Source organism: Apium graveolens, chromosome 7 (genome assembly GCF_009905375.1).
Source record: "Apium graveolens cultivar Ventura chromosome 7, ASM990537v1, whole genome shotgun sequence".
Classification (NCBI taxonomy): Eukaryota; Viridiplantae; Streptophyta; class Magnoliopsida; order Apiales; family Apiaceae; genus Apium; species Apium graveolens.
In genome coordinates, this window is record NC_133653.1 from 201,484,410 (window position 1) to 201,556,498 (window position 72,089).

A 72,089-nucleotide genomic window follows, 5' to 3' on the forward strand; every position below is an offset into this window, starting at 1 on the left:
CATTTAGATGTTTCTTTTTTCCCATTTCAGCAAATTCCAACAAAATAGATGGAAACTATTGCACCATTTGGTAAAGAAAATTGGACATCTTAGGTTTAGTAGTCACACCTTCCGTGCTCTAAAGACTACTACCTTCTCTTGTTGAGTTTAATTTTCATTTATTTTTACTTTCGATTTTTTTATGAAACACTATTTTAGTAAACATACATAAGGAGAAAACACAAGCAGGTGGATGCACACATGCTTCCAAAGACTAAAAACATCTCATAAACAAACAATGTTTAAAAACATTTGTTTGAAAATGGTGTATCTTATAAAGTTTGTTGGACATGGTGTATTTTGAAAAAAATGCTGACAAATGATGTAACGAGATTATGTTGTATGGTTTTATGACAAATTTACTTTTGCTATATTGATATTGACTTAGTATCTAAGTTATTATTAGTAGAGACAAGTTTGAGTACATTTTAAGCTCAAATTTTTGACTAATTTTCAAAGGGGTTAAGCAAGGATTTAATGCTTGATCAACTATAACATATCACATATTTCTCTATTTTTTTTATAATCATGGCAGGGTGGAGTAAGCCATCTTATAATATAGCCAAAGTAAACTGTAAGGGTGTGTTTGATAGGAATATAATGAGCTTCTATTGGATGCGCTATGAGAAACTGTGGAGGGGAATAAATTAAGGGGCTAGGTATGGTAGTGTCTGTCTTTGTGGAACTTTGGTCCATATTTTATGGGATAAAGTTGGCATGTGAGATAAGTGATAAAAAACATGTTGTGGTACAATTTGATTCTCAAAAGGCGTTGAATGAAGTTAAAAATTTAAATCCAAAATTTTGCCTTGCTGAATGTGGTGGTGTTGATCAAAAATGTGGAGAATGAGGCTTGAGAGTCATGTTACATTAAGCATATTTTTAAAGCTAAAAATGAGGTTATTACTACTTTTGTATGAGAGTGCTCTCAACTTGATGTTAAAGGTGGAGTCATAGAGCTTGCTAGCTGTTGTCCCTGCTTTCGTATAAAAACCATTTTTGTTGTTGATCTTGCTTTATTGCCCTACTTATCCTTGTTTCTTCATGCCCTATTTGTTAGTTTATGTTTCATTGTAAGTCTCTGTTATGGTGAAACAAGATTGTAGTGGTGTATTGTTAAATATAAACTATTATCATTTCTGTTACTAAATAACTAAATCTATTCCACAGTGAAACATACTCGTACATTTAACATGACAATGGGTATAACATTAAGAGAAATGAGGAATAGAAACACAATGATTTCTTTCTGAACAAGAGTAATGAACTAGATAATTTCATGTATTTTAATAAATGTGTTAATGTGCACAAATGAGCATATTATAAGAATAAATAATGAAATTACTGCTTTACACTTAGCCTATATATTTCATGGCTCAATTTTAGCCATTGAATCTTAACCAACGTTCATTTCAAAAGTGCCATAAACCTAGCTTCTTTTGGAACCCAAATCCATTTTGGGCGCCTATGTAAAGAGTCACAGTACACTCTTTTTTTGTTTTTATCATTTTTAGGCAACTAAACACAAACAACTTGTAAGGCCAGAGAAAAATTCTAGGAAAAATATTGTTGATATAGTTAATTTGTTAAATAAGGGATCACCATCCCCCAACTAGTGTGACCATTAGGGTTGAGTAATAAATAATACTATTTCCGATATTATTTAATCAGTCCAAAATCTATTTTTTACTTAAGGGACTCAAATGAATATTCAACTCGTATGGTTAATTTGATAATTGACTCGTGCTATTTTAATAAATCCAATTGTTATGCTAATTGGTCCGAATTTTTAGCTTGTGTATAATAAACGGTGTATATGTAATTATAATTTGTACTTTCTACATTTAAAATTTTAGTTGATATTCCCTAAAGTAGTAAATTAATTCTTTAAAGTGATAAGAAGTATTTCATTATTCTTTTGAGAAAAAGAATAATTGAGGAATAATTTGGAATAAGTATAGATACAATATCTTGTCATCATTTTATTTTATTTTATTTTATTTTATTTCAACCTTTTTATTATCAAATTATTAATTTTTTTTAAAAAAATTAGTTTTCGAAAATTTATAAAGTCTTTATTTCATAAAAATATTTCCTAAATATTTTGGGACTTTAGTTAATTTTCTTAAAAGGTGAGTATTTAATTATTTTCCTAAATTATATTTTCTTTTCTATCAAATGAGTAAATAGGAAATTATAGCTAAATTATAATTAATTAGAAAACTCTAGATTTATGTAGGGTGTTCTAGAAAATACTAAGTTAGCCATTAGATTCATGTTAACTCTAGTTAAATTTTTGTGTAAAAATGTTGGACTCCATACCCATTTCACTTCTCTTATAATCAAATTTCAAAAAAAAAATCTAATATAATTATCATAAGTAGAGTGTAGATCGGGTAAAAGACAGGAAACAATTGAGTGAAGTGTTAGCTATTGTGTTGGGTGGTGAAGTAGATTCTATAAGATCTTGATCATTCATTCTTGTAAAGGTAATCCTCATCTGGTCGATTTCATTTTTGTTTGTTTTATTTATTTATTTTAGGTATTTATTTGTAGTAATTAAATCATTTGATTGTTGAGTTGTATTAATAATCGTAATAGATGCTATCTTAATTAAATATGTAATTAGGAACTCATGAATATGTAATTATCATGACTATTTTTTTTTGTTAATTATTGGATCTTAGTATTATCTTAACATGATTATTGGTAATTAGCAATTGATAATAGAATTGGTACTTGGCTTTGGAGTTCGTCTAACAAAAAGAGGTCCAAACCAAGATCCATAAATACATATACGTGTATGTAGAATAATAAAAATAGAAGTAGTAATTGATTTAATTGGGGTTTGATTGAATTGGGTGAAAATATGAAATTGGGGGTTTTTGATTATTGATTGTTGGATGGGAATTAAGGAGTAAACATTTGGGCGTGTGTTTGTGATGTGTTGGGGAGGGGGCGGAGCCACCACCGGAGGCGGTGGTGGTGGTGATCCGGTGGTGGTGGTGATCGGCGAAGGCGAGAGAGGAGAGAGAGAAAGAGGGATGAGAAAGAGGACAGAAAAAGACGAGAGAAAGATGAGAGAAAGAGAAGAAAGTGAGAGAGAGATGAGAGGCCAATAAAGACATAGAGAAACGGGGAGAGGGAAAGACTCACCGGAGTTTGGCCGGAAAACCGACTCCAGGGTTGCGATTTCGAAATGGTTTGGATAATATTATAGATCCGGAAATATGGATTAAAACGAAGGAAGAAAAATTGAATTCCGACACCCACTGGAAACCACCACTGGGCGGTAGCCGCCGCCGGTGTCTCAATGGGGGGGTAGTTTGGTAATTCAGTACATTGATAATTTTTTTTTAAAATTTTAAAAGAAGTGGGTATTATTGGATTAATAAGTAAAAGATAAATAATTAATAAGGATAAGTTGTTGGTTTAAAAATAGTGAATTAAATTATGAAAGAGTGATATATGGGATTTAATAAAAATTTTAATGGGAGAAATTAAAAAGAGTATGTTTACTTATATAATTAGAAGAGAGAGCTAATATTATTGGGGTGAGATTGGAGTTCATGGAGTGAGGTTTCAAAGTTTGATCTTCAAAGAGAACGGTAAAATCACTAATATGTAGTTTATGGTGATATTTCAACTAATTGGTGACTTTATTATGTTAATTAATTGTTTAAGTTTATAATCTTATATTTTATTAGTTTTTGGTAAATATTTTTTATGAGATTTTGCTTGACAGTGTAAAAATTAATTATCGGTTGAAAAATAAAACTATTAATAATAGGAGTACATAATAAAATTGATAAGAGTAGGGAAGTAAATTGGGAGTGGCTAAAAAAATATCCAAATTGAAAATATGGGTTGGAGTTTGTAATCATAAAAGTGTGGTTTTTTTACGTAATGGAATGGGAAGAGGTCGGGGATGATGCGACGATCGGATTAAGGGGACTTTGGTGTTTGGAAAATGGTCGAAACGGAAATAACGACCTTCGCCCGTCGCAGACAATGTGACGAACGTGGGTGGCAGCGATGGATGGGTGAAACAAAAGGGAAAATGCGGGGAAAAGATTGGGTTCGATTTGATGATCATTTTAATGGTTGTTTGCGGCTAAATGAGTGAGAGATGAGGGTGGTCGGAGAGGAAAAGTGAGTGGTGGCGAGAGAAAGAGGTTTGACGGGGGAGAGATTAGAGGAAGAGAGGCCGAGAATTAAGGAAGTGAGGGTGGTCTCCGACGCTTTTTCCGGTCGGTGGTTCGCCGGAATGAATGGTTAGGGAGGAGTAAGGTGACGGAGAAGATGGTTGGGGAAGATGAGGGTATTGTGAAAATTTTATAATTAATAAAAAATAGATATTGTCGAGGATTTAAAACAATGTAAAAGGTTATATTTGGGAATGTATTGGAAAGGTATTTTGTTTTATTAAAATTGGTGCTGTTTGCATAATTTATGTATACATATTGTATTTAGAGGGTATTCTAGAATATATTACAATGTGACATAAGAGTGTTGGTGGGTTAATTTGAGATTTGTTAGTGAGTAGTAAATAGCGGAAAATCATATTAATTTTACGATAAATTAATTGCATTATTGGAAAGTAGAGTAAAATTTAATTGCAAAGTGAACCGAAGATTTGATATTGAAAAGGATAGATATTATTTAATAAAGCTATTTTATAAGCACAAATATAAATTAATAATTAGAATTAATTTTAAATCATTTAATATGAAAAATGATTAGTATACACTAAAGGAACATTATTAAATTTTATTAAAATATGAAGTGAAATGTTTGTTCAATTTTTGTAATAATTTTTCAAAGTGTAATTATTGATCTACTAGTCAATATTTATGAATTATTAAACTATTAAATAAAAATAGTATAAGAATTCGTGGTTTAATTATTTTGTACTGAAATATTGTGTGGATTATTATTTTTAGAATTTCTCCACGCGAGAAGTATTTAAGTAGAAAAATGTGAGATTTCTTGAGGAGTGAGCTAATAAACGGAAATATTGCAAGTTTTATCTCCTCCCTTTCCTAATTTTGATGTTGATAATTGTTGTGCATGATTTAATTTAAAATTTATAAGTTTATTATTTAAGCTTTATTCGCGATTATATTTAACTCCAAACACGTTCCCTCATTCGAGACACCAGGTTAAAATGCCTTATTTATATTGACCAAATAAATTTATTTCCTAACCTGACTATCCCTATTGTTCACGACAATTTTTTTATTTCCTATTGATGGAATAAATTTCTATGTTCGTCTAATTTATTTCAAAGACTTGAATCGATTTATTTTCTGGATCAATTTTTTAATTTCTATCAGGTTTTGAAATAATAATTTATCAATTCATTAAACCCTTCCAAGTCTCATGATTGATAAATCGATTACTTATTCTACCTTTATTTTTTCACATATACATATATATTGGTCAATGTGGGATTTGACCTCCAATTATATATATATATATATATATATATATATATATATGATTAAAGTTTTATGAAGGAGTCCTCGGAGTCCATCTATATTTTAAAAATAATATATTTTTTAAAACGTGTTATCTTGCAAAACATGTTTCACAAATATCATTATTTCAATAAAATTATGTAAATCTCATACATTTACAAGTACAATATATTTATTCTGCAACATGACCATTTATTTTCTACAAAATAAAAGTATTTTGTAAAATAATATATTTTGTAATATTATACTTGTAAAATGTATACAATGTGCAAGATTTTCAAAAAATTGTGGACAGCATATAACTTAACTTTCTCTCTATTTATATATATATGAATGATCTAACCATTATTTATGATCAAAATTATTTTATTTTGTTTGCAATTTTAACAGTCAAGAATCGGTTAGACTAGTACCGCTTACTAGTGTTTAGTCAATCGATATTTTATTTTTTAATAAATATTTATCATTGATCCAACCGTATAGATATCAATATATATATATTTATATATATATAAATATATACATATATATATTAGTGGTATAACCAAAATTTCAGATCAAAATTATTTTATTTGGTTTGTCCTTTTAACATTCAAATATGAGCTTGATTAATACCACTGACTAGTGCTAAGTCCCATATTGATGTTTCGATTTTCATAAAAATATTTTTGAATGTTTCGATTTTCATAAAAATAATTATGAATGATCCAACCGTATAAATGTCAAGATCCATATATAATAGTGATATGACAAAATTTTCAGAAAAAAATAAATTAAATAGGTTTCTATTTTAACAGTCAACCAGTGGTGACAAGTACATTTCACTACTAGAGAAAAGTCAATAGATATCACCCTTTTAACATCAGTGGAAGAAAAACCGATGTAAAAAACATGTTTAACATCAGTTATTTTCAACCCGATGTTAAAGATATATTTTTACCTAATATTTTTAAATAACCGATTACTAATAGTATTTTTTTCAAAAATTTAACCCTATGTTTCACATCGGTTTTGTTTTAACTGATGATAAACACTAACTTTCATATCAGTCGTTTAAGGACCGTTGTGAAGGTTTGGTATTCGCATCATTCCTTAACTAACCGACGTCTATGTTAAAATTTAAAAAAATAAAAAAATAGAAGGCCAGGAAAAATTCCTCCTCTTTTGTACTTTGCCAAATATTTCCCCTGTTTCCCACATATTTCCCCATTTCTTTTTCTCTGTTTCCCCCCGTTTTTCTCTCTTCTCACCACATATACATCTCTCTCTCTCGCCCCCCCCCCGTCTTCTATCTATCTCATCCCTTAACATCACTCCCTATCTCTTTCCATCGTTGTTACCATCAATCAAGCCTTAATCGAGCAATCGAGTTTTAATATGTACTACATACAACCCTAATCGAGCAGAATCAAGCCCTAATCAAGTTCTAATCGAGTCAATCGAGTCAACCAATACAGCCCTGATTTGTAAGTATTTATCATATTTTTTTCTTTTTTCTTTTTGTTTTTTAATTGAGCCCTAATTTATAAGTATTTTTCAGATCTTGTTTCTCATCTCCGTGTATCCGCTTGTCATCTCCTTCTCAGATTTTGTAAGTCTCTGATTACACTTTTCGTTTAATTAATTTTTTCATATATTTTTTAAATATCATTTTTGAATGTTTAAGCATGGTTATAGTACGATACCTGAATGTTTTTTACTAGTATGTATTTTGAAGGGTTTAAGGTTAAAATTATACTTCATCTTTTAAGGGGTTTAATGCGACTTTGTGTGTTTTACTCGTTTATGATATTGGAGATAAAGGTGAAAGATGGAAGTGGTCTAGGCTGGATGTTACACTTACACATTGGTGGAATGAAGCTTCACTTAGGGTTTCGGAAGCTCTTAGAGTGATTCCTACTGTTTTATACCAAGAAAGTTACTGTGAATTAATTTTACTAAAGCTTTGTGTTCTAATGAGACATGTTTTCAGTGTGTCTTGTAGGGACGATTTAATTTCAAGGGATTCAAACTATAGTTGTAAGGTACTTGGTGAATTAACATCTGAATGAATAGGATAACAATGTAGAACCTTTTCTTTTAATTCTATTACAGTTGCCCAAGTTTATTTAGCAGCCACATTTTTGTTGAAAATTTAATACATAGGATGCTATGTGGCGACCTATTTTTATTGAAGTGTTTAGTCCAACCATTAAACTTTTCGATAAACCACAACTAGTTTATTTATTAATCACTTGCTCACTTATAATGTATCGAGCTTAATTAATTTATGTTTACACGTCATGTACTTGTCGGACTTTTTCAATATGCCTGATAGTATCTTAAACTCTTATACACCACTTCTCTTGAGCAGAATATACTTGCATCACAATGCTAAATGCCTATAATTATATGTGTTAATTGTATCATATAAGACATCGTTGAGGCCAACATCACCAACACCTGATCTCGTAAAAGAGACAATACTAGCAATAACATGAGGAGCACAATTTCCCAATGGAAGTAGAGTAGTACCAGCTATAGATGGAGAAAGATTAAGAATTTTCGACAGATTTTGGACGAAAGGACAGAAGTACTCAGAAGCTATATTAGCAAGTAAATAAAACAAAAAAAACAAGCCAGAGGAGAAGAATGGAATAGCCCAACACAGGGAACTACCCACAGCTGCAATAAAAGATTTCAAGGCAGTTTATATAACCTTTTGGATTGCATGATTTGTTTGATCTAATGTATACACACTTGGACTGATAATCAGTGTAGTTGTGCAGACCAGAGCACCCATCATCTTGGACTAGATGATTTGAAGATTGTGTGAGAACTGCACGTAGAGATGCACAAAAAGTACGGGCCCGAAAATCTTGCCCGGCCCGATCCGGTCAAAGCCCGGTCAAGCACGGCCCGGTCAAAGCCCGGCTCGGGCTTTGGGCCTCGACGGGCCCTATATTTTTAGGGAAGGCCCGACCCGGCCCGACCTGATTAAAAGCCCGAAAAAGCCCGTTATAATGTGATTATTCTAATATATTTTCTTATATATTTATAAATTCACATTTACTATAAATATAAATAATATTTTAAACATATATATTTACATATTTGTGATTAATAATATTATTTTTATACTTTGTTGCATAAATAATACCAGAAAATAACGGGCTTTTTCGGGCTATATATATATTTAGATATCATTGTTATCATAACAATGATAAAACATATTGTTCTATAAACATGTTTATTTTTTGTCGAACTTAAATGTTTTCAACAAAGTAATGTTTTCATAAAATATTCCATGTAAATTAATACATTTTTACGATGATCTACTTGCAATCTGCACGTGATGTTTAATTGGAAAAAGCATATAAGTTGGTAGTTAAATAACAGGAAAATAAGAAAATGAAGTATGTATTAGAGAAGAGGGGAAGTTTCATGGTATTGATGAAAGAAAAAATTAAAGTGCTAAAGTTAGGATTTAAAGCAGTCCATGGGTTATGGAAAATAACTTAGTGTCCTTTGGGGAAGTATTAATTTTGATAGTATGTCAAATCTCAATCATGTTCATAGAATTATTGTACAATGAGACAAAGTAGATGAGGGAGGTACAAAGGATTTAAAGGTGGCGTCAAAATCCAACTTGTATTTTTTGGCATTTGGCATTTTTAATTGCGCTGAGACCTGGAGGTGTATTTTGTAGTATGGCAGAAAGTATGTGGTTGCATTAATTCCTTGTTATATTAGCTAGCTTTTCTTTTTAACATGTACTAGTCAACTCTTTTTAATGTGTTCCTCTATTAATAAGCATCATGTATACCTTTATCGTTTGATACAAATTAGAATATTTATTTCTTCATGGTTTTATTATTAAATATGACTTCTTTATGGCAGTGCAGTGGTGTAATTGGATTTTTGATCTGTTCAACTGAAGGCACACTGTGGGTTTTAGGATCCCTACAAACCTTATAGAGAAATTTCAATTTTTTAAAAATATTATTTCAAGATCCAACCATATTAATGTCAGCATTTATTTATTTGCGTTACATTTTAGAAATTTCAGAAACAAATTAAATATTTTGATAAAATGATTTAATATAAAATTATTTTGATATGATATTTTGGTTTATCAAAAATATATATGTGACATCCATACGGTTGGATCATTGAAAATATTTTTAAAATAATCGAAAACCCAATTTAGGATTCAACACTAGTTAACTGTATTAGTCAAACTGATGATTAACTATTAAAATGTCAAACCGAATAAAATTATTTTGATATGAATTTTTGGTTATATCACTAATATATATATATATATATATTGACATCCATACGGTTGGATCGTTGAAAAATATTTTTCAAATAATCGAAAAACGAATTCAGGATTAAATACTAGTTAGGTGTATTAGTCAAACTGATGTTTGACGGTTAAAATGTCAAACCAAATAAAATTCTTTTGATATGAAATTTTGGTTATAACATTAATATATATATATATATATATATCTATTGACATCCATACGGTTGGATCGTTGAAAAATAGTTTTAAAATAATCATAACACCGATTGAGGATTAAACTCTAGTTAGTTGTATTGGTCAGACCGATGATTGACTGTTAAAATGGCAAACCAAATAAAATTATTTTGATACGGAAATTTGGTTATATCATTAATATATATCTATTGACATCCATGCAGTTGGATCGTTGAAAAATATTTTTAAAATAATCGAAACACCAATTCAGGATTACACACTAGTTTAGTGTACTAGTCAAACTGATGATTGACCGTTAAAATGGCAAACCAAATAAAATTATTTTGATATGAAAATTTGGTTATATCATTAATATATACATCTATTGACATCCATACTGTTGGGTCGTTGAAAAATATTTTTAAAATAATCGAAACACCAATTCAAGATTAAACAGTAGTTCAGTGTACTAGTCAAACTGATGATTGACTGTTAAAATGGCAAATTAAATAAAATTATTTTGATATGAAAATTTGGTTATATCATTAATATATATCTATTGACATCCATATAGTTGAATTGTTGAAAAATATTTTTAAAATAATCGAAACACCAATTCAGGATTAAACACTAGTTTAGTGTACTAGTCAAACTGATGATTGACCGTTAAAATGGCAAACCAAATAAAATTATTTTGATATGAAAATTTGGTTATACATTAATATATATATATCTATTGACATCCATACGGTTGGATCGTTGAAAAATATTTTTAAAATAATTGAAACACCAATTCAGGATTAAACACTAGTTTAGTGTACTAGTCAAACTAATGATTGACTGTTAAAATGGCAAACCAAATAAAATTATTTTGATACAAAAATTTGGTTATATCATTAATATATATATATATATATATATTGACATCCATATCGTTGGATCGTTGAATAATATTTTGAAAATAATTAAAAAAAAACAATTCAAGATTAAACTCTAGTTAGTTGTATTGGTCAAACCGATGATTGGGTGTTAAAATTATGACGGATATGAAACTTTAGTTATATCACTAGTTAGCTATACTAGTCAAACTGAAGTTTGACTATTAAGATTGCAAACCAAATAAAGTTATTTTGATATTAAACTTTGGTTATATCACTAATATAAATATTTATTGACATGAATACGGTGAGATCGATGAAAACTATTTTTAAAAGAATCGAAACACAAATTCAGGACCAAATAATTGTTTCAGATAAAATGTTCGGCACGTATTTTAAGATACGTATATAGTATATTCTATAATTTATAAAAAAATTCTGAATAAAATTTTAAACGTTATATATTTATTTAGAAAAAATAAAATTTTAAAAAATATTATATCACCATAATTTCTATACATCCTAAAATACGTGTCAAACACTCTCTCAGAAACGATAAAAATTGGGAGAAACGGAGGGAGTAAACATTTAAATTTATTTATTTATTTAATTATATCAATATTAATATTCTATTTTACACGAAACAGGACTCGAGATCGACACAAGAAATGTATATACTATTATAGTTGATAGTTAAGATAAAATCGACCGAAATCACGATTCCAATACAATACTACAATACTTATAAGAATATGAAAAATTAATAATAATATTTTTAGGAATTTCCTACAAAAAATTTTATACAATTAAAAAGAGATGATAAAACTATTTATATTTATATTTTATAATAAACTATGAACCACTTGATATACAATCAAGCCTTGAATATAGTCTCAGCCTTTTTAATCAAGGCCCGGCCCAATAGGAAAATCCTAACGATCCAGCATCTTGATATAAAATCTATCACAAACACAATCCTAAAGAACCTCTCTGACGCTGCTCTCAAACCCCTGCCTCCCCTTCCCATCTCCAAAAAGAAAACAAAAAATTGTCGCTCACAATCTCACATCTCTAAGCCATATCTTACAGCCTCTCAATCATGGTCTAGTCCGTATAAATCGCCAATTTTTTTACGTACGCAATGAATCGCATTTCGGAAGGCCCTGTTCTTGGCATATTCTCAAGCTCTAGGAAGAAGATCGAGATACGCGCAATTAGTTCGTGATGGATCACGCGACTTATTGAATTGGCCTCACTCAGTATGAGTGATGTTCCATGTTCTATAGGAGGATTCAGCTCCGATTGCTGCTGTTTTTCCCGGTTGTGATGGAGAAAGTGGTGGGTTTGCTTGCGGTTTTCTTTTTTCCTGATTGTAGTATTATTTCTCTATGAATCTCTCTTTGTCTGATGTGTTTATATGGCTGTATGTATAGGCGGATGCAGATATAAAGGATGCGAAATTCATCAACACTATTAGCGCACACAAGGTGTTTGATGGATTGCATAGCTCAAAAAAAGAGATGCTTTTAATGTATTATAGTAGTATTATCTGATTGTTTCAATCATTGAATCTATTTGTGCTACACAAACAGTGCCAGAGGCGTAATAGGCCAAGTTGGGCATTTCATCAAACATTTGGTGTGCATTACTGGAGCCAAGATCAAAATCCAGGAACCCACTCACAAATGTGCTGAGCGTATCATTTCCGTTACTGGGTCGACTAAGATGGACAGGACCATTGTGTTGGGTGGTGAGAGTGAAAATGTCATCGTAGTTTGGCCGGAATTGAGTTTTTTGTTCATTTTGGATCGGAACTTGCTTTGTAGCGATATTATGAAGTTGTTATTTTATTTCTGATTTTGTAACGATTTACTATACAATACAGATTGAAAACTTTGTTTGTGGTTAGGAAAATTGTATAACTTAATTTTGAAGCAAAAAATGGTTGGGAATCAGAAAAAGAAAAAAAAATAATGCTTCTGGAAAACAAACAAACATATGACAGAATTTCTGGGTTACTTGCGACGATTGTTCATAATTTATTTAATAATTTATTTTTGAAATTAAATCTGGCTAGCTTTTATAGGGGAGCCCCTTTGTTAACTTGCGAATATTTTTATGTCGTAAGAAACAAATTACGACGATATTTAGCTTGTGACGAAATTTGTATTTATGACGAAATGTATATTTGTGACAAAATTTATATTTGTGACGAAAATTGTATTTGTGACGAAAATCTGAACTTAAGACTTGAGTAAAAACGTCGAATATTTTTCGTCGCAATTGGGTCAATTTCGACGAATTCTAGTGTAAAAATTCCGTCGCAAATGGGCATATTTCTTGTAGTGCCCTACTACTAGTTCATATATTCCAGCAAGGTATTTTGCCTTGTGCATTATTCTTCAGTGGGAATATTTCAAATAGTAAACTATGCAGGGGCAGGACATTACTTTGAAATAGTTCTTTTAATCTTTTCCCATTAGTTTGCTCGTCATAAATATCCAAATACACGTTGAAACATTAGTCTGTAGCTTGGTCTGATGTACTTGTTTACCACTATTTGTTTAAGCCAATGTCAGGCTACTGCCCCTCCAAATGTTGCAAATTAGATGAAACCACATCACCACTGTGTCCAACGTGGCAAGTGACACATCATATTGCCACGTCAGCAGTGCTCCTACTTTGACACATCAGCAAGGGGTCCCACATTTGCCACATCAGCAGTGGCCCCACGTTTGCCACGTCAGGAGTGGTCCCACAATATGTAATGCAACACTGATTTTAGTCATTTGCAACACCATTTTTATTCATAAGTAACATCATTTTTAGTCTTATACAACACCATATAGAGTCAAATGCAACACTTGAAAAATTAAAAAAATTGACATAGTTATTTTGCTTTTACATTATTCCTGCCAAACAAGGCATCCAACAATCAATACAACAAGCATCGAGTGAAATTTAAAACTTACTAAATTATGAAAGTACCAAATTCTAACTTCAAAAGAACAAATGAGCAATTTTTTTTCTTTTCTTTTCTAAATAATGTCACCTACTCATTTCAACTCTAGCCTTTCAACTCATCTTGATGTTGTAAAGATGATAGTGTTTGTTTCCAGCCAGGTAGAGAACTGCCAGTCGACGTGATCCAGAGACAAAAATGCCTGTATTTGAGATGGCTTTAAACATCATTGGGAAAGGCATCCATGTAGATTTATGCTTCATTGTTGAGTTCGAACCAATATCTTTAGCAATTCCTGAAAGCAACCATTTTAGTAGACAATAATCAGATAGTCGAGTGAATACTGTCAAACAAAACAAAAATTTATAAGAAAAACCATGCTCCAGCTTAGGGCATTATAGGAAAATCTATACTGAGATAACAATGCACCTTATTCTTTTACAAACTAAATAAATAGTATGCATGGACATACATTTAATTGTAGGATCGATACAAGCAACCAAAAAAATAAAATACTGACATATTAGTCTTCTATCCAAAAAAATTGCTTTGCACATAATTTCAGCACATAATCTAAGACACTCATGCCCCTCTTTCACAGTCATTATTGAGATTATCGATACTCTTTCCAGAGACATGAAATGGGCCTTTCTCTGGCTTTTGAATTCGGATCCTTCCTAAGTCATCCTTAACAGCCCAAAAGAGATTAAGAGATATATAAGAAAAACTGAAACATTTCATTAAATAAAGGATGAGATAAGACCACAAGAAACACAACAAACTATTATCATGTCACAGCTGGTTAGAAGCTATCAAAATTAACTCTCTTAAATATTCACATATCATTTTTTTACATGTTTTTATCATAGACAATAGAATAAATATATGCTTCAACTTTGGGATTCCATATTTTACTATTATAAAAGTTGACTTGAAATTTGGCTTTTAGTTCTAAAAACTAAAAAGTAAAGCTGAGAAGATTTTTGAAAAGAAGACGAACATAAGTAATTTTAAAGATTTCGGAGAGGAACAGAGGATAACAAAGAACTAGATAAAAGTGGTAAGAGTATTCAAAGAGAATATAGCAAGATACATATATTACATTTCCAACCAACTCTTAGCCAATATTTATATAAACCAACTTTGTGAATTATTTTTGAACATCCCTGTACAAGCTAGCTCTTTAGCACATTGCCATCATGATACACATTGCCCAACTACTTTAATTAGAAATATCTCCTGAAAACTAAAACTCATCTCTACAATAGCCCCTGCTAAACTACTTCGGAAAGGAGCTTGAGAATGTTAACTTATAAAGCAGAAGTTCTTGGTATATAGAGTATAGACCATACACAAAGTGATGAAGCAGAAGATATTTGTGACAGTGTAGACTATGGAAAGAAGAGGAATCCAATGAAATAAAGTCTAAAAGTTCCAATTTCTCAAAGAGGAACTCAAATTTAGTCATCAGGTTCCGGAGTTCGATATTAGATGAAGACGCATATGTATATGTATAAAAAGTCAGAAAAACATAATTGAATTGAACTTGAAAATATTACATTAAACAAAATGATTAATTCCGTAATTAAAGATTCATAATCCACTAAACAAAGTTCAGCATGTAATCTTACTCCAGCAGATTGCAGGAACAGCAAAATATCTACTGGCGGTTCAGTGGGCGGCTGTGGGCAGCAGAGACCCTAGATCCCCACTCGAGTAGCTCTTTGCTTGTATCATCCTTGTGACAAATCACTTTAATGAAGCACAGACAGTCTTTTTTTTCTCCCATTACTATCTCTATTGCTTCAACAAGATCTTCCTCACAGCGGACCTGAACAATTCAAGAAATGCCAGTGTCAACAATACTTTTTTTAAAAAAATAAGCTTCACTGCTCTAACTTGTAAGTAAATGATACATTATGTATTAGATTTTCTCGACTGAACTTAGTCGTCCAGCATTTGCCTTCACCATTGTGAATCCCATCAACCAGTGCAGTGTAGTTCCAGTTCCTGATCACATTGTATGGTTCATCATGGATCTCAACTTCAATGGTATAACCACCGTTATCAGAAAAATGATTTGAGTCTGACCACATCGCAACATTGTCGACACATCTTGAGCAGTAACCTGCAAGGGATATTGAATTTGTTAATGTGAAATAAAGAAGGAATGATTCTGGTAAAAATGGTGGGATTTCCAACAGTTAACACCATATATGGTCCATTATTGGAAAAACACAGATAACTTGTGATGAGTTACCTGAAAGCTTCCATCACCAATACAAGCAATTATTCGCTTATCCTTAGCAGCCTGTGTATACCCTAGAGTTGCTCCAACTGACCACCCAATGGATCCATACTGCATTTGGAACTCATACCTGTATTATTGCACTTACATTAATACGTGAACACATTATATACCTTAGGAAATTATATTGAAAGGGATGCTCACCCGCATCCTTTTGGCAATTTCATCTTCTGGAAACTGAACAAAGAATCCCCTATCTCAGTAATTATATTGAAAGTCATGCGGAATTTGTTTAATTTGCTTATTGCAGACTATCTCCTTACCAGGAGCCCATTTTTCACAACAACCGTCATTAATGAGTCATTCATGCTTGTTTCATCATTTGCACATGATGTGTTTCCACCTGAGGTTGATACAACAGTGTCCCTAAGTTGAGAGGGATATAGATCTTCTTGGTATGAATTGCTCTTAACTACCGCATCTTCCAGCATCAGATGTTCACTAGAACTTTGGGTTGTAATTCCAGGACACCGAATTCTTCACAAAAATCACACCAAAAACACGAAATGCACTATCCAGAAACTCCATACACCCTCTACTATGTTGCAATAAACTGAAAATTTTGTAGATAATGCAACGTTTTTCGTGCAACGCAAGATAAACACCGTTGCATATGCGCACTTATGGCGTAGTGTCTAAACCCACGAAGACATCGGTTTTGAACAAAATAGACATTAGTGAACTGATGTCTATTGAACTTTTCCTAGTAGTGAATTTAACCGGTATTTAGTTCCAAATTGATGTTATAATTTTTTAAAAAAAAATATTTATGAATGATTCAACCATAAAGATGTTACCATCTATAAATTTTAGTGATATGACAAAATTTCACCAAGAGCGTATGGTGAAATTTAGAATTAAGTTCACTTAGACTTTATTTGTTAAAGTAATCAAGTTCAAATGATTAAAAATTCTTGAAATTTTGGGTTTAACATTTTTTTGTAACCATTTTAACATATGTACAGTTGGATCATTTTTATATATTCCGAATAAGTGGACCTTTCACTACACCATAGATTGCTTTAAGTAACCCCATAACTGTGTTGCTATATATAGGACCAAAAAAATATTGCTAAAGAGCCGAAAAGGGCTAGGGCAACAACAAAGCTATGTTGACTCGTAGCTAGTTAGTATAGATATCTATAACAACATAAAAACTACTCTATTGCAACATACCAATCTCTTTTACAATAGATCTCAATAATAATATATTTTAGACTATATAGTAACAAACTTAGTGGGTTACAAAAGATCTTAGAATTTCTTTCAGAATTGTGGGGCTCATAGGGGGCCCACATGCGGGGCCTATTTGTGGGTCCCATACGTGGGACCTATATGTGGGGCCCACATATGGACCTAGTTATTTACCTATGGAAACACACCTGTAGCAACATATTTTATCTTACAAAAGGTTAATTATTTATAACAGATTTAGTACCTATTGTAACATAGTTTCAGCCTAAAAAATAATTGAAATACACATCTTGAATATTGCATTTCCCAAAATAAATACCAAGCAATTCCAAGGAATATTCATTCATACAACCAGTCATAGACATCAAATTCACTAGTACAAAATCAAATTTTTATGTCGCCTAATTTACGATGCACATAGAAGAATCCAATGTATATAAGACTTCATACATCGGGTTTTTTAAAAAGGCGACATATACGTCTTCTCTAAATTGGTCGACGTATAAAAACTCATTTTACGTGAGGTCTGGTTCACCATCGTATAAGATCATTACAAATACTCAGCATATACATCAATTTTTTACCACTCGATATATATGTGATTGTATATAAGTTGGTTATCTCTAATCCGACGTAAAATAAAATTTTTAATTATTAAAATAATAGTCTAATCAAAACTTAATAGTGGTCGGGCCAATTTTAGTCTATTCTTCCCAAAATCAAACTCTGTCCATTATAACATCGCTCGATGGAAACATTGGTCCTGGAAACCATCACACCTCATTCATCTATCCGAGCAATTTCCTAACTTAAATATCTGGTATGAAGTATGTCAATACTAACGATTCAATATGTATACATAAATAGCCATGTAACAGATTTTTTCTTGTTATTTCCCATCACTTCTACCTAATTGGATTTGTTAACTTCTTCGATCCTAGACCGTTACATTCGTTGTTGGTAATCTCCCTCCCCTTTCTCTCCCACTCCCTTTCTCCCTTCTTTCTCTTTCCTGCTCCATGTTCTCCTTCTTTACCTTCCCATTCCCGTCCCTTATTTTCCCGAATCTAATTATGTTAAAAAAAAATATATTTGGGTGTTGATTAAAATTTGATATGTAATCTTTATTAATTTGACACACCATTTTTATATTTTATTATGAAACATAATCTGAGTAGAATTACTAATTATATGGTTTATTCTCTGGTCAATAGTGTGTCTACTGCTGCAAATTCGTTTGCAAAGAATGTCAATGGTGTAAATATAAGGTACACATTCGATTTATGGGATTCTTTCTTTCGAGCATCTTTAACCAGTATAATAAACCAGTGGATCGATTAATATACTTCTCTGCTCTTTTTTGCATCTAGATATTTAGTTAACAATTTTTTTGAATTTAGCCATCTTTTTTGAAAGCTTTAAATTACAAAAAAAAAATATGGGTTCCAATATATATTGCACATATATGGGTTCGACATGTTGGGGTTTTTAATTTATATGCTATAATTTGCTCATCTTTTGCATATACAATAACTTCAAATAAAAGTCCATTTTAAAACTAAAGTGAAAGTTCTCCTCAAACAACATGTGTGGTATTTATTGTCAATATATTTATAATAATTGAATGATATGAATCTAAGAAAACCAAAACACAGCTTGCCGGAAAAACACATTTTCTTATTTCTGCAAATTGAGGCAATATAAAAGAAATACAAGGAAACTAAGAAACTGAAAATGCTAAAAAACAGGACAAGATCACCTGCCTACAACCTACACTAACTCAACTGCCTTGACTCAATCAAAACTCCTAAAATAACGGACCTGAAAACAAACACTACACAAAATAATATATAACCACAGTTTAAGATGTCCACTACTCATATGCTCCACAACAATATCTCCTCTCTCAATACATTCCCTTATGAAGTGATACCTAATATGTATGTGTTTTCTCCTGCCATGAATACATAATTCTTTGCCAAATCTATAGATGATTTATTATCGATAAACAATACAACTGGTCCAATGTAGTATGATGTTATCTGACTTAAAATATTAGGAATCCATATAGCCTGGCAAGCTGTTGTAGTTGCGACCATAAACTCCACCTCACAAGACGATAAATCAACAAACCTTTGTTTCTGGGACATCGAGATGGTGAACTTCCAATTGGTTCTTAGCAGCCAAAGCTAATAGAAAATGAACCATTTCAGGCCTTGTCACAGGAGCAAAGACTTGGTCAAAATCAACTACACGCTGTTGAACATAACCTTTGGGTACTAATCTCGCTTTATGCTTCACAATTTTTCCCTCAGCATCCTGTTTTAACTTGAATATCCATTTCAGGCCTATAACATTCTTCCCAGGTGGCAGTTCAGACAATTTCCAGTTCTCATTTTCTTCACTTGACTGCTTCTCTTTCTTCATGGCTAATTTCCAATTTATGTCCTTAGCTGCCTGTACAAAATTCATAGGTTCCTCGATTCCCATAAGGTATAACTCCTCGTCCAGTTGCTGCTCCTCAGTTTCATTATAAATTTCAATTAAATTTATGATTCTGTTTAGTTCTCAACTATCATCGTATTTTGTTTCATAAGGTATTTTCTTTTATTAAAATTGGTGTTGTTGACATAATTTATGTATACATATTGTATTTAGAGGGTATTCTAGAATATATTAAAATGTGACATAAAAGTGTTGGTGGGTTAATTTGAGATTTGTTAGTGAGTAGTAAATAGTGGAAAATCATATTAGTTTTAGGATAAATTAATTGTATTATTCGAAAGTAGAGTAAAATTTAATTGCAAACTGAATTGAAGATTTGGTATCGAAAATGATAGATATTATTTAATAAATCTATTTTATATGCACAAATATAAATTGATAATTAGAATTAATTTTAAATTAGTTAATATGGAAAATGATTAGTATATGCTAAAGGAACATTATTAAATTTTATTAAAATATGAAGTGAAATGTTTGTTGAATTTATGTAATAATTTTTCAAAGTGTAATTATTGATCTAGTAGTCAATATTTATGAATTATTAAACTATTAAATAAAAATAGTATTAGAATTTGTGGTTTAATTATTTTATACTTAAATATTTTGTGTGGATTATTATTTTTAGAATTTCTCCACGCGAGAAGTATTTAAGTAGGAAGAGGTGAGATTTCTTGAGTAGTGAGCTAATAAACTGAAATATTGCAAGTTTTATCTCCTCCCTTTCCTAATTTTGATGTTGGTAATTGTTGTGCCTCTTTTAAATTAAAATTTACAAGTTTATTATTTGAGCTTTATTCGCGATTATATATAACACGAAACATGTTCCCTCGTTCGAGACACCCGATTAAAATGCCTTATTTATATTGACCAAATAAATTTATTTTCTTACGTGACTATCCCTATTGTTCAGGACAATTTTTTTATTTCCTATTGATGGACATGAATTTCTATGTTCGTCAAATTTATTTCAAAGTCTTCAATCGATTTATTTTCTGGATAAATTTTTTAATTTCTATCAAGTTTTAAAATAATAATTTATCAATTCGTTAACCCTTCCAAAACTCATGATTCATAAATCGATTACTTATTATACCTTTATTTTTTCACATATATATATAATGGTCAACGTGGGGTTTGACCTCCGATTATATATATATATATGATTAAAGTTGTATGGAGTCCACCATTTAATTGGAGTCCTCTCAGTTCATCTATATTTTGCAAATAAAATATTTTTTAAAATATGTTATCTTGCAAAACATGTTTCATAAATATCATAATTTCAATAAAATTATACAAATCTCATACATTTACAAGTACAATATATTTGTTGTGCAACATGACCATTTATGTTCTACAAACTAAACAAATTTTGTAAAATAATATTTTTTGTAATATTATACTTGTAAAATGTATACAATGTGCAAAATTTTCAAACAATCACTACTAGAAATAGTGCCTACAACATCACCCCTTTAACATCGGTTAGAAATGTCACCGATGTTAAAAGCAGTTTTAACATCAATTACTTTAAAACCGATGTTAAATGTGTTGTAAGACATCAGTATCGAAACCAACCGATGTTTATAATCATTTTTTTTAACCAAAACAGTTTCCCCCTCACTATCTTTCCCCCGTAAATACACCAAAAAATTCCCCGTTAACCAAATTTTTTATTTTCAGTTTCCCCCCATTAACCAAAACAGTTTCCCCCTCTCTATCTCTCAGCTCTCTCTCTCAGCTCTCTCATTCTCTCATCTCTCCCTCATTCTCTCTTCTCTCCTCTCTTCTCTCTTCTCTCTTACTGTCTTGTCTCTCTTCTCTCTCATTTCTCACTGTCTCTCTTCTCACTCACTCTCTTTAACCTAAAACCCCTAAAATTTGTATGAATTAATAAACTCGATTAATTCATAAATCGAGGTTGATTGGTGCTGAAGAGCCTTGAAGAAAGTCTGGACCACTCGATTAGTGTGTGAAAAGTATGTTTTTTCAAATTTAATTTCAAATTTTATGTTTTAATTTTAATCAAGTTTGTTTTTTCTATTTTATGTTTTTTCGAGTTTGATTTTAAGTCTCTGGAGCTGGGTTTGGTTAATCTTGACGTGGGTTTGCTCGATTAGGTAAGATTTCACATGCATTTGTATATTTTTTTACTTTAATAGATGCTTGTGTTCCTCTTTGTTCTTGTTTAATTTTAATAGATGCATGTGTATGGATCCTATTTAGTTTATGTTGAGTATGTTCTTGTTCTTGTTATGTTTAGTTTATGTTGTTTATGTTGTGTTCCTCACTGTATGTTCTTGTTCTTATTTATGTTCTTGTTTAGTTTAGGTATGGAATTGTATATGTGTAAACATGTGTAGTTGTAATAATTAATTTATATGTTTAATTATGTGTGTTACAAGCATTCATATTACAAGCTTGACGAGGACGATATGCATTATATTTTACTGTTATATATCTGATTTGGCATACATCATTTGACAAATTTTGTGTGACAGGAGTGCTTACTGGGTCTTCTGGAGTCGAAGACAGTGATTTATGTAACTCATCAAGTTGAGTTTCTACCTGTTGCAGACCTCATCCTGGTGAGCTAGACTTTTTCTTTGTCTCCTTCATCATTATATGTGATGATATATTTTGAGATAATTGCATCTTATTAGGTTATGAAAGATGGCTAGATTACACAATCCGAAAAATATGGCAAATTACTTGATACAGGGAATGACTTTATTGAACTTGTGGGAACGAAAGGACAGCTTGTTAATGAAGAAGAAAGGGAGAAAGGGAGAGTCGGTTTCTTAGTCTACTGGAAATATGTGAGAACAGCATATCGGGGTGCACTCATACCCGTTATTCTGTTATCACAAGTTTTTTTTACAAGTACTTTAGATTGGAAGCAATTACTGGATGGCCTGGGAAACTCCTGTGTTAAGGAGTGTGGCTGCTGCAGTTAAAGTTTCTACTTTAATAATATTTTATGTCGCCTTGGAAATCGAAAGTTCTTTTTGCATACTTGGAAGATCCCTATCTCTTGCAACCGTTGGATACTAGACAGCAACACTACTCTTCTATAAAATGCATGCTTGCATTTTTCGTGCTCCAATGTCTTTCTTTGATTCTACTCCAAGTGGATGCATCATAAATAGAGTAAGTGCATTGAACGGATGGTACATTTAATACAAAAACAAGATGTCTTGTGTAAACTTCAGTGTTGGTATAGAAAATATTCAGAAGCATACAAGTTTCGAGCATAATTGTATTTTCCATAGTAATTTGTCCTTTATCCTGAGCTGCTTGTCATATTTTTATACTGCAACAATATTATCTACCTTCAGCACGTGAGCTGGCTTGTTTAATTGGAGTGCGTCAAGCTCCAATTACACAAAAGTTTTCCGAAACAATCTCAAGATCAACCACGATTAGGAGTTTTGATCAACAAAGCAGATTTCAGGAAACAAATATGAAACTAATCGATGAAAGCTCCCGACCAAAGTTTCACAGTTTTAGTGTAAGGGAGTGGTTGACCTTTCACTTGGATATATTGTCTTCTCTAACATTTTTATTCTTGTTAGTTTTCCTGGTCTCTGTTCCTCATGGAACAATAGATCCAAGTATGTGCTTTGATTCTTGGTACTTCTCCATAGCACAAAATTCTTATTTTGCATCTGATTTTGCTCCTCCACATTCTCAATTTTTTTGACAACACTGGTGACATATCGGTTTGCAGGCATAGCAGGCTTAGCAGTTACTTATGGCCTCAACCTAAACCAGTTTCAAACTTGGGTAATATGGAGCCTCGGTAATCTCGACAATAAAATTATATCAGTTGAAAGGATATTCCAATACACTTCCATCCCAAGTGAGCCTCCTCTTATCTTAGAATCAAATAGGCCAATTGATCACTGACCATTGTATGGTAAAGTTGATGTCTACAACCCACTACGCCATAGATGGCCTATAACAACAACAAGAAAATGTTACAACAGACCCAAAAAAATGTTACCACCGCCAACAAAAGCCTTAAGGTAAAATAAAAATTAAGTTACTTTTTTTCGAGTTACCTTTTGCCCCTAAGGTAACATTCTTTTGCCCTGTTGCAACCTTCAATTTTGTGTTATGTTAAAATAGGCTTCAAAGGTAACATCAAAGTATGTCTATAGTATCACACTATACGTGTTACTGTGGGCCTCACATGTGGGTCACCAAATCATTATAACATTTTTTCCCTGCTGTAACAGTTTTATAATAATTTGTATTATATTATACTAATTTTTTGGTAATATTGAATTAACTAATGTAACATATTTCTCAAAAAAAAAATTGACATGATTTGTTTGTAAATTGAACATGCCATAAACCTGTTTTTCATACAAGTCAACAAAATAAACAATTCAAACCACCAAACTTTAAATCAGTTTTCACAAACCCCCACAAAATACTACTTCAGTTTTCACACAATTCGCCAACAACTCCACGTACTTCAAAAAATTGTTACTTAGTCTATAGTCTAGGACGATAAGTAAACATCTGATATCAATAAAACTTGATACTAGTATGCAAAAGAAGATATGTAAAATGATACACATCTGAAATCTAAAGGTAACTAGTGTGAGTTATTCGCAGTCGACAAAGCACAGCTTCCCACCTTCCCTGTATGCATTTAAGTTTTGGCTCCAGTCTACACTTGCTGTATTCAAAGGTCTCCTGTAGTTTATATAGTTTTCCCTTTGAAGTAGCAATGCTTCCAACTGCCATTACTGAATGAAGGGCAAGTTTGGTGTTCTGCGTGCGCGTCTGAAAATATTAGGGATACATGAAATTAGACATGAAATTAGTTAGCTCATTTACAATTTCATTTTATCTTGTTGTGCCCGGATAGAGTTAGTCTAGGGATGCTAACCTATGATCGAATTGAAAGAAAAGCACGACAGGGGGCTAAGCTAAGCAGCAACCTCTACAAAACCTATCACAAAATAAGTAGCACCTATATTATCATAATTTTTTTCTTGAGTAAACAGTTTAAATACCTCTGTTTTTTTATGTGATGGGAGAGCCGAGCTACGTGATGGTTCCACGAGATAAATATTATCTTGTTTTGTTATTGTAATAAAGATATCTTCGGTATTTTTTAGCTAGTCAATGAGTGTAGTAAACTGAGTTTTTTCCATGAGATAGCGAAACAGGGCTTTCCTGGCTTATGTGTATACTTGTTGATGTTCTATTGTCATTCTAATTTGCTTATACTTGTTGATTAATTTGTTTTCTTGTTAATATAAGATGGATAGGTCATGGTTATGAGCTGATAGAAGAACGGAAGAGTTTCAAAGAGGCGTTGAAGATTTATTATTGTTTGCATATGGAATGGAGTATACCGAAGAAAAGATTAGCTATCCATGCACAAGGTGCTCACATAGTAAATCATGGAAAGCTCAAACGGTTAAAAATCATCTTTTTGAATATGGTATTGATCAAACTTATACATGTTGGATATGGAACATGGAGTCAAATTTAGTAGAAAGTCATGTACCGACTGAAACAGACAATACTTCAGAATATATTAATCAATTTTCCACAGGAATGGATATACCTGAGGACGATGAAGATGATATTTCTTCTGATTCTTCAGATTTTATCAACCATGTTAAAGGTGAACATCACCCATTTTATCCCGGATGTGAGAGTTACACTAAGTTAAAAGCTTTAGTTAAGTTGTACAATTTTAAAGCGAAGCTTGGTATGTCTGATTCATGCTTCCCTGATGTTCTACTACTAATCGGGTCTATACTCCCGGAAGGCAACAATATTCCTTCTTCCTTCACTGAAGTGAAAAAAACCTTATGTTCATTAGGAATGGTGTATGAAAAGATACACTCATGTCCGAATGATTGTTTATTATATCGTGGTGAGAGAGATGAGGATGAGACTACATGTCGCATATGTAAGGCCTCTAGATGGAAATTGAATCGGAAAGGAGATAAACTGGAAGGGGTCCCTGCTAAGGTTTTATGGTATTTTCCGTTAATACCGAGATTAAGAAATTTATTCAGTACACCGCACATTGCAAAAGAAATGACTTGGCATGATACTGGGCGACAAAAGGATGGTAAAATGAGGCATCCAGCTAACTCAAAAACATGGAAGGATGTCGACAAAAACTGGCCCAAATTTGCTTCAGAGACCAGGAACCTTCAATTACCTTTATCTGCTGATGGTTTCAATCCCTTTCATGGAAACCGTACTGATCACTCAAGTTGGCTTGTTTTGCTATCAATTTAAAATATTCCTCCCTGGCTTTGTATGAAGAGAAGATATATTATGCTCTATTTATTGATATCAGGACCGAGGCAGGAAATGATATCGACGTGTACCTTCAACCACTTATAGAAGATTTATAGGAGTTGTGGCGAGGGAAACAAGTGTACGACGCATATAAGGAAGAATCTTTCATACTTAGGGGCATTTTATTATGGACAATAAGTGATTATCCATCCTTAGGGAACTTTTCGAGAAACGCCATTAAAGGTTAAATTTCTTGTACTGTATGCATTGATCAAACAAAAGCTACCAGGCTAGTTAATTACCGCAAGAAGGTGATAATGAGGCATCAGAGGTGGTTGCCCCATCATCATCCGCATAGAAAGCAAAAATCAGCTTTTGATAACATGATAAAGAAGGAGGGTGCTCCTATTCTCTTAACTGGAGAACAAGTTTTTCAAAGAGTACAACATCTGAGGGGTCATGTCTTTGGTAAGACACAATGCCCACTTCGATGGAAGAAAGGTGAACCTCGACCCATATGGAAGAAGGTTTCTTTATTCTTCCAACTGGAGTATTGGAAGTTTTTTCCAGTCAGGTATGTCCTCGATATGATGCACATCAAGAAAAATAAATGTGAAGCTTTGCTTGGAACTTTTCTAAATATTCCGGGAAAGACAAAAGATCGGGAGTCTGTCCGTCTTGACATGGCTGAAATGGAAATAAGAACAGAGTTGAGGCCAAAAAATCCCGGAAAGAAAGAGAAGGTGCCATTGGCGTCATGGAACTTATTACATTCTGAAAAAAAATTGTTTGCTTATCCTTTCATAAAATGAAGTTACCCGATGGATTTTGTTCAAATATCAAGAATCTGGTAAATATGGAAAATCTGCGACTTGGTGGAATGAAATCGCATGATTGTCATACAATATTGCATCATTTGCTTCCAATTTCAATTCGATAAGTATTGCAAAAAGAAGTCAGGTGCACAATTATTAAGTTTTGTCTCTTCTTCAAGGCAATTTGCAGTAAAATCATTGATATAGATAAACTAGAAAAAATCCAATCTCAGTTGGTGGAAACATTATGCCAGCTTGAAAAACACTTCCCTCCCTCGTTCTTTGATGTGATGATCCATCTCTCAATTCATCTTGTGAGAGAAGTTAAACTTTGCGGGCCAATATTCCTACGTTGGATGTATCCTTTCGAAAGATACATGATTGCGGTTAAGGGATATGTACGGAATCCAGCTCATCCTCAAGGATGTATTGCCGAGGCATATGTTGTCGAAGAGGCCGTCGAGTGTTTGGAAAATTTTGAAGAAGCTACCATACGATTGACGCGAAATCCTAGGCAAGAGCAGAATGCTGGCAGGCCCTTATCTGGTGCCACTATGATAAAGCCAATCAATCACGACTTGCACCTAGCATATTTGTGTTTTTTGCAAAATAGTAATGACATAAGGCCATATTTTGATTAAGCAGTTATTGAAATATGTGTGTGTGTTATTTCCTTATTTTGTGCATTTTGATTAATATATAAAATTCGTGGATTTTACTCGCAGGGAGCATATGGCATCTTTGATGACGAGATTCAAACACCATGAAAATGACGAAGTCTGGCTAAAAAAATAAGCAAAATGATACATTCCCCACATGGTTCAGGAAAAAGGTATGATTTTTATTTGGTTTTAACATTATATATAGGCCTAATTAATATGCTCACAATAATTAGTCATACTCAAAGATGTTAATTTAATAAATCTAGAACTTCACACTATTAGTTTCTACATATTTCAAATTCAGTAATTATAATTTTCCTCAGATGCATATTACATTTTTGATACATTAAAAAGAGAATGATAATCACACAAGAGAAGAATGCAGTAAAATACCTCTCTCAACTTCTATTTTCTAGTTTTACCCTAATAAAAGACTTGTTATTTTACATGTTTTCTCTGTACTTTCATTTCTGTTTCCTCTGTGTTATTTTTACATTTTTCAAATTTTCCTTTATACCACTAAATAATAGTATTGCCACTAAAATGCTCTGCTTGTGCAACTAAAAGTTCCGACAGAAAATAAGGGGAAATATAAAAACCAATAGATCTATAATCAAAAAATAAATAAAAAGATGCCTCAGTGCTTTTATATTTTTATAGTAGCATGAAGAAAATGTAGTTTGTTTAAAAAAGGTGAAAATAGGAATATCTATGTCTATCATGATAATTAAATATTAAATACTATAAATATAAAAATAATTCAATATATCTTTTCTCACTAAAACGTAATGAACCTCTCTTTTATTATTTCACTTATAAAATTGTATAATAATTTAATTTTCCTGCTCTGGCTAAAATTAATAAATTTGTATACATTAATAGCTTGGTTTTCACAATATATGTGCAAGGCCTGGTCACCCACACTATTGTGGAAATTAATAACCTTTTAAGTTAAATTTATACTTTATCAAAAGAATTTATATAATTACATTTTGAAACACCATATAAAATTGAAACCATAATATTTCACTCCCTAGTAATATGAAATAATTAGTTTTAAACAAATTTTTTTTGGACACAATGAATGAGAATTGTTAGATGAACACAATACTATAACTGATGAGATAAGGTGGATGGCAGAAGGCCCGAACAAGATTGTGCCTACATTTACGGGATATAAAATCAACGGTGATACTTATAGCACGAAGGAGCGTGATGATAAATGGCAAGTTCAATGCAGTGGTGTTTGTGTGGTTGCAGATACAATGCTTGTGCATGGTAAGGATAAGAATATTGAACATACTTCGCACACCTAGTACAGAGTTATAACAAGTATCTAGGAGTTAGACTAGAACAACTTTCGGTATTTCGTTGTAATTGGGTAGATATGAACAAAGGGGTTAAGGTAGATAACTTGGGATTTACACTCGTTAATTTAAATTAATTAGGCTTTATAAATGATCCTTTTGTGCTAGGTAAACATGTTAAGCAAGTATGTTACATTGAGGATCCTCTTGAAAAAAATTGGTCTGTTATGTTGGAATTACCGAAAAAGAACTTCTATGACCAATATGATGACGAAATTGATGGATCGGTAGAAATAGAACTTGAGAATGAGTTACATGTGCCAACTTTCCCGAATGATGATGAACATGACGACGAAAAAGCTATTTATAAGAGGGATGAAGAAGAATGGATCCAACTTTCATGATGGTAATAAATTACATTTGTTTTAAATTTGTAGAAGAGTACACATGTTTGCCTTTTATTATTATTTATTCACAATAATTTCTTCGTAATTTCTTAAATGATTCTATTTGTTGAATATTTTTCAGTTAATATGTGTCATTTAAGATTACTGTTTTAATATGCATAAATTTATGAGTTTTATAAATTTTAATATATCTTAATTGTTTGGACTCTTCCTTGTATTTGGTTTCAAGTAATTATACTACGTATACATTAATAGTGTCATGAACAGTGTTCCTTTAATATTTGTTAATGTTTAAATTTTTATTTTTATTTCAGTCAATGATCCAATTTTTGAGCCTCATTTGAAACTACTTAAGGGCAAGAAAATTTAAGCCATTTAATGATGATGGAACCTGCAGGGTTTACTGATGATGTTGATCAAGTTGAGATGATGTTGATCAAGCCGAGGTAGAAGAAATTTTAACAGTTTGGCCAATTTGGGTGGACACCATTGTTTGATCGCTTTCTTGTTTTCCTAGTTGGTGCCTTGTATTATACTGTAATACGCTTCTCTGCCAACATAATTTTATGTTTTGTGTAGGCATTAGGATTAGTTTGTTTATTTCTGGATTCATGAATTAACTTGTAAATTTGTGTAAGTATTTAGTTTGTTTGATGAATGCAATATGTCCATTATTTACTCTCTTCAAATAAATGCAACAACATTTTGCAGTTGTTGTATAATTTAAAGAGAGTAAAACTGGTCATGTATGCTCTTATCGCCAAACATAAAATTTAAATGTTGTAACCATGATGAATATAAGGTAATTGTGATTTTGGTGGATTGTAAACTCACTACTAGAAAAACGTCAATAGACATCAGCTAAAAACCGATGTCTATCATTAAAAAAATCCGATGTCTTCGTGGGTGATGTTAAAGACCCCCATTTAACATCGGTTTTAAACTAATGTGAAAGGGGACATATAACATCGATTTTTAATATGAAACCGATAAGTATATCCTGATGTTAAATTTATAATGCACATCTATCATTTATATATTACTATAATATGATATTTTAATCAATTTAAACATATGCTCGATAAACAATATTTTTGCCTCTAACCAATATAATTTAGTTAAAACTGATGTTACTAATATTGTTGACATTGGTTTTTATAATAAAATGATGTTACTAATAATTTTAACATCAGTTTTATTAAACAACTGATTTTTATAGTAGATGAAACTGATGTGTATCAATATAATTAACATCACTATTTTGTATACAAATGTTGTCTAATGTACTCTTTATCATCGGTTTTTTAATCTAAAGCCTTTGTCTATTATGGTATTTAACAACAGTTTTTCTATATGAACTGATGTATATATACTAATAAAACTGATGTTATTATGTTATTTAACATCATTTTTCAATGAAATAAACATTGTACATTTTAAAAATATAGATGTCAAAAAAATTGTCAAAAGAAGAAACTATTAAAATCAAACTCCAATTATCATTATCAAATCAAGCCGATCAAATCCTATAACGTGGAAAAACTAAAAACTTATAATTCTCGTACCTATGCATATAATACCATTCATACATCTATGTAATAAATGAAAACTTATTACACACATATCATTTGCCAACTAAATTAGTCAAAGGAAATGCTGGCCTCAAGCTGTACAGACCGTTGAACTGCAAAAGCCAAGCCTTCGGCTGGTCTATACTTGGTCTATAAGGGACTGGACCACCAAATTTTGTGTATAAGCCAAGTCTTCGGATCGGAAAAGGAACAATACTGGACATGTGATCACTGTTCTGCAAAAAAATCCAAACCAACAGATATCAAGAGGTGACTCAAACTTTGAAACATTCTTTTGATTTTTCATAATTATTGTTGTTCTTGGCTTTAAGTGTGTAAGTTTCTGGTAATTCTTAAAGAAGTATCACAATCAATCCCCATTCGTATGAAATTAATCATAAGTAAGATATAAGTTTATACTTTCGAGCAGATCATGTGATGGCCACAGGGTTTCCATTTACCCAAAATGGATCTAAGTTGTCCCTAAATTTGTTTTAAAGAATCATCATCAGGGTAACTTATATTACCAAAAACATAGATTTATGCTCAATTATACATGATTCTTCAGAAAGTATGATAACAAGTAACACATAGTCATGTACCTTAAAGATCCTTCAAAAAGAAATGGAGGTTGTGGAACAAGAGTGAAATAGGAATGAAGGTCTCTTAACGAAATATTAGAAATATTTACTCCATCGACCAAAATATGACCTCCGTAGAATTGATTAAGGCGAAATAACACATTTAAAATGCTTGACTTTCCAACACCTATTCTGCCAACAATTCCATTCTGATCAATAACAAACAAATGAGATGTTATCTTTGAGAGAACTGATAATAGGAAGCCCAAAGAAGGATTAGGTTAATTGTGTGTTTAGGAATTCATGGTAAAGAGTATTTTTACTGGGAACAGAGACAAGAAAAGAAGAATAATATAGATACATTCATGAACAAAGACAAGAAAAGAAGAATAATATAGATTTTGTTTACAACTTGCTATCCAGACACTATGAAGTATGAAACTTGCTCAACCTACAACATATATTTTGATTCTGATGTAGTTTAGAAATTGAGAATTTGGGGATTATAAACATTATCAAAGTTTTGTGTTTATCAGTGTTATGTAGTAGAGAGCTGCAAAAGATTTTGTTGCACACTACCAAACTGGCATAAATAATTTATGTGTGTGTGCAACAGAGAAGAAGGTCAAAACATGACTAGAAGTAACTTGAGAATTAGGCTCTTTAGATCCTCCACTCATGGAGGTTAAATGGGAAGTAATGCTTCTCTGAAGTTCATCTGGAGAAGGTCCCATGCCAGCAAGACCGACTTGAATTAGTCCAGTTTGTGCCAGATGCATTGGAGAATAAGGCATAGACATTGTAGGATGAAATCCAAGTGTAGAAGAAGGACCAGCTCGTGATTGAAGGATCTGCGTCAAATTGCACATATTTTAAGAATAAGGTGTAGTTGACATAAATTAATGCATCAATCATCACCCAAATGACTTAGGGTGTGTCACGTGTGCTAGTGTTGTTGCTCTTACATCTTTTGCTAGAAGCCCTTCAATGTTAAAATCCAGCCGAGGATTAATTGTTGCAAGCTTCATGGAGAGAAACTGATGCAAATCAAGAACATAAAAAAGCATATATTAGTTTCTATTTTTTTAATCAAAGATTACCTGATGTAAAACAATAACCCGCACTATAACATATACGATTATTAGTGTAGATGCATGCAAACTTTTACTACACCATAGATGGCCTATAGCAACAGCAAGAAAATGTTACAACAGGTCCAAAAAAATGTTACCACAGCAAAAAAAAGCCCTAAGGTAACATAAAAATTAAGTTGCTTTTTTTCGAGTTACCTTTGACACCCAAGATAACATTCCTTTTACCATGCTGCAACCTTGAATTTTGTGTTACAATAGGTTTCAAAGTTAACATTAATGTATGTCTATAGTATCACACTATACATGTTACCTTTGCACCTAAAATTTGCAAAAAAAAATGGGCCCCACTTGTAAGGCCACTGTGGGTCCCACATGTGGGTCACCAAATCATTATAACAATTTTTTCCTTACTGTAACAGCTTTTCAATGATTTGTATTATATTATACTAATATGTTTGTAATATTGAAGTACCTAATCTAACATATTTCTAAAAAAAAATTGACATGATTTGTTTGTAAATTGAACATGCCATAAACCTCTTTTTCATACAAGTCAACAAAATAAACAATTCAAATCACCAAACTTCAAATCGGTACAAACCCCCGCCAGATACTATTTCAGTTTTCACACAATCACCATCAACTCCATAAAATCCAAAAAACAGGTACATAGTCTAGAATCTAGGACGATATCAACTAAAATTTGACGATCAATTTAATAATAATTTAGCAAGGCACGAGCTATTCTGATCTGTTCTTGCTCATCATTATTTTCTGATTTAGAGGATAAAGTAGCATCCTGTTTACCCACTACACGAAACAAATCAGTGAATATAAATCCTAAGTAAAAGAGTGCACTGGAATCAATTAAAAACTAGATATATGAGACTGAAAGAAAAATCCAGGATACAACTGAAGCAATCAACTGCCATTTGCACAATAAACACGTGGTACTGACAAACCAAAAATTTAAAATAATATGCATATTCGGAATTATGTAGAAAGTGAGTGACATGTATCAATGTTTGCATGATCATAACCTGAACCTTTGACACTTGACCACCAAACAAATTATCTTCAAGTGAAAGTGTAAGGTTACGAGTTTCCTTGTACGAATCAGTGGGCATCTTGATGTAAAATAGACCTACAATAAATGTTATGAGATGATTACAAGTCTTAAAGGGGTGAAGAAACAGAGAAAACAATTTGCTACCATCAAAGCATTGCATAATTTGTATCCTTAGAGTTACTAGCATCAGGACAAAGTTGTGGATCCAATAACTTGTTCATTCGCAGTGTACAGGGGATGTGCCAAGTTGGAAGGCTTCAAAGTGAAGGCAAAAATTAATACTGACCAAAACAATGGAAGACCTAGCACAAAACAAATTAAAGTCTGATTTAATAGCTTTCAGCACCCAGCCTACACTGACTAGTCCATATTCAAGTCATCTGTAAAATAGGTATTAGAAAATTAAGGCAAGAAGGGTAAAAATAGAGTAAGCCGGATTACTGTTAGCATCCAAGTGGAGTTTTTAACTTCGCGAGAATTGGATTGCACGTATCGATGGTTCAATGTACATCCTGAGTGCATGTCCACTTTGTGGTCATCTCATAGATGTGAAACAGGAAAGGGAATAGTGCCAATTACAACGCACTCTGATCCAGCATATGGGCAACTGTATGGTTTGAAACTGCATCCTTTTTCGTGTTTAAGTGGTAGAAGAAATTAGAGCAACTTGCCTCTTCCATGCATATGGATCTTAATCATACATGCACTCGTATACTCACTGAGCAGTCCAATTCTCAGTCCACAACATAGGCTTGTTGGGACCAATACACAAAGGCAGCATTCCGCAAAGCCCAGCTTTAGAAATCCAATAAACAGGTAATAGATAAAACAAAATGCACAACACCGCAATTAAAGAAAAAGAAACTTTTCACGTTAAAAAATAAACATGAAATCCCCATTGCAATTAAATAAAGATTAGTCTAAATAACCAGTTAGCATTATCCACTTATATATCAATACAAAACAATCCAAATTCAACAAAAACAATCTTTCGATATAAAAATCAAAACTTTAGAAGTTAAAATACTGATAAAATTACTGAATAACTTGACAATCGTATAAACACTCAGACACTTTAGGCTAAAAAGATATAAAAAATATAAAATATTGCCCCGAGTCTGATACTTCTTACACATGCCCGTGTTTAAACACTACTCTAACAAAGAACATTTCATATTTTGCTACTTCACATCACTGTACTTAAAGCTTTCTTCAGAACTTAAGATAATAGCAAGCATCACAAAGTCATATGTAAGTAATTATAGATTAGCTTTGTGAAAGTAATTTAAAGCACATTGTTAATTTGCAACACAAGACAATCAGAAAGTACATTAGCTCTGTAGAAAAACACCATTTGCCACATTATTACTGCAGCAGAAATGCATAATCTAGAAATCTGTAACAGACACATGTTTACCAGACAATATTTCCTGCTGCATCTCCTTTAGTAAAGAAATTTCTCTAATAACAGTGCTTGGCACTCCTTGATCTTCCTGCTCTAGTCGAATCTTCTTTCACCAATCTTCTCAACTTTTTCATACTGCAATGTTTAAAAATTCTGGTAAATATAGGAAGAAAATATTAACAAGTAGAATAAGATGGATTCTATTTAAACTTTGCAAATGATAGACTGACAAGTTCTGAGTACCTTCACTTGGCTAGCCGATTATGCTTCCTCGGCCTCTAAGAAAGTTCTTAAAATCACAAGATCTGCAAAGGCTTTTCCCAGGTCTGCAGCAATCTGATAGGTCTAAAGAAGAGAGGAAAAGAGCAATACAGATCTATTGAGAGTAAAATAAATGCATTCTTACCAAATTGAATGCTTGTTTTGTGCTCACTCCCTATACTTGGTACTGAGAAACTTCTGCAGAAAAGCGATTCAATAGATCCCTCTCTCTCAGGCATAGAATATCCACCTGGGAATGATCAATTGTGAGCAACAAATGTTACTTAAAATTCAAAACTTCAATTTGAAACTTAAAATTCTAAAAAAGAACTAATATATCAATATGCATAAAAACAGTGTAGCATACACACAAAATCAGAGAGAGGAGGAGAGGTAGTATATACATATACACACAAAATGAGAGAGACAGAGAGAGAGAAGAACCGCAAAAGGATATGACCCAAAATTTTAGTAAATAAAAAATCCCCAATTCCAATTTAAAACTTTAATTTTGTTTGAAATTCGAATATGTGAGATTTTATCGATATAAACCCCTAGCTCGAATAATCAATCTGTGAGGTAATCAATCTGTGAGGATGATTATATTCGATTCAATTGAAAGCTTATTGAGGGAGAGACCGTGTGAGAGGAGAGAGTGACCCAGAGAGAGGGAGATTCTGGAAGCCGAGAGAGGGAAATTTTGACTTTGTCTGCGAAATTGCCGCTTCTCCAAATATTTAAACCAAGCCCAACATTTCTAATTTCACTTTATTTTTATTTCTTTTATAAATTTTTAAATTTAAATATTGTTCAAATTTTTTGTTAATAAAAAATGTGAGTTATTATATAGTACAGTTTATAAAATTAAACAAAATAATATAATTTATTAACCTTAGCTAATATTAATATTATTAATTAATTATATTACCAAAATAAATTAATTTTGAAGTCATATAATTATATAAAATTTATTGTTTGTAAAATATTATTTTTTTATCCATTAACACCCTATTGTAACATGTTATAAAGGCGATGTCTATTCTACTTTTTCTACTAGTGACTTGTCAATTTGTGATGGTATTTGGTTGTATTATCCGATTTAATTTTGCTTGTCCATTTGAGGAAGTATTTTTTGATTGCTAGTCTATTGGTCGGATGATTTATGATTTGTAAATTTCATGGTTGGATGGTTTTGGATTGGTTTTATGGGGCATTGATATGTAAAGGTAATTTTTTTTATTGCCATTACTCAACAGACAACGGTTACTCTCACAATCTGTAAAACAGTCTTTGAAATAAGGTGTTCAGACAACGGTTCCATAGACTCATTGTTTGAACCACATTTACCAAACAGTACTAATAACCATTGTCTATATGAGCTTTCCATTTAATACCATTTAACAATGGTATGCAAAAATCATTGTTTGATGACTAACCAGACAACTATTATAATAAACACTTGTTTGAATTACACAACATAAAGGCCAAAACTGTTGTCTCAGACTACAAAAACATAGTTTATTAACAACGGTTTTAAAGTGTTGTGGTTAAAGACATTTTACAATAGTGCATTTTAAAACGGTTGTCTGACTTGGTAATTAAACATCAAAAAGACAACACTTTCAAAAAACAACTATAACTGTTGTTATAGAACCCATCAGACAATAGTTTTTCATGTCAAAGAAATCCACCATTGTCTGTCAATTTCGGACAACGGTTTTTTTTTCACCGTTGTTTAAGAGGTGTTGTCTGATAGCAAAATCCTTGTAGTGTCATTAACCTTATCTTGATACCTAAAAGTCATCTATCCCTTAAAAGTCATTCATGATTGCTTGATAACCCTATTTTTACTCCTAAAACATGATACCCTGTTATACTTTGAACTTATGCTCACCTTCTTTATATTTCAATACCTATGTCTTATCTGTCTATCCTACCAGAATTTCCCATCTTATGAAGTAATAGCTCCTATGAGAATGGATTCGAGAGCTACAACATATGGTGAGTACACGAGATATTAAAAAGGGTGATAAGAAACCTAAAGAGAAGATTCATATATTCCGGAGAATAACTGCTACCAGGTTATATGGAGCTACTAGTAAGTATTCCACCTATGGTTATCTTGTGGAGTGGGATAGATGGATTTCAAAGTAGTTTGAGAAGATTGGAAATCAAAAGTTTTCTTGGAAATAGATGATGATGTTATGACCAAGCATGATACTTATAGAAGTAATGTGATGTGATATTAGTCGACCTTGTTTTATAAAATAGATTTGATGATTACTAGATAGACTTGTTATACTCAGTAATCGTAAGAGATAATGATAAGAGTGTTACTAGTATCGAACACTGGAAGTGAAGTTATGAATAAGATAATATGCAACGGTAACTGGAATTTTTGTCGACCAATAAAGACAAAATGAACCCAATAAAGGGTAGAAGGTATATGGAAATGAATGAGCTCTTATCTAAATGTTTCCCTAATTTGATACTTGGTAGTGGATGAGAAGGACAACAACCACCTCATATAGTAATGACGACCAGGCGTGTGATTTCCAAAATTTTAAATAGTTTTCAAAAGAGATTTTCTTAACAAAAATTTTCTAAAAGTCCTTTAAATAAAACAAGTTTTGAAAACTTGATTGTCAAACTACTAATTGAGTTTCTTGTTTGCTATAAGATTCAGATTATCAAGAAGAATACTTGTTCTATAAGTTATTATACTTCATTTAGCAATCCAAGCGGACCCGCTATTATCGAGAATATATAATTGTTCCTAACAGGAGTACAAATATTTCTTGATAAGTTTAATGACAGAACCAATATACGAAGAAACTATTCATCCAATTTTTGAGACTATTAAAGTTCAAAGAATACGTCGATTTACAAAAACCCGAGTAGGAGCAAGGAAGATTGAGAGAATCTCCAGACTTTTTAAAAGGAAGAATGTTATTAGCAAAGGAGTCGATATGTTGAATGATCGGTAGCGCAGGAAAAATTTGAAGTTATGATTGTAAATCTCGTAATAGTGTAAATAGGGTCGAATTATAAAAATATTGAGCATGGAAGCGTGATGCTAAAGATACAAGACCTAATGAATGGGAATTTATTCTAATGATCAATTAAAGAAAGTATTTCCGTGAAGTTTCTAAAGTTAATATATGACTCGGACTGGGATCTATTGATCGGACAAGCGTTGAAGCTGTAAATAGATGAAATGTGGATGGTGACCAATGATATCATTCTTTTCTATACTAATATATATTCTTATGAATATTGAATAAAGTATGAACTTCTTTCATGATCAGCTCTATGAGGTGATAAGAAAATTGTTGTATTTCTTTCAATATCATTTTTGCCTCAAATTTTATTTTCTGAATGAGACAAGCAGTTTTATGATGTGACACTTTGTTGAAATAATGAGGAGTTTGGTGGGACGCCACCTAATCATGTGTTGTATGTCATATATTATGAAAGACTGGCCATCTTGAGTACAAATATGGTTCTCTAACTCATATCCAAATCATCATTTATTCCTTCTAACTGTTTTCTTGTACTCTTATTCCTTACAAAAAGGGTTTCCAGTCAGAATCATATACACAAATTCCTTCTTGTGTAAGGTCTATTCTTTGAATATTTTAAAAGGAAGTTAAATGAACCCGTATAGCAGATGGAGTTATGTGGATAATTGCTAGCCAATAAAGGGTGGACATTTACGTGCAAAGAAGAACATTATGCCGATAATGTGTTTGTTATGTGGACATCAAATCAGAAGCGGAAATCTTTATACATGATACGTTATAAGTATGAGATTTTAGCATGAATTGGAGTAATTAACGAACCGTATAAGGTAAATTAACTAGAAGAATAAGAAAGTGAAGCTGCGTATATCAGATAAGGCAAAGAATTGATTGGATAACGGAAGCGAATGAAGAAATTCTTAATAATAACCAGATAATCGATTAATACATTATGAAGATGAAACATACCTCAATCATGTAAGAGATATTTTTCATGAAGATTCAAGATCGAAGAAGTTCTAGTTACGAATAAAGTTCAAGGGTATTCTTCAAGGAATGGTTGGATTTTCCCACTAAAGTAAATGAGTTATGGAAAATTTGATACTCATAACCGAACCGGTGAAAGAAGTTCAGTATAAAAAGGAATAAGTGAAGATGAAGGTATGGTGGTTTAATTGTAATATTTTTAAGAAATGATGTTTTAAAACCAAATAAATTCTTTTATAACATCATGATAGTTGAGACCATGTGTTGGTTATCAGAAGTTGAACAAGTTAACAAATAAGAATAAGTGTATATTTTCAAGGATGTATAAATTGTTAATTAGAAAGCTTGAATCGAAATATGAACTAGAAGGATTCTAGAATAATTTATAATTATACTCGGTAGTGATATTTTGTTATAATCAGAAGATATGAGAAAAGGTATGGTATAATAAGAATTGTTCACTATAATCTTAAGTTGAATTTAAGATATGAGTTATACGGGTTAGTATTATGTATGGTGCTGAAATGGTGAGTTTAGAAGGCGGAAGTTGATTGGTCTACTTCTGGGTTGATTGTTGGTTGTGTAATTGATTGTTGGTGTCGGCTTGAGTCCGACTTATAGTCAATAATATAAAGGAGATGCTGCCCAAATTTTCATAAAATACCCTACTCTTAAAAATAGAAAATATACTTCCATGTGTTATTGATATTCATGTTGATACTCCAAACAATTGTGATCTCGGCTCTTAAAAAAGGGTAGTTACAGGAAATTCGACTATATATAATTGGTCTTTGATTTCATTTAGCTAGTCATCACTTGGTGTAATTGATCAATTAAATGAGATAATTGGCTGATTTTACCAATTAATGGTAAGTTAGATGGAAATCGATTCCAATTAGATTAAGTCAAATTTTGATATGACTTTCAAATTCGAAATCAAAGCAATGAGAAATTTCGAGAAAGTAAGGAACAAGTAGAATTCAGAAATTACTGCAAGTGTGTGAAGCTTTACTTGAATGAATATTCCCTTTTTAATGGATAGGAGAAATGAAAATTTATTTGAATGGACAAGAATGGACAAGTGAGAGAAATGTTCTCAAGAACTAAAAGTTTAAGATAGAGCAAAGAGAAGGAAGGAAGGAATGAAAGGAAGAAGGGAGGTGGAATAAACAAGAGATTAATAACTACACCAACACGGATTTTATTAGACAATCAAAGAGATTTTATCATCTGTAATAAAGTTTATTAAAGGACGTCGTGTTTCTAAATTGTTTTGATAATCATACAATAAATGATTTACCAAGTATTTATGTTTTGGATAAAATGTGAGATACAGTTTTTATTTAGTTTTAGTTTTTATTCAGTTTTTTATTGATGTTGATACTTAGGTTGTTGTTAAATATCGAAAGTGGTATTAATATCGGTGATTGATGTTTACATCAAAATTGGATATTGTGAGCATCAAAGTTTGTATTGATATATAATTTAATATGACAAAATTTCACTAAGAGCGTACTGTGAAATTTAGAATTAAGTTTACTTACACTTTATTTATTAAAGTAATCAATTTCAAATGATTGAAAATTATTGGAATTTTGGGTTTAACATTTTTTTCTAACCATTTTAACATATGTACAGTTGGATCATTCTCTAACTATTCCGAATATGTGGACCTTTCACTACACCATAGAATGAATTAAGTAACCCCATAATTGTGTTGCTATATATAGGACCAAAAAAATGTTGCTAAAGACCCAAAAAGGGCTAAGGAAACAACAGAGCTATGATGACTAGTAGCTAATTAATATAGATATCTATAGCAACATAGAAACTACTCTATTGAAACATACTAATCTCTATTACAATAGATCTCAATAGAAACATATTTTGGACTCTATAGTAACATACTTAATGTGTTGTAAAAGATCTTAGAATTTCTTTCAAAATTGTGGGGCTCATAGGGGGCCTACCTGCGGGGCCTATCTGTGGGGCCCATATGTGGGACCTATATGTGCGGCCCACATATGTACCTAGTTATTTACCTATGGCAACACACCTGAAAAATAATTGAAATACACCTCCTGAATATTGCATTTCCCAAAATAAATATCAAGCAATTTCAAGGAATATTCATTCATACAACCAGTTATAGACATCAAATTCACTAGTAGAAAATCAAACTTTTAAGTCTCCTAATTTATGTTGCACATAGAAGAATCCGAAGTATATAAGACTTCATAGATCAGGTTTTTTAAAAAGGCGACATATATTAACCTTCTGAAAGAACCATTTATATTAATTCAGTAAACAACCAATATATAAGGGTGACATATACGTAGTCTCTAATTTGGTCTACGTATAAAAACTCATTTACGTCAGGTTCGGTTCACCATCGTATAAGATCATTACAAATACTTAGCATATACGTCGGTTTTTCAGCACTCGATATATATGTTATTGAATATACATTTGCCGTCTCTAATCCGACATAAAATAAATATTTTAATTATTAAAATTTTTTTTTAACTAAAACTTAATAGTGGTCGGGCCTATTTTAGTCTATTATTCCCAAAATCAAAGTCCATCCATTATAACATCGCTCGACGGAAACATTGGTCTTGGAAACCATCACACTTAATCCATCTATCAGAGCAATTTCCTAATTTACATTTTTGGTATGAAGTATGACAATACTTACGATTGAATATGTATACATAAATAGCCATGTAACAAATTTTTTCTTGTTAATTTTCCCATCAGTTCTACCTAGACCTGGCAATTCGGAAATCCGATTCGGTTTCGGATCAGATCAATTTTGGATCAGATCTATTTTTTGATTATGATATATTTGAAGAACATTTGGATCGGATCGGATATGATTCGGTTCGGGTCTAATTCGGATTAAAATCAGATAAAATTTGGATTAAAATTGGACAAAATTATGTTCGGATTAAATTCGGTTCAGATATTTTCGGATCATAACTAATTTATTTTTTTAATTTTTGAGATTTAAAAAATATAGTTTTATTTAATTTTGTATTTTTAATATAATATAATGTACTTTTACAAAAGAATATGATTAAATAAGTATGTTATCATAAACATAAAATAGTTTAAAGTATAAATTTTGCTTATTTCGGGTCATATTCGGTTCGGGTAATATAATATTCGGTTTTAATCGGTTCCAAGTTATAATCAGATCTTGTATTTCAGATCATTTTCAGTTAAATTTTCAATTCGATTATTTTTCAGATCGGTTAAATCAGTTTTCGGATAATTATCGAAATGTATAATTCGGATCTCGGATCGGATCTCGGTTTCATGAATTTCGGTTCGGTTCTTCGGATCCAGACCCATTTTTCCAAGTCTACCTAATTGGGTTTATTAACTTCTTTATCCTAGACCGTTGCACTCTTGTTGGTAATCTCCCTTCCCCCTCTCCCACTCCCTCTCTCCCTTCTTTCTCTTCTCTACTCTTTCTTTACCTTCCCATTCTTGTCCCTTTGTTTTCCCGAATCTAATTATGTTACAAACAAATATATTTGGGTTTTGATTAAAATTTGATATGTAATCTTTATTAATTTGACACAACATGGAGTTGTAATATGGAGTTGTAGGAGTAAATAATAAATTTATTATTTAGTTGGATCGTTCATTATCTTTTCTGGATGTAGTTTCTCGGGATATCAACTCCTAAATTCAATTTTGTATAAATAAATCATATTTGTATACTTAAATTAGTTGATTTTTTCCGGTAAACTCTTTACTTTTGAGAATAATCACATCTTTAAGGTTGGATTATTTTTTTAAAAAATTTAAAAATTCTAAATTCTAACTCTAATCCATACCGTAAATCCTAAATCCATAACTAGTAAATTATATATCTAAGAATACTAACTATAGCTAAATAATTATATTTAGCTAAATAATTCTTTTGAGAATACTAACTGTACCGATTTAAGAACAACTTTATTCTTAGCTAAATAATTCTTTTCTAAAAAAATTATAGTGCATGAAGCACATAGATTTGAAACTCTTGAAATTTTTCTTAATTTTTCAAATATATTAAATGAATATTTAAACTTTAAAATGTTATCAAAACAAAATGAAAATTCCCCTATAATACATGATATTGTTTAACTTTTTAAGTTTTTCTCTGTTTTTTGTTCACTAAATACAACTCCTTGCAATCACTTTTATTAATTCAACGGATTTAGGTTGAAATCATTTTTTACATTTGGCTGTTTCTTTTTTCCCATTTCAGCAAATTCAAACAAAATAGAAAATTGGACATCTTAGGTTTTGTAGGATCGATACAAGCAACCAAAAAAATAAAATACTGACATATTAGTCTTCTATCCAAAAAAATTGCTTTGCGCATAATTTCAGCACATAATCTAAGACACTCATGCCCCTCTTTCACAGTCATTATTGAGATTATCGATACTCTTTCCAGAGACATGAAATGGGCCTTTCTCTGGCTTTTGAATTCGGATCCTTCCTAAGTCATCCTTAACAGCCCAAAAGAGATTAGGAGATATATAAGAAAAACTGAAACATTTCATTAAATAAAGGATGAGATAAGACCACAAGAAACACAACAAACTATTATCATGTCACAGCTGGTTAGAAGCTATCAAAATTAACTCTCTTAAATATTCACATATCACTTTTTTACATGTTTTTATCATAGACAATAGAATAAATATATGCTTCAACTTTGGGATTCCATATTTTACTATTATAAAAGTTGACTTGAAATTTGGCTTTTAGTTCTAAAAACTAAAAAGTAAAGTTGAGAAGATTTTTGAAAAGAAGACGAACATAAGTAATTTTAAAGATTTCGAAGAGGAACAGAGGATAACAAAGAACTAGATAAAAGTGGTAAGAGTATTCAAAGAGAATATAGCAAGATACATATATTACATTTCCAACCAACTCTTAGCCAATATTTATATAAACCAACTTTGTGAATTATTTTTGAACATCCCTGTACAAGCTAGCTCTTTAGCACATTGCCACCATGATACACATTGCCAACTACTTTAATTAGAAATATCTCCTGAAAACTAAAACTCATCTCTACAATAGCCCCTGCTAAACTACTTCGGAAAAGAGCTTGAGAATGCTAACTTATAAAGCAGAAGTTTTTGGTATATAGAGTATAGACCATACACAAAGTGATGAAGCAGAAGATATTTGTGACAGTGTAGACTATGGAAAGAAGAGGAATCCAATGAAATAAAGTCTAATAGTTCCAATTTCTCAAAGAGGAACTCAAATTTAGTCATCAGGTCCCGGAGTTCGATATTAGATGAAGACGCATATGTATATGAATAAAAAGTAAGAAAAACATAATTGAATTGAACTTGAAAATATTACATTAAACAAAATGATTTATTCCGTAATTAAAGATTCATAATCCACTAAACAAAGTTCAGCATGTAATCTTACTCCAGCAGATTGCAGGAACATCAAAAGATCTACTGGCGGTTCGGTGGGCGGCTGTGGGCAGCAGAGACCCTAGATCCCCACTTCAATGAAGCACATACAATCTTTTTTTTCTCCCATTGCTATCTCTATTGCTTCAACAAGATCTTCCTCACAGCGGACCTGAACAATTCAAGAAATGCCAGTGTCAACAATACTTTTTTTAAAAAATAAGCTTCACTGCTCTAACTTGTAAGTAAATGATACATTATGTATTAGATTTTCTCGACTGAACTTAGTCGTCCAGCATTTGCCTTCACCATTGTGAATCCCATCAACCAGTGCAGTGTAGTTCCAGTTCCTGATCACATTGTATGGTTCATCATGGATCTCAACTTCAATGGTATAACCACCGTTATCAGAAAAATGATTTGAGTCTGACCACATCGCAACATTGTCGACACATCTTGAGCAGTAACCTGCAAGGGATATTGAATTTGTTAATGTGAAATAAAGAAGGAATGATTCTGGTAAAAATGGTGGGATTTCCAACAGTTAACACCATATATGGTCCATTATTGGAAAAACACAGATAACTTGTGATGAGTTACCTGAAAGCTTCCATCACCAATACATGCAATTATTCGCTTATCCTTAGCAGCCTGTGTATACCCTAGAGTTGCTCCAACTGACCACCCAATGGATCCATACTGCATTTGGAACTCATACCTGTATTATTGCACTTACATTAATACGTGAACACATTATATACCTTAGGAAATTATATTGAAAGGGATGCTCACCCGCATCCTTTTGGCAATTTCATCTTCTGGAAACTGAACAAAGAATCCCCTATCTCAGTAATTATATTGAAAGTCATGCGGAATTTGTTTAATTTGCTTATTGCAGACTATCTCCTTACCAGGAGCCCATTTTTCACAACAACCGTCATTAATGAGTCATTCATGCTTGTTTCATCATTTGCACATGATGTGTTTCCACCTGAGGTTGATACAACAGTGTCCCTAAGTTGAGAGGGATATAGATCTTCTTGGTATGAATTGCTCTTAACTACCGCATCTTCCAGCATCAGATGTTCACTAGAACTTTGGGTTGTAATTCCAGGACACCGAATTCTTCACAAAAATCACACCAAAAACACGAAATGCACTATCCAGAAACTCCATACACCCTCTACTATGTTGCAATAAACTGAAAATTTTGTAGATAATGCAACGTTTTTCGTGCAACGCAAGATAAACACCGTTGCATATGCGCACTTATGGCGTAGTGTCTACACCCACGAGACATCGGTTTTGAACAAAATAGACATTAGTGAACTGATGTCTATTGAACTTTTTCTAGTAGTGAATTTAACCGGTATTTAGTTCCATATTGATGTTATAATTTTTTTAAAAAAAATATTTATGAATGATTCAACCATAAAGATGTTACCATCTATAAATTTTAGTGATATGACAAAATTTCACCAAGAGCGTATGGTGAAATTTAGAATTAAGGTCAGTTAGACTTTATTTGTTAAAGTAATCAAGTTCGAATGATTAAAAATTCTTGAAATTTTGGGTTTAACATTTTTTTGTAACCATTTTAACATATGTACAGTTGGATCATTTTTATATATTTCGAATAAGTGGACCTTTCACTACACCATAGATTGCTTTAAGTAACCCCATAACTGTGTTGCTATATATAGGACCAAAAAAAGATTGCTAAAGACCCGAAAAGGGCTAGGGCAACAACAAAGCTATGTTGACTCGTAGCTAGTTAGTTATAGATATCTATAACAACATAAAAACTACTCTATTGCAACATACCAATCTCTTTTACAACAGATCTCAATAATAATATTTTTAGACTATATAGTAACAAACTTAGTGGGTTACAAAAGATCTTAGAATTTCTTTCAGAATTGTGGGGCTCATAGGGGGGCCACATGCGGGGCCTATTTGTGGGTCCCATACGTGGGACCTATATGTGGGGCCCACATATGGATCTAGTTATTTACCTATGGAAACACACCTGTAGCAACATATTTTATCTTACAAAAGGTTAATTATTTATAACAGATTTAGTACCTATTATAACATAGTTTCAGCCTAAAAAATAACTGAAATACACATCTTGAATATTGCATTTCCCAAAATAAATACCAAGCAATTCCAAGGAATATTCATTCATACAACCAGTCATAGACATCAAATTCACTAGTACAAAATCAAATTTTTATGTCGCCTAATTTACGATGCACATAGAAGAATCCAACGTATATAAGACTTCATACATCGGGTTTTTTAAAAAGGCGACATATACGTCTTCTCTAAATTGGTCGACGTATAAAAACTCATTTTACGTCAGGTCTGGTTCACCATCGTATAAGATCATTACAAATACTCAGCATATACATCAATTTTTTACCACTCGATATATATGTGATTGTATATAAGTTGGTTGTCTCTAATCCGACGTAAAATAAAATTTTTAATTATTAAAATAATAGTCTAATCAAAACTTAATAGTGGTCGGGCCAATTTTAGTCTATTCTTCCCAAAATCAAACTCTGTCCATTATAACATCGCTCGATGGAAACATTGGTCCTGGAAACCATCACACCTCATTCATCTATCCGAGCAATTTCCTAACTTAAATATCTGGTATGAAGTATGTCAATACTAACGATTCAATATGTATACATAAATAGCCATGTAACAGATTTTTTCTTGTTATTTCCCATCACTTCTACCTAATTGGATTTGTTAACTTCTTCGATCCTAGACCGTTACATTCGTTGTTGGTAATCTCCCTCCCCCCTCTCTCTCCCACTCCCTTTCTCCCTTCTTTCTCTTTCCTGCTCCATGTTCTCCTTTACCTTCCCATTCCCGTCCCTTATTTTCCCAAATCTAATTATGTTAAAAAAAAATATATTTGGGTGTTGATTAAAATTTGATATGTAATCTTTATTAATTTGACACACCATTTTTATATTTTATTATGAAACATAATCTGAGTAGAATTACTAATTATATGGTTTATTCTCTGGTCAATAGTGTGTCTACTGCTGCAAATTCGTTTGCAAAGAATGTCAATGGTGTAAATATAAGGTACACATTCGATTTATGGGATTCTTTCTTTCGAGCATCTTTAACCAGTATAATAAACCAGTGGATCGATTAATATACTTCTCTGCTCTTTTTTGCATCTAGATATTTAGTTAACAATTTTTTTGAATTTAGCCATCTTTTTTGAAAGCTTTAAATTACAAAAAAAAATATATGGGTTCCAATATATATTGCACATATATGGGTTCGACATGTTGGGGCTTTTAATTTATATGCTATAATTTGCTCATCTTTTGCATATACAATAACTTCAAATAAAAGTCCATTTTAAAACTAAAGTGAAAGTTCTCCTCAAACAACATGTGTGGTATTTATTGTCAATATATTTATAATAATTGAATGATATGAATCTAAGAAAACCAAAACACAGCTTGCCGGAAAAACACATTTTCTTATTTCTGCAAATTGAGGCAATATAAAAGAAATACAAGGAAACTAAGAAACTGAAAATGCTAAAAAACAGGACAAGATCACCTGCCTACAACCTACACTAACTCAACTGCCTTGACTCAATCAAAACTCCTAAAATAACGGACCTGAAAACAAACACTACACAAAATAATATATAACCATAGATTAAGATGTCCACTACTCATATGCTCCAGAACAATATCTCCTCTCTCAATACATTCCCTTATGAAGTGATACCTAATATGTATGTGTTTTCTCCTGCCATGAATACATAATTCTTTGCCAAATCTATAGATGATTTATTATCGATAAAAAATACAACTGGTCCAATGTAGTATGATGTTATCTGACTTAAAATATTAGGAATCCATATAGCCTGGCAAGCTGTTGTAGTTGCGACCATAAACTCCACCTCACAAGACGATAAATCAACAAACCTTTGTTTCTGGGACATCGAGATGGTGAACTTCCAATTGGTTCTTAGCAGCCAAAGCTAATAGAAAATGAACCATTTCAGGCCTTGTCACAGGAGCAAAGACTTCGTCAAAATCAACTACACGCTGTTGAACATAACCTTTGGGTACTAATCTCGCTTTATGCTTCACAATTTTTCCCTCAGCATCCTGTTTTAACTTGAATATCCATTTCAGGCCTATAACATTCTTCCCAGGTGGCAGTTCAGACAATTTCCAGTTCTGATTTTCTTCACTTGACTGCTTCTCTTTCTTCATGGCTAATTTCCAATTTATGTCCTTAGCTGCCTGTACAAAATTCATAGGTTCCTCGATTCCCATAAGGTATAACTCCTCGTCCAGTTGCTGCTCCTCAGTTTCATTATAAATTTCAATTAAATTTATGATTCTGTTTAGTTCTCAACTATCATCGTATTTTGTTTCATAAGGTATTTTGTTTTATTAAAATTGGTGTTGTTGACATAATTTATGTATACATATTGTATTTAGAGGGTATTCTAGAATATATTAAAATATGACATAAAAGTGTTGGTGGGTTAATTTGAGATTTGTTAGTGAGTAGTAAATAGTGGAAAATCATATTAGTTTTAGGATAAATTAATTGTATTATTCGAAAGTAGAGTAAAATTTAATTGCAAACTGAATTGAAGATTTGGTATCGAAAATGATAGATATTATTTAATAAATCTATTTTATATGCACAAATATAAATTGATAATTAGAATTAAATTTAAATTAGTTAATATGGAAAATGATTAGTATACGCTAAAGGAACATTATTAAATTTTATTAAAATATGAAGTGAAATGTTTGTTGAATTTATGTAATAATTTTTCAAAGTGTAATTATTGATCTAGTAGTCAATATTTATGAATTATTAAACTATTAAATAAAAATAGTATTAGAATTTGTGGTTTAATTATTTTATACTGAAATATTTTGTGTGGATTATTATTTTTAGAATTTCTCCACGCGAGAAGTATTTAAGTAGGAAGAGGTGAGATTTCTTGAGTAGTGAGCTAATAAACTGAAATATTGCAAGTTTTATCTCCTCCCTTTCCTAATTTTGATGTTGGTAATTGTTGTGCCTCTTTTAAATTAAAATTTACAAGTTTACTATTTGAGCTTTATTCGCGGTTATATATAACACGAAACATGTTCCCTCGTTCGAGACACCCGATTAAAATGCGTTATTTATATTGATCAAATAAATTTATTTTCTTACGTGACTATCCCTATTATTCAGGACAATTCTTTTATTTCCTATTGATGGACATAAATTTCTATGTTCGTCAAATTTATTTCAAAGTCTTCAATCGATTTATTTTCTGGATCAATTTTTTAATTTCTATCAAGTTTTAAAATAATAATTTATCAATTCGTTAACCCTTCCAAAACTCATGATTCATAAATCGATTACTTATTATACATTTATTTTTTCACATATATATATAATGGTCAACGTGGGGTTTGACCTCCGATTATATATATATATATGATTAAAGTTGTATGGAGTCCACCATTTAATTGGAGTCCTCTGAGTTCATCTATATTTTGCAAATAAAATATTTTTTAAAATATGTTATCTTGCAAAACATGTTTCATAAATATCATAATTTCAATAAAATTATACAAATCTCATACATTTACAAGTACAATATATTTGTTGTGCAACATGACCATTTATGTTCTACAAACTAAACATATTTTGTAATCATATACCCCAGACCTCCAGAACTCCAAAATTTGTTTGCCTGAGAGAAGCTGTGGTTGGGTCAGAGCATACCCAATTTCACTTCGAGCGAGAAAATCTTGAATGAAGTGAAGCTTTGAAGGAGCTTCGTCCTTGTTGAGAATAGCCACGTAGTTGTTAGGAACAAACATGGCTCCATCATAGATAAGGTCCTTAGGTTCCATTTCTGTGAAAAATTAAATGAAAAGTTGTGTGTGTATAAAGTGTTTGATAAAATGCCTGTGAGAAAATAGCTTCAGAGAATAATAGAGAGTGAGAGAGAATAAGAGAGGGTAGAAAGGAATAAAAGTAGCTAAAAGATTGTAAAATATTTTAACTCTGCTATTTATACTCTCCACGTGACAAAGGCTATATTTGTGAAGCAGAACATACATCTTACACCTGGCAGCATGTAAACAGTCAAAACATTATTAGTGGGCACAGTAAACGTGCAGTAATTATTGCTCACATGCGGTTACCAAAACAAACACGCAACCCATTAACTAAATGATTATCACTGTTTTTTTATCTCACTTAATTATTTTCTGATAAATATGACCGTTACAGTAAATACCACAAAAAAGTGAAGTAAATAAATAATGCCACGTAAGCATCAGGATTTGCATCAGAACTTGACTATTATCATAATTTAACGGTCAGCAGAACATGGCTCCTGTAGTCAAAAAAAACATTGACTGTTTCTGTGAATCTTCACACAAATACTGACTGGTTTCTTTGGAGTTTAATCATCAGAACTTATATCAGAACTTGTCCTCAGATTTTATGCAAATAATATTTGTTAGGTCACACAACACTGTAGAAGGGGGCTGAATACAGTGCTTATTAAAATTAAATCGATTTCGAACATAAATAACAGTAAACAGATATATTCAATATAATAAACTCTGTTACAATGGAACTGTTCTCTCTCAGTGATGAACAAATATCACTAAGAGCTGCTAGGTTACAATGTATGATCTTCTCGATAATGATAACACATATAGTGTAAACCTATGTCTGTGTTTATATAGCGCACAGGTACAAGATAACTTCTAATTGATATGGAATATAATTCCGTCTCCTAAAATATATCAATCAGATATCTTATACAAGTTTTTTTATCTTCTAACTCTTTTCATGCATATCTTCTTTTGTTTTAGTCTCGATCTTCTATCCTGTAAATCAGCTACCTTCCTTAGCTGTAAGTCCTCCCGCACTTAAGTCCTGATATGACCTTAAGTTCTAATATCTATCTTCTAACTTCCAGTAAGTAATAATTCCAGTAAGTCCTGATATTTCCTGTTTGCTAAGATCTGAAAACTAAACATGAAACATATTAGACATGACATCTCAAATATATCTAACAATCTCCCACAACTATTAAATTATGCAAAAATATACAAGTTAATAGATTTGATGATGTCAAAAACATTTAAGTTCAAATATAATAAGAGTTTAATAAGACTATTAACTACAACTTACACTCCTTGTAGCTTTAACAACATCACTAGATCAATCTGAATCCATAATGATTCTTAACAAAATCTTTTACCAACTTATCTTCAGCTTTTCTCAGAACTTCAACTAACTATGCTTTGACTTGAATCAGTTCTTCATCTTTATTATCACCAATTTGATAAATGGTTGTTCTGAGAGCTTGAATTGATGTTCTTTCAAGTCCATCACCAAGTCTGATAACTTTAGGATGTGAAGAATTTTCATTATAACATAAGCATCTTCCTTTCAGAATAACTTCCACCTTAGCAGAGTTCTTCAGTATAGGAATTTTCTTCCATCATCTTCAGTAATCATTGGTATATACTAAGAAGCTTTTGTACCAGAGATTCTGAGAAGATCTCTTATAGCCTTCAAATTGTATTCTGACCATCTTCTTGTAATATCAGACTTTACTTCCAGAAGATAGTGAATATGTTGAAGCTTTCTGACAGACTTCTTTAGCACACCAGTATCAGTTAGTCTGTAGGTTCTTCCATCATTGAGAAATAAGATCAATTTCTCTTTCAGATTTTCTTTATCATGAGCATCTATCACAATTTGAGCAGACAGCACTTTGTCAAGGTGCTTTTGTTTGATTTGTTCATATGGTTTGTCTGTCAACATGAAAGGATCTCTTAGAGTAACTTCTACTCATGTTTGTATCTTCTCTTCATCAGAACCTAATCCAGCTCTATCTCTAGGTTGCTTGGCTCTTAACCCAAATGTTGCGAGTTGTTTAATCATAAGATTGGACTTTGGTTCAACTGTAGTAGCTTTCTTCCATAACAGCTTCTTCTTATCAGCAATTTTCATCTTTTTCAAATCAACTTGAGCAATGTCAGTAGTTGATGTCTTGATAGCTTGATCAGAATTTGATGTTTCTTTTATAACTTGTTGTTTTTTATTCTGAACAACTTGAGCAGTGTCAGAGGTTGTTTTAGATTCTTCAGTTATCTTTCTTCTCTTCAGAATTTGAAAAGTTTCATCTTCTATCAAATCATCATCATGCATTGTAGTTTTATAGACAGGAACAGAAGAACTTATCTTTTTCTGAATCTTTAAAGGTTCACCAACCTTTTCTTTTCCTTTTGACTTAGGATCAATCTCAGTTTGTGATCTAGTCTTGGACTTTGAATCCTCATAATTTGACTTTTCTTTGATCACAATGCCTTTTTCCTTAGGCCTTGGAGGTTTCTTTGCATCAAAAGCTTTAGAATTAAGATTTATCTTCTCAGCTGCAAATCTAGCTTCTTCCTCCTTGAGAGTTTCCAAATCCATTTATGGATTTTGTTTCAGAAATAATCTTCTAGCTATCTCCTCATCAAGTGTCTGGATTTTAGGATCTTTATAATAAACGGTAGTCTGCTTCCCTTTTAGCTTCAGAGTTTGTAAAAACTTCTGAGAGTCTTTAGATCTTGACTGAATCAGAATATCAGAACTTGACATCAGACTTTGCTTATCAGAACTTGACTTGTTCTGTGTAGAAGATTTGCTAACATCAGAAATTACTTTCTGTGAAGATTTTCCTTGAACTCTTCCTTGACCTTTTCTCTTATCATAGTTTCCCTGGTTATCACCTTTGTCATCCTTCTTCTTTAGTATTTGAGTAGGTGAGCATTTGGACTTAACTACCTTCTCCCCTTTTTTGGCATCATCAGGAAGTAAAAGAGAGAGAAGAAGTTCAACTGAAGATTGGATTTCATCCAATTGAGCTTTCTGAGAAGCTTGATTTTGTAGGACCTCAGTAATTTCGGTATGTTGCTCCTCTTGAATCTTCTCAATGGCTTCAACTTTCTCAAGAGTAGGTCTGATATATCTGTTCTTGTCAAGCTTGAGCTGTAGATCTAGCTTATCAGCATTTTCCTTTAGTGTATCAACCTTATCATGAGTAATAGAATGTAGACCATGAAGACTTCTGGTACTCATAGCTGTAACCTTGAGTTGAGTCTTGAAATCAGAATTTCACAATAACTCATCAGCTTTTGACACATGCTCTGTCAGAATTTTGGTGCTTGGAATAAAATCTGATTCATTCCACTTCTTGGTCCACTCAACTCCCTTTTGAGTTTCTTCCCAAGGTACAGGAGCATCATGTTCAACAAATTTCTTGACCAATTCTTCCTTTCCCAGAATGGGAGCTGGTGTCTCAACAGAAATACTATCTTCAGAACTTGAGGAAGATTCATTATTTTCTGACAGCATGAGAGTGTGTGATACAACTGGAGATTCAGGAACAACTTCATTTAAATTCTGAGCAACATAATTTATCTCCAGAGCTGGTGTAGATGGTATCTCAGCATCTAAGATTAGAGAATGAGTTGGAGATTGCTGAGCTGCTGTAGATGGAGCTTCCAGATAAAGAACAGTTGGTAAATTCAGATTATGAATATCTATTTCAGAAGTTGTAGCTTGTTCTTCAGCATCACCTGTAGCTTTAATAGGAGAGACATGAGGTGTTGACACAGTATCTTGACCTTGAGTAGGGAATGGCAGAGCTTCAATTACCACAGGTTCTGATGAGATCAGAGATTCATGATCCCCTTCCTCAGCTTCAATTGAATCCTCAGATATAGGCTTGACCTTATACCTTTCTGCCCTCATTTTCTTCAGTCTCCTTTCCAGTCAAGGAGTTGCTGTTGTAGCATCAGAACTTATAGATTTCATCTTCAAAGTATCAGAACTTTGAGCTGCAGTTTCTTTCTGAGAAGTAACATCCTCAGCTTCAACTTTCAAAGGTTGTGATGCATGAACATGTGCTTCAACTGTTTCCTCTTCACTATCAGATTCATCACTGAGAATCATCTTCCTTCGCTTTTGTGGAGGTTGAAGAACATACTTTGCCCTCTTAGAAGGTTTGGAAGATGAAGGCCTGATGGTATGTCCTGATGGTTGAGATGATTGTGTTGGTTTGAAGTATGTTCTGATAGTTGGATGTGGTTGTGGTTAAGAAGTGTGAGGTTATTATGTAGTGGTAGTAGGTGCTGATGGTGGAGGTTCAGATGGTTGGACATCAGGATATAGTGCAGTATATGTAACTGGATCATAGGTTATTAAAGCTTGTTTGACAGATAAAGGATTTTGAGGGGTCTCAACACAACCTTCTTATTATCAGTAGATAATAAGTCATTAAAAACTCTTTTAGCTAGTCTAAATGATTGAATTAATTCACTAGCTAATTGGGGCTTATCAGCACAACAAAAACTATAAATAAGCTGACAGAATCTAGCAAAATAGACAAAATTCCTATCATCTATCATTATATCCCCAATAAAGCCTTAAACAACACTTGCATAATCAAAATCAGTTTGATTAATGAGAGCATACCCGATTTGTTGACTAAATATAGGGATTGCATCGAAATTAGAACATTTGTTTGCAAAAGCCTTTGTGATGCAGTCAAAGAAGAAACTCTATTCCCTCCTTATGTAAGATCTCTTCAATTGACCCAGCTTTGCCAATGTCTTTTCATACCCCAGACTGGCTATCATCTTTTGAAGAACTGGCTCCTCAACAGTCGAATATATGTAGTCCTCAGATAACTGCAGTGCTTGGCGTACTATAGCCAAAGTCACGACATGCTCACCCTCCTCTGTTGAAAAAATTATACTTGGGGACCCTTGTGCACCACCATCATCATAGATTCCACTTCTCCAAAACTCCAGCACTTGAGTTTCATAGATTGCTTCAGGTTGGATCAAAGCATACCCAATATCAGAATTAGCATGGAAATCCTGAATAAAGTGAAGTTTCGATGGAGCTTCATCCTTGCTAAGAATAGACGAGTAGTTGTTAGGAACAAACTTAGCTCCATTGAAAATCAAGTCTTTTGGTGCCATCTCTGTAAGAAATTAAGTGAGAAAGATAGTGTTTGCAAGGTGTTTGATAAAAGTCCTGTAAGAAAACGCTTCAGAGGATATTAGAGAGAGAGAGAATAAAAGAGATGAAAAATAGAAAAGTAAGTAAAAGATTAGAAAATCTTTTAACTCCCATATATATACTCTCTCCACTCAACAGTTATATTTTTGAAGCATGGCAAACAATTTACACCTAGCAACGTGTGAACGATCAGTAAAAAGTTAAAGCAGGAGTTAATGGGCACGTGAAATAAGCAATAATTTCCGTGCACATGCAGTTTTTCAGAACAAACACGTTTACCACTAACCCTTAATGATTATGGTTGTTTTTATATCACCTAAATATATTCGGATTAAATATGACCGTTTTAGTATTTACCACAAATAAGTCAAGTAAAGAATAATGCCACGCAAGCATCAAGGATTCCATCAGGATTTAATATCAGAACTTAACTATTATCAGAACTTAACAATCATCAGAATATGGCTTATCAACTTAAAAAGTGAATATTTTGTTTTCTGTGAATCTTCATACAAATACTGACTTGTTTTCTTCATAGTTTAATCATCAGAACTTCCATCAGAAGTTGTCCTCAGAATTTATACAAATGACACTTAACTGTTTGTCAAAAACAACTTAATTACCACAGTAATTTTCATCATTCATATGGAGTGATAGTGTGTGCATTCAGCAGAATATCAGATAAAGATTAAATTCTGATAAACTTCAGTACATCTTAGAAATAAGGTATAAGTAAGAAAAGTGCTAAAAATATGTCATCAATCATGAAGTCTACTATAGAACAAATTTATGCAAGAGTCCACCTCAACTGTTTGTGCTCATTTTATGCATCTTTTGAAATTCTTTTTTATAGTGGCTTCGTAGTATAAGTGAGTCACAACTGCTTATCAGAATTTATGCTATTATCAGAGTATTTCGCCAGTAATCAGATAATGTGAAAAGTCACCAAGAAAAATTTATTTGCTTTTCTAATGCAGATTACTTAATACCAGCAATGCACTTGGGTCTTCCCTTTCACATATTTACTCTAGATCTCAAAAGAGTACCTGACTTTTATTATATTTTATTTTCTTTTCTTTTGATAAGCGAGGCTTATCAGCATTTAGTTCATCCTAAAGATTTACTGACATCAGAATTTGACAGATAAGAAGCAAGAATCTAGTTTGTGACTTAGTAATAAGATACACAAAGTAAACTTGATTAAGCTCAATATCAGAATTTGCTTGCGTTAATGAGTTTCCACATAAATAACTAATTCAAACATGGGATTTCTAGTATTTTAAAGACTACTAGGTCGGCATATAGCACAGTTATCATCATTGGATTGAATTGTCACAGAACATTCAAAACCCTTATCAGAGTATATAGATCCACATCAGATAACAATTAGCATTTAATGAATTTCAATTTAAGCACATATTATATTAAGATAAGACAATCTGTAAACACTGATCATAAAGTCTGATGCATAAGTACAAAAACTAAGCAGATTTAGAGAAAGAACATGAATTCATTCCAAGTTCATTTACCAGTCTTGTAAAAGTAGCTTCACATAGTGGTTTTGTGAAGATATCTGCTAGTTGTTGATCTGTTGGAACAAAATATAATTCCACTGTACCTTCCATCACATGTTCCCTTATGAAATGGTACATAATGCTGATGTGAACTGGATTACCTGTCATAGCAATAACACTTTGATTATCACAGTAAATAGGTATTTTTGAAAATTCTAACCCATAATCCAGTAACCGATTCTTCATCCAAAGAATTTGTGCCAACAGCTTCCTGCAGCAATATATTCTACTTCCACAGTTGATGTGGAAATTGACCTCTCTTTCTTGCTAAACCAAGAAACTAATCTGCCTCCAAGAAATTAGCAGCTTCCACTAGTGCTTTTCCTATATATTTTGCATCCTGCAAAAATCTGCATCTGAGTAACCTATTATCTTAAAATCTGATTCTCTAGGATACCACAATCCTAGATCAGCTGTACCCTTGAGGTACTTGAGAATTCTTTTCACAGCTATTAAGCGAGGTTCTCTTGGATCGGCCTGAAATCTTGCACAAAGACAGGTAGCATACATGATATCAGGTCTACTTGCAGTTAAATAGAGTAAAGAGCCAATCATACCTCTGTAGTTAGTAATATCAACTGATGAACCAGTATTTTTTTCTAACTTGGTTGCAGTGGCCATGGGAGTGGATGCAGTTGAACAATCTTGCATTCCAAATTTCTTCAGTAAATTTCTGGTGTACTTAGATTGACAGATAAAAGTACCTTCTTCATTCTGCTTGACTTGAAGTCCCATAAAATAGCTGAGTTTTCCCATCATACTCGTTTGATATCTTGATTGCATTAGCTTTGTAAACCTTTCACAGAGTTTGGTATTTATAGAACCAAATATGATATCATCAACATATATCTGTACCAGAAGTAGGTCCTTTCCATGGTTGAGGTAGAACAATGTTTTATTAATTATACCTCTGTGAAATCCACTTTCCAGAAGGAATTGAGCTGAAGTCTCATACCATGCTCTAGGAGCTTGCTTATGGCCATAAAGTGCTTTGTCAAGCCTGTAGACATGATTTGGAAATTTTGAATCTACAAAGCCTGGAGGTTGTTCAACATACACCCCTTCTTCCAATTCTCCATTGAGAAAAGCACTAGGGTCTTGGCAAATTTTGAGAGTAGGCTTTAGCAACCAACTTTATAATTATGCCATCACTGTCAGTTTTATTTCTGAACACCCATTTTGTGCCAACAATGGATCTGTTCTTTGGTCTTGGCACTAGGGTCCATGCTTTATTTCTTTCAAATTCATTTAACTCTTCCTGCATTGCTTGTACCCAATCAGCATCTTGAAGAGCTTCTTCCACTTTCTTTGGTTGAGTCTGAGATAAAAAGGAATGATAGAGACATTCATTTATTATTGTTGTTCTAGTTCTGACACCTGCTTCAGGATCTCCAATTATTAAGTCAGGTGTATATGATTTAGTCCACTTCCTTGTAGATGGAAGTTGATCTCTAGAACTGGATCATCCCCCATGATCCATACTATATCCATCAGCATTTTTTGATGCTCCCCCTGAAGTTATTCTCTCTGAGATTCCAGAATTTGAGTTGGATCCTACATGAATTGAAGAATCAGAGTTTCCAGAATTTTTAGAATTTGGCTCATCAGCACTTGATGAATCAGAACTTGAAGAGCCAGTGACTGGTTCTGATGTTTCTTGAGGGTCTTGAGATGTGGTATGATCATCAACTTGCTCCCCCTGAACATGTGTATTTTCCTTTGGAGCAATTATCACAGTTTCAATGACATCAGAATTTAACCCATCAGAACTTACAGGATCAGGATTTAGGTCATCAGAATTTACAGAATCAGAATTTACATCTTCATTTTCAAATCTCAGCTGATCATGATCATTTAAATCTTCAAGTCCAGTAATCTTTTTATCATCAAAAGATACATTGATAGATTCCATAACAACCCTTGTTCTTAAATTGTAGACTTTGAAGGCTTTTATGGAAAGTGGATATCCAACAAAAATTCATTCATCAGCTTTAAGATCAAATTTTGACAGCTGTTCAGAATGAGTCTTAAGAACAAAACACTTGCATCAAAATACATGAAAGTATTTTAGATTTGGCTTCTTTTTTTTCACCATCTCATATGGTGTTTTTTCATGCTTGTTTATGAGTGTAGTATTCTGCGTAAAACAAGCAGTCTGCACAGCTTCAGCCCAAAAATAGGTTGGTAGCTTTGCTTCATCAAGCATAGTTCGTGCAGCTTCAATAAGAGTCATGTTCTTTCTTTCTACAACTCCATTCTGCTGTGGAGTTCCAGGTGCAGAAAATTCCTGTTTTATTCCATGTTCTTTGCAAAACTCTTCCATGATTGAATTCTTGAACTCAATTCCATTATCACTTCTTATTATTTTAACAGAATCTTTGACTAACTTATCCAGCTGTCTGACATGATCAGTTATAGTAGATGCAATTTCATTCTTCTTGTTCAATAAATACACCCAAGTGTATCTTGTTAACTCATCCATTATAACCATATCATATTTCTTCTTTATAATGGACATGACATTGACTGGACCAAATACATCAACATGTAGTAAATGATAAGGCTCAAGAATTGAGGATTCAGTTTTGCTCTGGAATGAATATTTTCTTTGTTTTGCCTTTTGACATGAGTCACAAAGACCATAAGGAGCAAATACTGATTTTGGAAGTCCTCTCACAAGATCTTTTTTTACTAGCTAATTTATGTTGTTGAAATTTAAATGAGAGTCTCTTGTGTCAATTCCTGCTTTCTTCAATAGATGCTCTGCTTAACAGATAGATTGCAGAACTATCAGAATTTGTTGAAAGTTTGGCTTCATATACGTTACCATGTCTGTAACCTTACAGAACCACTTTGCCTGTAGAATTACTTACAACTTCCCAGTGTTCCTCAAAGAAATCCACATGATAACCTATGTCATAGATTTGACTCATACTTAGCAGATTGTGTTTAAGTCCTGAGACAAGATCTACTAATTCAATTATGACATTCCCAAGATTGATATTGCCATATCCCAGAGTTTTTCCCATGTTGCCATCTCCATAAGAAACTCCTGGGACAGCTTTCTCCACAAAGTCTAATAGCAGGGCTTTATTTCCAGTCATATGTCCTGAACATCCACTATCCAGAACTAGGATGTTTTTTCCTATTGCCCTGCAATCACAAAGACTACTATTGGTTAGTTTTAAGGACCTAGACTTCCTTGGATCCTTTGGCCTTATTAAGTTTGTTAGCATTTGCAGTGGATTTAGTTTCAGAGTTTATGCTAACATGCTTTTTATCATACTTTATATCAGACTTTACATCAAAATTTACACTAGAAGGAATTACACTAACTTTCTTTAAAGAAGGTTTTATTTGATAATATTCATAGTACAAACCATGATATTCCTTACAAGTATAAATAGAATGCCATAAACTACCACAATGAAAATAAGGATTTTGTGGTTTAAACAGACTGACTCTTAACTCCTGATCTAGGAGGTAAAGAGTTTATATCTATATTTTTACTTCAAAAAGAAGCAAGATGGTTAGAGCTTCCACAATTATAGCATTTCTTTCTAGGAGCATTAGGAACAGGCATATAATAATTACTTTTATTCACACCTTCATTTCCATTCCTATTTTTCCTAGCTTCCTGTACCTTGTTCACGTTTTTAATCTCTTTCAGCTTATACTTAAGTTGCTTCTTTGTCATTAAGCCAATGTTTATTACAGCTGGTTTATCCTGTTTTAATTTGTGAGAAGTTGACTTTTCTTTGACTTCTGTTTTGAGTCTTTCATCTTTTCAGATTTTGACTTGTCAGAATTTGACACAAACTTGACAGGATTAATTTTAGGCTTTTCAGCTTTCTTGGTAAATTTTGGTTTAGATGACACAGTTTCTTTTTCTTCTTTACCATCTAGGTAACCTAGTCCTTCTGTCTAATTTCCATTTTCTAAGATTTTCTGAGTTGTTCTTCCAGAGTTAGTCCAAGTTTTGATTATCTCTTTTTCCTTTTCTAGTTCAAATTTGAGAGATTTATTCAGTTTTAGCAGTTCATCTTTAACATACAAAGCCACATCTTTTTTATCTGAGTTTGATGAAATATAACTAACTCTTTTTCTAAGTAGTCATTTCTGTTTCTAAGAGCAAGACTTTCATATTTTCATCTTTCATTTTCTAAAGTCTGATCTCTAAAACTAATGAAGATGGTCATAAGATATAATCTTAGCTCAGAAATATCATCAGTATGAAAAGCAAGAGTTGAATGAGGTACCTTCAATTCAGCATTTCCAGAACTGCTATCAGCATTTGCCATCAAAGCATAGTTCACCTCTTCTTCAGAATCTGAAGTGTCTGCCCAGTTTTTCTTCTTTGTGATAAGTGCCTGGCCTTTATCACCTTTTCCTTTCTTACAGTCAGGAGAGATGTGGCCTCTTTCACCATAATTGTAGTATTTAACATTTGAGTTGTCTCCTCTGTCAGACTTTCCTCCTTTGCCTTCAGTCTTTCTGAACCCTTTCTTTTCAGAACTTTCACCTTTTCTGGAAAACTTCTTACCGTTTCTGAATTTCTTGTAGGCTATCATTGTGATACCCTTCACCATAATAGCACACAACTGCATCATCTCTGCATCAACATCCACTACAGATAAATTTTCAGATTCTGAATCATCATCATCAGAATATGATGACTCTGAATCAGACTGTATGATGAGAGCCTTTCCTTTTCCCCTCTTTGAGACAACCACTTTAGGAGATTCCTCCTCAGCTTTAAGTATAACTGTCATTGACTTTCTTCCATGCCTTTTGCTCCTTTGATCCATCTCAACTTTATGAGTCTTGAGCATACCATAAATTTCATCAAGAGTATTTTCAGCAAGGTCATAGTTGTCTCTTATGGTAGTAGACTTCAAATCCCAATTTTCAGGAAGAGATAAAAGGAATTTTAGATTTGAATCTTCAAGATCATATTCCTTGTCCACCAATGATAGATCATTCAAGAGTTTGACAAATCTGTCATATAAATCAGTTAGTGACTCATCAGATTTTGAGTCAAAGTGATCATACTCCTGTGTGCGTATTGTCTTCCTGTTCTTTTTGATGGCTTCAGTTCCCTGGCATCTTGTCTCCAAAGCATCCCATATTTCCTTTGCAGTCTTGCATCCAATTACCCTGTTTGACATAACATTGTCAATTGCACTATGAAGTAAATGCTTTACCCTTGCATCCTTGGCAATATATGAGATGTCTTCAGGTGTTTAATCACCTTTCTCCTTTGGTATGGTCTTTACTGGTTGATCAGCAACTGCAACAAAAAGCTTGGTAGGCATATATGGTCCATCATTAATTCTATCAAGGTATTCTAGATCTGTGGCTTACAGAAACATAACCATCTTTACCTTCCATATAGGATACTCAGATGCTCTCAGTATGGGAACCCTAATACTTTCATATCGACTATGGGTTTGATTGTTTTGAGTATCTTGAGTTTTGGTGGGCTTAGGTTGAGTTTGGGTTTCGTCAGACATGATTGTAAACTGTATCTCACTGTTTGTATATCAATAGAGAAGCTCTGATACCACTTGTTAGGTCACACAACACTATAAAAGGGGGTTGAATATAGTGTTTATACAATCAAATCGATTTAGAACATAAGTATGTAACAGTCTTCAAGTTTATTCAATATAATAAGCTCTGTTACAAAGAAGGTTAAACTACTCTCTCCGTGATGAACAATATCACTTAGAGTTGATAGGGTTACAATGAATAGTGTTCTCGTGAATGATAACACATATAGTGTAAACCCTAAGCTGTGTTTATATAGTACACAGTTACAAGATATCTTCTAATTGATATGGAATATAATTCTGTCTCCTAAAATATGTCAATCATATATTATCTTTTTACAAGTCTTCCAGTCTTCCAACTCTAAAGCATATCTTCCAGTGTTTTAATCCAGATCCTCTCTAGTAAATCAAGCGCACTTTACTGTTGAAGCATATCTTCCATAAGTTCTGATATCACAAGTTCAGATACCTTAAGTTCTGATATCTTCCCGTCTTCAGTAAATCCTGATTTCCAGTAAGTCCTGATAAGTCCTGATATTAAGTTCTTAAACTAAACTCATCATATTAGAAATGATATCACAAATATATCTAACATTTTTAAAATGATTTTTTCGATGATCCAACCATACGGATATTATGATATATCAATTTTAGTCATATAAAAAAAATTATTAACAAATTTGAAATTCATCTAGCATGTCAGGATTAGAAAAATCTAGTAAAAGTACGACTCTCCACAATGAGAATCGTTCCCGATTTACAAGATTAATTTTTGAAATGACTTTTTCAATGATTTAATCGTACGGATGTTAAGATATATCAATTTTAGTCATAAGAAAAATTTATTAAAAATTTGAAATTCATCTTGCATGTCAGGATTAGAAAAATCTAGTAGAAGTACCACTACCGACAACGAGACTCGTTCCCGATTTACAAGATTAATTTTTAAAATAGTTTTTTCGACAATCCAACCTTACGGATGTTAAGATACATCAATTTTAGTCATATGAAAAAATTATTAAAAAAATTAAATTCATCTTGCATGTCAGGATTAGATTAATCTAGTAAAAGTACCACTCCCGATAACGAGACTCGTTCCCGATTTACAATATTAATTTTTAAAATGGTTTTTTTCGATGATCCAACCTTAAGGATGTTAAGATACATTAATTTTAGTCATATGAATTTTTTTTTAAAATATTTCAAATTCATCTTGCATGTCAGGATTATAAAAATCTAGTAAAAGTACCACTCCCGATATCGAGACTCGTTCCTGATTTACAAGATTAGTTTTTAAAATGGTTTTTTAGATGATCGAACCATACGAATGTTAAGATACATCAATTTTAGTCATATGAAACAATTATTAAAAAATTTCAAATTCAATTTGCAAGTCATGATTAGAAAAATCAAGTAAGAGTACCACTCCCGACAACGAGACTCGTTCCCGATTTACAAGGTTAATTTTTTAAATGGTTTTTTCGACGATCCAACCTTGGGGATGTTAAGATATATCAATTTTAGTCATATGACAAAATTATTAAATAATTTCAAATTCATCTTGCATGTCAAGATTAGAAAAATCTAGTAAAAGTACCACTCCCAACAACGAGACTCGTTCCCAATTTAGAAGATTAATTTTTAAAATGGTTTTTTCCACGATCCAACCGTACGGGTGTTAAGATATATCAATTTTAGTCAAATGAAAAAATTATTAAAAAAATTCAAATTCAGCTTGCATGTCAGGATTAGAAAAATCTGGTAAAAGTACTGCTCCCCACAATGAGACTCGTTCCCGATTTACAAGATTAATTTTTAAAATGATTTTTTCGATGATTCAACTATACGTATATTAAGATATATCAATTTTAGTCATATAAATTTTTTTTAACAAATTTGAAATTCGTCTTGCATGTCAGGATTAAAAAAATCTAATAAAAGTACGACTCCCCACAACGAGACTCGTTCCCGATTTACAAGATTAATTTTTAAAATGACCTTTTCGACGATTCAACCATACGGATATTAAGATATGTCAATTTTAGTCATACCAACTTTTTTTAACAAATTCGAAATTCATCTTGCATGTCAAGATTAGAAAAATCTAGTAAAAGTACCACTACCGACAACGAGACTCGTTCCCGATTTACAAGATTAATTATTAAAATGGGTTTTTCGACAATCCAACCTTACGGATGTTAAGATATGTCAATTTTAGTCATACCAAAAAATTATTAAAAAATTTCAAATTCATCTTGCATGTAGGGATTAGATTAATCTATTAAAATGTACCACTCCCGATAACGAGACTCGTTCCCGATTTACAAGATTAATTTTTAAAATGGATTTTTTGATGATCCAAACTTACGGATGTTAAGATACATAAATTTTAGTCATATGAAAAAATTATTAAAAAATTTCATATTCATCTTGCATGTCAAGATTTGAAAAATCTAGTAAAAGTACCACTCCCAACAACGAGAATCATTCCTCATTTACAAGATTAATTTTTAAAATGTTTTTTTAGAATATCCAATCGTACGGATATTAAGATATATCATTTTTTATCATAAGAAAAAATTATTAAAAAATTTCAAATTCAACTTGCATGTCATGATTAGAAAAATCTAGTAAAAGTACCACTCCCGACAACGAGACTCGTTCCCGATTTACAAGTTTAATTTTTAAAATGGTTTTTTTCAACAATCCAACTTTCGGGATGTTAAGATATATCAATTTTAGTCATATGAAAAAATAATTAAAAAAATTTAAATTCATCTTGCATGTCAGGATTAGAAAAATCTAGTAAAAATACCACTCCCGACAACGAGACTCTTTCTCGATTTACAAGATTAATTTTTAAAATGGTTTTTTCGACGATCGAAACGTACCGATGTTAAGGTATATCAAATTTACTTATATGAAAAAATTAATAAAAAAAATTCAAATTCACCTTGCATGTCATGATTAGAAAAATCTAGTAAAAGTACCACTCCCAACAACGAGATTCGTTTCCGATTTAGAAGATTAATTTTTAAAATGATTTTTTCGACGATCCAACCGTACGGATGTTAAGATATATCAATTTAAGTCAAATGAAAAATTTATTAAAAAATTTCAAATTCAGCTTGCATGTCAGGATTAGAAAAATCTAGTAAAAGTACCACTCCCCACAACGAGACTCGTTCCTGATTTACAAGATTAATTTTTAAAATGATTTTTTCGATGATCCAACCATACGGATATTAAGATATATCAATTTTAGTCATATAAAAATATTATTAACAAATTTTAAATTCATCTTGCATGTCAGGTTTAGAAAAATCTAACAAAAGTATGACTCCCCGCAACGAGACTCCTTCCCGATTTACAAGATTAATTTTTAAAATGACTTTTTCGATGATTCAACCATACGGATGTTATGATATGTCAATTTTAGTCATACAAAAAATTTATTAACAAATTTGAAATTCATCTTGCATGTCAGGATTAGAAAAATCTAGTAAAAGTACCACTCCCGACAAGGAGACTCGTTCCCGATTTATAAGATTATTTTTTAAAATAGTTTTTTGACAATCCAACCTTCTGGATGTTAAGATACATCAATTTTAGTCATATGAAAAAATTATTAAAAAAATTTAAATTCATCTTGCATGTAGGGATTAGATTAATCTATTAAAATGTACCACTACCGATAACGAGACTCGTACCCGATTTACAAGATTAATTTTAAAAATGGCTTTTTAGACTATCCAACCTTAATGATGTTAAGATACATCAATTTTAGTCATATGAAAAAATTATTAAAAAATTTCATATTTATCTTTCATGTCAAGATTAGAAAATTCTAGTAAAAGTACCAACCCCAACAACGAGACTCATTCCTGATTTACAAGATTAATTTTTAAAATGGTTTTTTTGGAGATCCAACCGTACGGATATTAATATATATCAATTTTTATCATATGAAAAAATTATTAAAAAATTTCAAATTCAACTTGCATGTCATGATTAGAAAAATCAAATAAAAGTACCACTCCCGACAACGAGACTCGTTCTCGATTTACAACATTAATTTTTAAAATGGGTTTGTCGACATTCCAACCTTAGGATGTTAATATATATCAATTTTAGTCATATGAAAAACTTATTAAAAAATTTCAAATTCATCTTGAATGTCAGGATTAAAAAAATCTAGTAAACGTACCACTCCCGACAACGAGACTCGTTCCCGATTACAAGATTAATTTTTAATATGGTTTTTTCGACGATCCAAATGTACGGATGTTAAGATATATCAATTTTACTCATACGAAAAAATTAATAAAAAATTTCAAATTTAGCTTGCATGTCATGATTACAAAAATCTACTAAAAGTACCACTCCTAACAACGAGACTCGTTCCCAATTTAGAAGATTAATTTTTAAAAAGGTTTTTTCGACGATCCAACCATATGGATATTAAGATATATCAATTTTAATCAAATAAAAAAATTATTAAAAAATTTCAAATTCAGCTTGCATGTCAGGATTAGAAAAATCTAGTAAAAGTACCACTCCCGACAACGAGACTCATTCCCGAATTACAAGATTAATTTTTAAAATGGTTTTTTGGACGATCCAATCTTACGGATGTTAATATATATACCAATTTTAGTCCGTTAGATATATTTGTGATGTCATGTCTAATGATGATTTGTGTTTAGTTTTCAGATCTTAACTAACAGTACAAACCAGGACTTAACTGGAAATCAGTACTTATACTGAAGTCAGGACTTAAGATATCAGAAATTAAGTTATCAGAAGATATTTATCAGGAGATAATATCAGAACTTAAGGAGACTTTCAGATAAGGAAGGCTTCTGATTGAAAGGAAAGAAGATCGAACTAAAATAGTAAGAGATATGCATGGAGAAGAATTCTATGAAGAATAGAATACTTGGAAGAAAAGATAACTGATTGATATATTTTAGGATGCAGAATCATATTCGATATCAATTAGAAGATTATCATGTAACTGTGTGTCTATATAAACACAGCATAGGGTTTACACTATATGTGTTATCTTAATCGAAAATATTATTCTTTGTAACCCTAGCAGCTCTTGTGATAATTTGGTCATCACTGAGAGAGAACAGTTCTTTGTAATAGAGTTTATTGTGTTGAATAAAATCTGTGTTTTATTACTTGAGTTCTTATATTCGATTTGATTGTAGTAAACACTGTATTCAACCCCCTTCTACAGTGTGTGTGACCTAACAAGTGGTATCAGAGCAGATCTGTTAACACACAAATAGTTTAAGATCCAAAAACAATAATGTCTGAAGAAACACAAACTCCAACCAAGCCCACCAAAACTGAAGAAACTCCAAAAACCATAATCCATAGTCGATATGAGACTATTAGGGTTCCATACTGAAACCTTCTGAGTATCCCATATGGAAGGTGAGGATGTCTATATTTCTGGAAGCTACAGATCCAGAATACCTTGACAGAATTAATGAAGGACCACATAAGCCAACCAAGCTCTCTGTTGTAGTTGCAGATCAGCCAGCACAAACTGTACCAAAGGAGAAAAGTGAATATACAGCTGAAGACATCTCATCTATTGCAAAGGATGCAAAGGTAAGACATTTGCTGCATAGTGCCATTGATAATATCATGTCAAACAGGGTAATTAACTGCAAGACTGCAAAGGAGATATGGGATGCCCTGGAGACAAGATGCCAGGAAACTGATTCAATTAAGAAGAACATGAAGACTATACTCACTCAAGAGTATGAGCACTTTGACTCAAAACCTGATGAGTCATTAACTGGTTTATATGACAGATTTGTCAAACTCTTGAATGATCTGTCACTGGTGGATAAGGAATATGATCTTGAAGATACTAATCATAAATTTCTTTTAGCTCTTCCTGAAAGTTGGGACTTGAAGGCAACTACTATAAGAGACAACTATGCTCTTGATGAAACTACTCTTGATGAAATTTATGGTATGCTCAAGACTCATGAACTTGAGATGGAACAAAGAAGCAAGAGGAATGGGAAAAAGTCAAGGATAGTTGCTCTTAAGTCTGAGGAGGAATCCCCTAAAGTGGTTGTCTCAAAGAAAGACAAAGGAAAGGGTCTGATCACAAAGTCTGATTCTGAGTCATCAAGTCCCGATAGTGATGAGGATTCAGAAACTGAAAGTCTATCTGAGATGGATGCTGATGAAGAGATGATGAAGCTGTGTGCTCTTATGGTGAAAGGAATCACAAAGATTGCATACAGAAAATTTAGAAGGGGAAAGAAGTTTTCCAGGAAAGGTGCAAGTTCTGATAAGAAAGGTTTTAGAAAATCTGAAGGCAAAGGAGGAAAGTCTGGCAGAGGAGATTACTCAAATGTCAAATGCTACAACTGTGGTGAGAAAGGCCACATATCTCCTGATTGCAAGAAAGTGAAGAGTGACAAAGGCAAGGCACTTGTCACAAAGAAGAAAAGCTGGACAAACACTTCAGATTCTGAAAGTGAGGTGAACTATGCTTTGATGGCAAATGCTGATAGCAGTTCTAAAGCTACTGAGTTAAAGGTACCTCAAACAACTTATGCTTTTCATACTGATGATATTACTGAGTTGAGAAGATATCTTAAAACCATGTTCATTAGTTATAGAGATCAAACTTTAATACGTGAAAGATTATCTTCTGAAAATCTTGCTTATAAAAAGAGGAATGATTATTTAGAGTTAGTTATGTTCCATCAAACTCAGAAAGATAGAGATGATGATTTCTATGTTAGAGATGAAGTGCTTAAAATGAATGAATCTCTAAAAAATGAGTTAGAAAAGGAAAAAGAGATTATCAGGACTTGGACTAACTCTGGCAGAACTGAAGGAATTTACGGATGAGCGGAAGCGTGATATAACAATTATTCCGTAAAAACCATGTATCGCACATATAGAAAAACGTATAAATCAGAAAAATGGAGGAATCGTAACCATACCTTGAAAATTGAAGCTTTATAAAATGGTTGATAGCAGTTGCTTCTCAGTATGTGGAGCACTCTACCGGTATCCACCAAGAGTGATCCTCTTCGATGAAACTTTTTTTAAAACCAAGCTTTTATAAAAATGGAGTTTTGAGAGAGAGAGAGAGAGGAATAAGATGGAGGCTAGCTCTTCTTAGGGTTTTCACAAAACCAAAAGTATATTTAGAATGAGCCATCTCATTCTATTTATAGGGCTCTCCTAGGGTTTTATAATAATATATCAAAAAATATATATATATATATTAGCCCCACATTTTATCTTTGTAAAATGCTGTAATAATAATTAAAACTATTTTAATCATTATTTCTTTTTCTAAACTATTGAGAAAATAATTTTCTCTCTCACTATTTCATCAAAGAAAATATTCTTTTATGGTGTGACCCTGTAGGTTCAATATTACGCCGGTAGTAGAAATAAATAATAATAAACTTTTATTGATTATTTACATGAATAATATAATTCACTAAATATAATTAACTATGGGTGAATTATTCGATGATGATTATATTATTTAATTTGAATAAATTTTTGATGATTAGTCGGAAATTTATTTTAATTATATGAGGATTAATCGGTGAAGATTAGCGATGGAAAACCGATTTATACGGGTACCTGCGAATTTCGCCGCCGTCGACGATGATCTTCGGCGAGTCGACGGTGGACCGTGATGAGCTAATTCTGAGTCCTAATATTTTAAAATAAATAAATGAATAAAATACGAGTTAAAAATATAAAATACGAATCATAATAATAATTTAGTTTGAATCGGTGGTTGGGATTTGTGAAATGGATTTCGGTTGTGATGTTGGTGGAATTAATTGTTGGACTGTTTGTTGTTGATTTGACGTCGAATGGTTCGATGGGTAGGCCGATAAACAGAGGAGGTGCTGCTCGAATTTTTGAAATTAAATTCGAAAATACGGGACATATCCTGTAATTATCGGAACGTCGAGCGAGTATAAATAAGTATATACCTATATTTTGTGCGGAACCTGATTGTATGTAGCGGTAAATTATTTTGCCAAAACCAATAACCCTAATTTTGTAAAATAATTACTATATGTATTTTCTGGAATAGAACACCAAATCGATTTCTGAGAATGTGAACCCTAATTGTTGTGTGTGTTATTATAATATGAATAAGTACGAGTCGGGAATCGTTATCGTTGGGTAAATTGTTTAGCAAGGATCTGTCAAGCATACCTAGACGTCTAACATAAAGTATTTCGACTCTGTAGGTTCTAGTCGAAGGACTCAGAAATTGGTATTGAACTAAAGATAACTTAGTGATCAGTCGACAAGCGCAGCGAGGTTCCAAGCGAAGGACCTGAGCGTTGAGGTAGGATCCAGGATAATCTGCTAAGTGATAAAGCTGAGCGTCCAAGTCAGTCCGAGGTCGATCGGTATTAGTTGTAAAGCTCTGCAAGGCAAGTACCCCTGACCATTCTTTTATGGTTCAGTGAATATGAATAGCTAAATGTTTTACTTTCGTAATGGAACAGAAACATTTTAAGTTACGTATCCCCTGTATCTGAAAATGTTGTTTGAAATTATGTTTTGGGGAAAAATAACTTCTGAAAATACCTATCTCTAAAGTGTGATTAAAAATGGAAAAGAGGTTTTCAATAGTGTGCTGTGACAGAATTGATTTTAACAAGAGATAGGTAAAAGTGATTTTGAAACTGGATAAAACGAATCAAATATTGGATAACGTTGCGTAAGTGGCTAATTTGGTTGCGCGCTTTACATAACCAATTAGTCCAGCATAGTTAATCAGAGACCTAGCTAGTCTCTGCGGATCGGGTGATTTTGTCTGAAATCCCGCTCAGCTTTCCTAGACATTTTGTGTGATAGCCCGGCCAACTATCCTAGATAATTTGTGTGGAGGCCTGATCAGCCGTCCCTAGATAACATCTAATACATATATGATTTTGAATTAGTGGTTCCCGTAATGGAACAAATGATTCTGTGGTTCCAGTAATGGAACAAGTGATTTTGAGGTTCCCGGAGAGGAACAAGTTTTATAGGTCCTATGATGGGACAAATTTTATGGCTCCCGTAACGTAACAAATGATTTTGGGTCCCC

At 32.3% G+C, this 72,089-nt stretch overlaps 2 protein-coding genes, 2 long non-coding RNA genes and 3 pseudogenes across 4 annotated transcripts; 2 read left to right on the forward strand and 5 right to left on the reverse strand.

Annotated features, from left to right (window-relative positions):
- Positions 1-11,742: 11,742 nt before the first annotated feature.
- Positions 11,743-12,724, forward strand: LOC141670516 (uncharacterized). Its single transcript, XR_012554584.1, has 2 exons — positions 11,743-12,197; positions 12,293-12,724. It is a non-coding gene; the product is annotated as an uncharacterized LOC141670516 (long non-coding RNA).
- Positions 12,725-15,481: 2,757 nt separating this feature from the next.
- LOC141674370 (pyruvate decarboxylase 2-like) lies at positions 15,482-16,350 on the reverse strand (annotated as a pseudogene).
- A 5,716-nt stretch (positions 16,351-22,066) lies between these two features.
- On the forward strand, positions 22,067-23,737 carry LOC141674371 (ABC transporter C family member 3-like; annotated as a pseudogene).
- An 8,220-nt stretch (positions 23,738-31,957) lies between these two features.
- LOC141670767 (uncharacterized) lies at positions 31,958-34,389 on the reverse strand. The gene is made up of 5 exons (XM_074476758.1): positions 34,058-34,389; positions 33,761-33,918; positions 33,588-33,691; positions 32,419-32,490; positions 31,958-32,304 (listed from the first exon to the last, which is right to left on the reverse strand). Exons 2-5 carry the CDS (start codon positions 33,801-33,803, stop codon positions 32,029-32,031), a joined length of 495 nt encoding a protein of 164 aa, XP_074332859.1. The 5' UTR covers positions 33,804-33,918; positions 34,058-34,389; the 3' UTR covers positions 31,958-32,028.
- Positions 34,390-34,980: 591 nt separating this feature from the next.
- Positions 34,981-35,597, reverse strand: LOC141671166 (uncharacterized). The gene is made up of 3 exons (XR_012554986.1): positions 35,428-35,597; positions 35,265-35,347; positions 34,981-35,156 (listed from the first exon to the last, which is right to left on the reverse strand). It is a non-coding gene; the product is annotated as an uncharacterized LOC141671166 (long non-coding RNA).
- Positions 35,598-37,202: 1,605 nt separating this feature from the next.
- On the reverse strand, positions 37,203-45,599 carry LOC141674373 (pyruvate decarboxylase 2-like; annotated as a pseudogene).
- A 2,766-nt stretch (positions 45,600-48,365) lies between these two features.
- Positions 48,366-49,061, reverse strand: LOC141674374 (putative mitochondrial protein AtMg00820). Its single transcript, XM_074481085.1, has 2 exons — positions 48,705-49,061; positions 48,366-48,392 (listed from the first exon to the last, which is right to left on the reverse strand). Exons 1-2 carry the CDS (start codon positions 49,059-49,061, stop codon positions 48,366-48,368), a joined length of 384 nt encoding a protein of 127 aa, XP_074337186.1.
- Between the last annotated feature and the right edge of the window lie 23,028 nt (positions 49,062-72,089).

What these genes read in the sequence shown, in the direction of transcription:
- LOC141670767 (XM_074476758.1), bottom strand. Translation starts at nt 33,803, where the DNA reads ATGCTAGTAACTCTAAGGATACAAATTATGCAATGCTTTGATG. An exon ending in AATTATGCAATGCTTTGATG is followed by an intron (nt 33,692 to 33,760) that starts GTAGCAAATTGT and finishes CATTTATTGTAG; the next exon opens with GTCTATTTTACATCAAGATG. An exon ending in GTCAAGTGTCAAAGGTTCAG is followed by an intron (nt 32,491 to 33,587) that starts GTTATGATCATG and finishes GATTTGCATCAG; the next exon opens with TTTCTCTCCATGAAGCTTGC.
- LOC141674374 (XM_074481085.1), bottom strand. Translation starts at nt 49,061, where the DNA reads ATGGGAATCGAGGAACCTATGAATTTTGTACAGGCAGCTAAGGACATA. An exon ending in TCGATGTCCCAGAAACAAAG is followed by an intron (nt 48,393 to 48,704) that starts GTTTGTTGATTT and finishes GTTTGTTTTCAG; the next exon opens with GTCCGTTATTTTAGGAGTTT.